At 42.8% G+C, this 72,089-nt stretch overlaps 1 protein-coding gene across 2 annotated transcripts; it reads left to right on the top strand.

The window, feature by feature from the left end:
• Positions 1 to 21,472: 21,472 nt before the first annotated feature.
• On the top strand, positions 21,473 to 49,098 carry EGLN3 (egl-9 family hypoxia inducible factor 3; the record flags this gene model as incomplete). 2 transcript variants are annotated; one of them, XM_079700129.1, is made up of 5 exons in its annotated part: positions 21,473 to 21,547; positions 44,268 to 44,387; positions 45,984 to 46,120; positions 47,898 to 47,971; positions 49,067 to 49,098. In XM_079700129.1, the coding sequence occupies 5 exons, from the start codon at positions 21,473 to 21,475 to the stop codon at positions 49,096 to 49,098; spliced, it is 438 nt and encodes a 145-aa protein (XP_079556255.1). The 2 variants fall into 2 exon arrangements, with proteins under 2 accessions (XP_079556255.1, XP_079556254.1); XM_079700128.1 differs by having other exon boundaries at positions 21,473 to 21,829.
• Between the last annotated feature and the right edge of the window lie 22,991 nt (positions 49,099 to 72,089).

The following is a 72,089-nucleotide window of genomic DNA, read 5'->3' as shown; positions in this document are numbered from 1 at the left end:
TTTAAAAATTCAAATAAAGGCTTTTTTGCATATAGTCCAATATATTATGCCATGTTAAAAATATTCCCTGTAATTATTATTGGTAAGCCTCATAAGGGTAATTTTTATCAGTTTGCAGCTCATTTTGCCACTCTAGGAAATGTTGGAATAAGCTCAGTCTCCTATAGGGAAATCCAATTTACACAAAGTTATGTGTCCATAAAAAAACAGCTGGAGGGGCTTCCCTGGTGGTGCAGTGGTTAAGAATCCACCTGCCAATGCAGGGGACATGGGTTCGAGCCCTGGTCCAGGAAGAGCCCGCATGCAGCGGAGCAACTAAGCCTGTGTGCCACAACTACTGAGCCTGCACTCTAGAGCCTGCGAGCCACAACTACTGAAGCCCGCATGCCTAGAGCCCGTGCTCTGTAGCAAGAGAAGCGCGCACCGCAATGAAGAGTAGCCCCTGCTCACTGCAACTAGAGAAAGCTGTGCGCAGCAACGAAGACCCAACACAGCCAAAAAAAAAACCAAAAAAAAAACCCAGCTGGACTGTGATCCAAATGACTGTAATGAAGCCAATATGATATTTAACAATAAAGTTTTCTCTAATCAAATTGAAGTGAGCTCCAAAAATTCTACCTAGAAAAAAATTCTCAAATGTCCTCAAATGAGTTCTAATAGCAGGATTTCCTCTGTTTGGAAAAGAGAATTCTCTTTGTTAATGCATTTGGGTTGATTAATCTGAGTTTGTGGTATGACCCAGAGGCTATATATAACAGTAAGAAGTAGCTTTCTGGGGAATTACCTGGTGGTCCAGTGGTTAGGAGTCGGCACTTTCACTGCCAAGGGCGCAGGTTCGATCCCTGGTCGGGGAACTAAGATCCCACAAGCTGTGCAGTGTGGCCAAAAAAAAAAAAAGCAAAAAAGAAATAGCTTTCTGGTTACGAGTATCAGAAATCAGTTCACACTCTGAAGCTAAAATGGGAAATTTGTTATGGGAATACAGAGGTGTCTTGTCAATGGGGTCTCGGGGAGGTTCTGACACAAAGACCTGGAAAGCTGGGTGACCACTCGCACGGGGTATGCTCTCTGCTTCTCCTTAAACATCAGCTCATTCTCTCTTTCCCTGCACGCTGGTCTTTCCTGATTCTGCTGTGGGAGAGGATTGCCCCAAAGCTCAACCACACCCTTTACAATCCAGCTTTCTAAAGAAGGAAAGTCAGTGGCTCTTTTGCCATCTCTCCCCCAATTCCAAATTGATAGAAAAGGAGATGCTGACTGGCCCAGGCTGGCTCAGAAGACTGCCCTGACCCAGTGGACTGTGGCCAGGAGGCAGGAACACAGGGCACAAAATTGCAGCTCGAGGGGCCACTGTGAGCTGGGAACATTCTCAGAAGAGTTCCCTGTGAGTATGAAGCTTAGGAGAGGAGAGTCCTAGAGAGTCGACAGCCATTAGATTCTAGGTGTTGATCAGAAACACGGGAATAGACGGGACCGGGCAATGAAGATTTAGCTGGGTGGCTGTAAGGAGGGAAGGAATTCTGAAGAACATGACATGAGGGCTGAGCCAAGGAAGAGGAGCCACTTCTCCCAAACCGACCCTGACTTGTTAGGGAGGAGAACTCCAGGGATGTGTCAAGAACTGCCAAAGGCACTTTCTTTTATTTATTTATTATTATTATTATTATTATTTGCTGTACACGGGCCTCTCACTGTTGTGGCCTCTCCCGTTGCGGAGCACAGGCTCTGGGCCTGCAGGCTCAGCGGCCATGGCTCACGGGCCTAGCCTCTCCGCGGCATGTGGGATCCTCCCGGACCGGGGCACGAACCCGTGTCCCCTGCATTGGCAGGCGGACTCTCAACCACTGCGCCACCAGGGAAGCCCCAAAGGCACTTTCTGCTTGCTGTTCCTTTCTGGAATTTATGAGGTTTGCTGCTTGTTTCTCTCAAGGGATTTTCCAGATCCTCTGTCTGCTCCCCTTCCCAGCTGTGGGCTCTGAATTTTTCACCTTGACTAATGATGACTCAGTTATCTAGTCCGGGGCTCCTCCACACAGGGACAGATCCAGGTTTGGATGGGATCTTGAAGTCCACACGATAGTGGGGAACATATTTACAAAATTATAAATTTTGTATAACACATGAAATTATAAATACAAAATAAGTTACAAGGTAAATATTTATTTGGAATGAGACAAGAAATAACAGTAATTACACATTTTTGAAAGTTAAGTACCACAAAAATCACAAAATCTAGAAAGTCACATAATTTAAAAAATTAATTCCTTTAAATACGTCTAGAACACTTTCCCCTCATTTTTTGACTTCATAGATTTTAATCACCCCTTCATACGACAATGATTTTGTAGTAATCATTTTCCATAGAATACATAGAAAGGTAATTCAATCTTTCCTTTAGTATAGTTGTTTAAACTTTCAAAAATTGATAGTTCAGAAAGGTTTTTTTCCAGCATCACAGAAATTATTGATGATGCCATGTAAGTGTTTAAGATTGTTGTCAGATCTAGGAAAACCATCAGGTTTCTTTCCTGTATGAGCTGTAAAATTCAGCCAGCCCAGCTTCTGGCTCCAAACAATTCAATCCTGCTTCTCCTCCACTAAACACAGGCATCCAGTGCTGGGCTCTGTAGCATGCCTTTATCCTGCAGGACAGCCACTGGCTCAGCTTTTTGGTGTCGGAACCTCTCACACAGGAGATGGCTGGGGAAGGGAGCTGGTCTTGAACAGGCTAGTCACTGGGGTGGGAGAGAGCCAGGTGAAGATGTGTCTTAAGGTAGGTAAATCTGAAGAGGAAATGACAGGCAGTTGAGGTAGTTCCTGCTGATGACTTCAGATTTTACTGTGAGACAAAGTTGGCTATGAGAGCAAGAGAGGTCAGGGGTAGGGTCGTCAGATTTAGTAAATAAAAATAGAGGACATGTTAAATGTTGCATGGGACATACTCACCCTAAATTTTATTCATTGTTTATCTAAAATTCCAATTTAACTGGGCATTCTGTATTTTGTCTCACAGTCCTAGGTGGGGCCTTAAGAGAAAAGTGAAGCTCTGGAATCGTCATTGAGAGGATGAGCAAGCTGACCAAAGATTAGTACAAGGAGGGCTTAATTGAGATTAGAAATCAGAAACCTCCTGACGGTGGTTGAGGTGTTTCTCTAATGGAGCTCCGATGCTCGGGTACATTGGTATTCATACAGCCTATGATTACAAAAACGAGGTATAAAGTATATGATAAAAGATGGGATTCAGCTAGCTTTCTCTTCTTTTTATGCCCACTATTTGTGCTTTCAGTAAAACCAAGGCAGCAGAAATTTTAAAAAGAAAGATGTGCTGATTATAGATTGGCATCCAAATCACAGAATATATTAACATAAGAATATTTTATTCTATGCTTCCCAAACATGCCATAATATATTCACCCAAAGAAATAAATCCCAAGCTGCACAAGCAAATTATAAACAAATGATAGAAGATGAAGCTTCCTCTCAAAAGAGGCTAAAGAACAGATAATTTAGAAAGAACAGATTTTATTGGAACGTCAATAGTTTTCATGACACAGATACTTAAACTACTCGTTTTCAACATACCCATATAAAGAAAATTATAAAAGGATTTTTTTTAAAGAAAGGATAATTTGACAGATGGAGTCTTTTTATGGGATCAGTAGAAGTGATAAAATTGAATAAATTACCAAGATTTTATCTCCATTTCTGTAATTCTCCCTAAAGATTTAGAGATGGCAGATTGAATCAACTGGGAAATAAATTTGCATGTTTATAACATGTCTAAAACAGGAATTAAAGACAAGAACTTCTATCTTGTTTTCAAGAGTGGTTTGTCTTGAGGAAACCTGCTTGTATGAGATCACACATTTCCTAACCAAGTATCAAGGCTCATAGAAAGGACCTGCACCGCCAAGGTTACACAAACCTGGGTTCAGTGAACAATTTACCATCTATTATTATAATCAGTGTCAAAGGACAAATAATAATAATGGAGAACTAAAAAATATTGGGGCAACTCAAAACATGAACTAAATTCTAGGTAATTTTATATGTGAGATGATTGTCTTATGACCAGGCTAGACTAGATTTTATAATGTAAACTGAGCAAATCATTAAAAATTTAGGATGCTTTATGCTTGCGTATCTAATTGTTCTGCAATGTGTTTAAAGCAGGACAACCCCCATCTCCAGCTAAATCCATGGTGGGTAAAGAAAAAAGGATTTTAGGGTTTATTTTCCTATTGGGTGTTTTTCCTCTGTGTAGGACCCCAATTCCAAATTTGCCTGGTTGCTCTGTGTGGATGAGAGACGTGTTGAGAGAATGTGTCCCCGGGGAAATAAGAAATTGGAAAGAAATCGGTGCCTCTAAACTAAGCACATTGATGTCTTCCTTTGAGGAAACATTAAGATGTCATTTGGATAAAACATGGCTCTAGAACAAACATGTTGTTGACCTGGCTATAGAGAGAAGCTGAGAACACGGTAGTAGGTGCGTTTTTCTTTTCCTTCTGCCAAGAGCAGAGCATATCTGCCAGCCCGGTTCACCTGGCTGAGGGCACATCCTACCCTCACCTGGAGACCTCCTGGTCTCTTCTTGGGCTGCCCAGCCAATGTCTTGCAGTAGCAGGGGACACTCCTTTATTGATGGAAGGAGTGAGGCCTTGGAATCAGACTGGGTATAAATCCCTTCGCCCTCACTCACCAACCATGGGACTTTGGGGAAGTCACTTTTCTGAGCCTCAGTTTCCACAGCTGTAAAACAAGGATGATAATTTGTAATTTGCAGAGCTGCCATGAAATTAAATGAAGCAAAATATGTACAGGCCTTAGACGTTTCTGGCCTTCCTAGGGAAGGCACTGGCTCAGTATAAACGCCTCTAATCCCTCTTCCCCCCAAGTCCCCCACTGGGTTGCTTCAGTTCTGGTGCCAGGTTCTGAGAACAGCCTAATTCACCCTCCTTTTCTTTTTTCTCCTTCTCATCTCAGTGTCACCTCCTACCCTGGCCCCTCTCCAAATCCGGTGTCACGTGACATTGTCTGCCTCAAGCTTTGGAGATGTTCCTAGGCTAGAAATCTCAGGGGTGTCTTCTCTCTTTCCTTGTCCCTCTACAGCTACTCCTCGACATTCTGACTTGGTGATCCCATCCATATTTGTGGCTTTACCTCATCTATAGGGAAGGCTCTCAAATCCATTTCATGCCCTGACTCCTCAGGCCAGGCTCTGCCCTCCCTGTTCCTAGATCTCAAGCATAGCACAGGGAGATCAGCTCAGTGCTTTGTGACCACCTAGAGGGGTGGGATGGGGAGGGTGGGAGGGAGGGAAACGCCAGAGGGAAGAGATATGGGGATATATGTATATGTATAGCTGATTCACTTTGTTATAAAGCAGAAACTAACACACCATTGTACAGCAATTATACTCCAATAAAGATGTTAAAAAAAAAAAAGGAAACTCTACCATCTGCAGTTAGTCATTTTGCAGATGCAGCCTGTGAAGGCATATTAACATCACCTGTTTATTGAGCACCTAGTGGGTCCACAACACAGGAGGGAAAAGATGTGGTTCTTGTCCTCAGAGACTCCTGGGTCAAAGAGGGTTCCAGTGCCACGTACGTGCACAGCATAGCTATAAACAGGTACCACTGGAAATAGAAAGTTATTTCCATGTAAACACTATGTCACTGTGGCCTTTAATGCTATCAGTGGAGCCAAGAATAAACCATTGGCAGTACTATCACATGGGAGAAGATAATGGAAAGAAAGAAAGGAGGAAGGAAGGAAAAGAAGAAAGAGAAAGAAAAGAAAAGAAGGAAAGAAGGAAAGGAGAAAGAAAGAAAGGAAGGAGGGGAGGGAGGGAGGGAAAGAAAAGGAAAGGAAAGGAAGGATTTAAGAACAGAAAAGGAGAGAAGCCGTGAGAAGAGTGAAAAGCAGGGGTCTGTGCAATGAATGTCTTCTAGTCGAACTCCCATATAATGCTGAGTTTCCTCTACAGTGTTTGCACCCAGGTGTATTACACTTCTGCCTGAAAAATTCCAGGGACAGGAAACTCACCCATAGATACTCTTGGAGCCCATTCCACGGTGGACAGTGATAATTATTAGAAGGTTCATCTAATAATGTAGAACCTAACATTGCCTTCCTATCACCTTTTTCATTGGTTTTGGTTCCCCTCTTGCTCCTAAAGCCAAGCCACACTTCCTTCCCTGGGCTTCACAGCCTTCACCATCTGGGCCCCGTCTAGTTCTCCCACTTTATTCTGTGCCGTTTCCTTCTTCGGCGCTATGTTTGCTGGGGCTCCTTTCATTTCTAACACACCAAGCGCGTTCCTGCCTGAGAGCCTTCTGACCAGAGCTCTGTCTCCTGCTCTCTGCATGAAATTTAGGCTTCAGCTCAAGTGCCACCTCTCTAGAGGAGCCTTCCCTACCAGCATAGCTAAAATAGCCCCCTCTGGGAGGCTAAATTTGATGACATTAAAAAAAGAACCCCCAAACCCTGATGACAAAGCACCTATAAGCTAAGTCAAAAGCCAATAAAAAAATCTGGGAAAATATTTGCATATTACATATTACATGGCTTATTTGTTATTACATGGCCTTTAAAACAGAAAGGCTTTCTACAGTTCAGTAAGATAAACACCAATTGGGCTATTGGTCTAATGTGAAAAAAATGGGCAAAGGATATGAACAGTTCACGAAACAAACAACCAACATATGCTCCTCAAACATGTATAAAAGTACTCAAACTCACCTATGGTAAAAAAAAAAAAAAGAAAAGAGAGAGAGATACTTTTTTATCTATCAGATTGGCAAAGATAATAATGATATTGTATCAGCAAGGTTATGGCAACACTAACCCTCATATCCTGCTGGTAAGAGTGTAAACTGGAACAATTTTTATAGAGAGTGATTTGATAATATTTGTCTAAGTTACAAATGCACAAACCCTTTCACCCAGTGATTTTTACTCCTAGAAATTTGTCCTACACATATGCTCCCGAGTGTGGAAATTGATATGGGTACAAAGGTACTCATGGCAGTGTTGCATGTAATAGCAAGAGGCTGGAAACAATACGTGGATCAATCAACTGGGGAATGGATAAGTAAATTACAGTGCATTCATACAGTAAAATAGTATGCAGTTATTAACAAGAATAAGGCAGATGGGTGGCACTGGGGTGCATTGAGTGTATTTTGTATTGGCTTGCAGGCATTTTTTATTTGCTATTTTGTTTTGTTTTTTTTAAAGAGAGCCCCTAAAATTGTATCAGTTTCAGGCCCAACAAAACCGGGATATTCCCCAGCAACGCAGTGGGGAGACAGACACATTCCTGTCAATGACAGAGGTTTGCTCCACAGTGATGGGAGGGGGAGGAGGATATGGAGAGATGTAGGGGTGGGTGGAGATGGATCAGAGTGTGAAAAAGTTCCACAGGTGTCTACTATATATAAAATAGATAAACAACAAGGATCTACTGGATAGCACAGGGAACAATATTCAATATCTTATAATAACATATAATGCAAAGAATCTGAAAAAGAATATATATATATATAATATATATATATATATCTGAATCACTTTGCCGTACACCTAAAACTAACACAACGTTGTAAATCAACTATACTTCAATGAACAAAAAGTTCCCCAGGTGATTCTGATATGCTCCACCCCTTTGAGATTCACTACTACTCTGTGTTCATCCTCAAGTCCCCAGTGTTGTACAGCCCTTCCCATGCCCTAACTTCTCCTTTTAATTTTTTAAAATTAAAAAAAATATATTTATTTTGTGGCTGAGCCATGCGGCATGCAGGATCTTAGTTCCCTGACCAGGGATCGAACCCGTGCCCCCTGCATTGGAAGCACAGAATCTTTTTTTTTTTTTAATAAATTTATTTTATTTATTTATGGCTGCATTGGGTCATCACTGCTTGCGGGCTTTCTCTAGTTGCGGCAAGCGGGGGCTACTCTTTGTTGCAGTGCGCAGGCTTCTCATTGCAGTGACTTCTCTTGTTGCGGAGCACGGGCTCTAGGCGCATGGGCTTCAGTAGTTGTGGCATGCAGGCTCAGTAGTTGTGGCTCACGGGCTCTAGAGCACAGGCTCAGTAGTTGTGGTACACAGGCTTAGTTGCTCTGCGGCATGTGGGATCTTCCTGGACCAGGGCTCGAACCTGTGTCCCCTGCATTGGCAGGTGGATTCTTAACCACTGTGCCACCAGAGAAGCCCAGAAGCGCGGAATCTTAACCACTGGACCGCCAGGGAAGTCCCCCTAACTTCTCCTTAAGGCTTCAGAGCCACTCGCACTGTCAGATGAAGACTGACCTATGCAGCTAACGTTCAGGTGGCCTCCATCCATCTCATCGACCTTCCTGCCTGCGTCAGCCTAGTTCCCTCAGGCCTGGAGGTGACCCTAGGATGCTGGGACCAGCCATCCTAACTCCAGAGTGGCTTCCTTTCCCAGGCTCTTCTGATCTCTGATTTGGAACACAGCTACTATTCACCTTGTGTTTAACGATAAGATGGCAATATATCACCCGAAATTCGCAGATCATCCTTGAAGTCTGTCAGTTCTAGAGGCAAGACGCCTCTAAACACTTCTTATCTTCTAAAAATCACATGGCTATCCACTTTCTGTTTGTCTCCTTTTTGCCAGTTGTCAGAGAAACACGTGCTGCTGCTCGGGAAGTTTGGAGAAATCTTGAGGAAGGAAGAAAGTAAACCAGGCTGGCAGGAAAGATTCCAATTACATAAATCAAGCAGTGAAGTATATACATATATATGTGTAGTTGTATATACATTTATATGTGTGGTTATATATAGATAACTATAGTTGTTTTTAAAGTGAAGGAAGCAGAGAACTCTGAAAAGTAGAGGGCAGACTCAGAAATAGCTCCACTCTGTTTAGTAGGACGTGATTCCTTTCACCTTCCTAAATGTCCTCCTCCCCTCCCCTCCCCCCCTCCTTGCATCCATCCTTCTAATGACTAAAAACAGCTAAAAACATTCTGTAAAGCTTTTTCATTATTAATATGATTATGAGGTGTATCTCAGCCTCTGTCTTCACCTGATTTGCCTTCAGCCTTATAAAATGAAGGCACTCTGGGCAGTCCCCACACGGAAGATTCTAATTCAAATCTACAATGATTTGAGGAAAGCAATTTATTTTTTTAAAAATTGAATTGAACCTTGAATACAGTTGTATTGAGAGTGAACAAAAGAGATATGGAAGAAGCCATCCACCCTCCATTAATCAAGGAAGTTTTGTCAGAAACTCCACCCTCCGTCACCCTCCACAGCCCACTCCACTTCCCTTCCTGGTAGGAGCCAACACCCAGAAGAAAGCAGATGTAGATCTGCGGCTGACTCAGAACTCTCAGGTTAGAGAAGAGAAGAGGGGCCCTGCTGCGTGGATCACACGGGAGAGACGCAGGTCTGCTTTGGGTAAAGCCTCGGCTCTTGAGCAAGGAAGCCAGGTAGGTGTATCAGCAAAGCCCCCGAAGATTCTGGGCCTGTGATGAGGACCACAGAGGGGACCCGGCACCAGAACTCTGCCTTTAGCCTCGTAGGGAGCTCACCAGCTTGTCACCTGGAGAAACTGGCAAAAGACAGCAGCCTCCACAGTGCATTCCTTATGGCCCGGACAGCTGGCAGAGGCCCTGGGGCACTTTCCTGATGTCTGGGAACAAAATGGGACACCAGTGTTCCAGAGGTTCCTGCGAAGACCTGCAACTGGGCAGAAGTACATCAAAGGCCTCTCAAGACGATCGATTGGACAGGAAGTCTCAAAAGGCATCTTTTTCTACTGAAAAGTGGTGGACACTCTGCTGAAGGATGAGAGTCCTTTCAAGAGAAAAATAGGCTCATGTTGTATTTGCTGAAGGGGTGGCCCTTTAGGAGACGTGATGCTTATCACTCCCTCTCAAGTCCGAGTCCCAGTGTCTCCCCACAACGATCTCCAAAGCCTCTACCTGGGGCTTCCCTGGTGGCGCAGTGGTTGAGAGTCCGCCTGCCGATGCAGGGGACACGGGTTCGTGCCCCGGTCCGGGAAGATCCCACATGCTGCGGAGCAGCTGGGCCCGTGAGCCATGGCCACTGAGCCTGCGCGTCCGGAGCCTGTGCTCCGCAATGGGAGAGGCCACAACAGTGAGAGGCCTGCGTACCGCAAAAAACAAAAAAACAAACAAACAAACAAAAAACAAAGCCTCTACCTGCTCTCTCCTGTGCCCACCCTCCCCTCACGTTCTCCACGCAGCTGCCAAAGCCATCTTTTTATTTTGGCTATACTGCGAGGCTTGTGGGATCTCAGTTCCCCTACCAGGTATTGAACCCTGGCCACAGCAGTGAAAGCCCAGAATCCTCAAATGAAAAGGAAAATGAAACCATGCTCCCTCCACAGCTGAAAATTCTCTAACAGCGCTTGATATAATTTTATGAACATAAATGAATAAACAAAGCCCAGGGATCAGCAAAGATGTTCTGGAATGGACCACAAAGTAAGCATTTCAGGCTTTGTCCAGTATGGTGTCTGCTGTGCTGTTGTCCCCCAAAAGATGGGCTGCGCTAGAGTGAAGCAAGCCAGTTATCCAATGAAACAAAGGAGATGGTCACTCTCAAGGCTGTGAAAGCAGCCACAGAAACACATAAAGAAATGGCATGGCCATGTTCCATGAAAACCATATTTGGCCCCTAGGCTGCATGCACCAAGTTCTCAGGTCAGAGTCTGCGTTTGCTCATCCTCTTCCTGGAATCTTCTTTCTCAGATTTTTGCATAGATGGCTCCAAGTGCTAGCTGACTCAGTAAACAGATTAAATGTTTATTTGGAAAATCAGCGAAGAAAGAGCTCTAAAAATGAGAAAATATTTTGGAATGAATTTGATTTTAGATATTTCCCCCAAAGTGTTCAAGTAGTTCTTATAGGGGTGAGGGAAGCAGAACTTCATTGACATTCTTTGCACTTACTTTAAGCCTTGATTGGCTTTTTATATTTTTAGTTGCCTGGGGGAGGCAGGGGCTGGGAAGGAGGAAGGCCACCCTAATCTTGTCATGTTTAAAGCCTCTAAAGTCTCAGTGTGCCCCTGCTGCCTCCTTTTGGTCACTGTGGCCTCAGGTCAAGTGTTGCCTTCTCAGGGAAGGGTTCTCCAACCAGTGACTTGCTGGTGCCCGTTCACCACCTATTACGTCCTGCTGTTGTGTTTTCTCACAGCACGTAATCACTCTCTGCAATTATTGTGCTTTTTTTCCCTTTAACTTATTTATTTTATTTTATTTATTTATTGTTTTTGCCTGCGTTGGGTCTTTGCTGCTGCGCACAGGCTTTTCTCTGATTGTGGCGAGCGGGGGCTACTCCTTGCTGCGGTGCGCGGGCTTCTCACTATGATGGCTTCTCTTCTTGTGGAGCACGGGCTCAGTAGTTGTGGCTTGTGGGCTCTAGAGCGCAGGCTCAGTAGTTGTGGCACATGGGCTTAGGTGCTCCGCGGCATGTGGGATCCTCCTGGACTAGGGCTTGAACCCGTGTCCCCTGCATCGGCAGGCGGATTCCCAACCACTGCGCCACCAGGGAAGCCCCTATTGTGCTATTTTACGTGCTTCCTTGTTGATTGTCTGTTTGCCTTTCACATGTGGGCCTCAGAAGCCCAGGAATCCTGTCTGCCTTGTTTACTCTGCATCCTGAACCTAGTACAGTGTCTGGCACGTGGAAGGCATGCAAGAAAATATTTGTTGACTGACTCAGTGACTGAATGAAAGTGCTCAAAGCGTTTTACGTACGAGGTCTGATCCTAGTTGAAATTCTCTGCTTGTCCATCACAGAACCTTAAAAGTGACTTGGAACCCAGCTTGGATAACCAAATCAGCTTTAGCTAATGGACTTAAATCAATTTAGGCAAAAGCCAATTTGTCAACAGAAGAATTTGGACCAAATGAGATTTGGTAGAACATTTTGCTACTATATCATGGGAAGATTTTTCAGTTCTTTATCTTTTATCCATTTGGTCTGTTTTTCCAAAATGTTTGCTTTTTACTTTCTACTTCTTAGATTTTAATGAACTTTCGGCTTATTCTCTAGGGAAACATAATTTAAACATCCAACCATAAAAATTTTATTGAGAAAATCAGATTTCCTTGAGTTCTGTGCATGAATATAGAAACAGTTAAATAGGCAGTGCATATATAACAGTTAAATATTGAGTGTATGGTGAACATCTGACGTGTGTCAGGCATTGTTTTGGGCACTGGGATTGCTGTGGTGAACCCATTCTGCCTTCAGACTCCTGGGAGGAATAGATGTAAAGCAGATTCAAACCAAAAAAAAGTCAAGTTTTGATAGGCACTGAAAAGGAAATAAACCGGGAGCTGAGATGGGCGATGCCTCCTCTTGTTCGGGTGATAAGGAAGGCCTTATGGAAGAAGTAACGTGGAGGAAATGATGAGAAGCTGCCTTTATGGAGGGTAGGGAAAAGTGTATTGCAAGGTGAATATACCACCTATGCAGCATTACTAAGGTAGGAAAGAGAGCTTGGCTTATTTCAAGAACAACAAAAAACAGGGGTGTGACTGGATCACGGTGGGTAAAGAAGATGAGGCACAAGGAACTCGTCACTGGGGCTTCCCAGGCCACGGTAATGAGTTTGGATTTTAAGTGCAGAGGTTTCACAAAGCAGAGTGATGCCAGCTTCTTTAAGTCAAAGGAAGATTGCTCTGGCTTCCATGTAGAGAACAGATTGATGTGATGTGGGACAAGTGTAAAAGTGGGGGGCCCCAAGAGAAGGCTGTTGCAGTAATCCTCTCGGGAGATGATGGCAGTCTGGAATGGTTGTGGCAGTGAGACTGGGAAGGAGGAGAAGTTGGAGGTACAACTTGGCAGTCGAATTGAGGGGCGTTGTTGGTGAGTCCAACGTAGGAACTGAGAGTAGGCATATCAGTCAGTGTCAAGCTGGCAGAACAGAAATCATTCCAGGTATTTCAAGTGGAGGGAATTTAACCTAAGGAATCAGTTACAAAAGTGTGGGAAAGGTTGGAGGAACCAAAAGGGGAGGATGCAGTGACCTAGAGATAAGTATCTTCAAGAAGTCTTGGACCACTCCTAAGGCTGGAGATAAAATAGAGAAGTGCTGATGTTTTCAGAGCCCAGGAGTACCTGGCATCTGACACCACGGGAAGCTGCCAGTGCTGTTGGCACTGCCCACTGCCCCAACCATGGATGCTGTTGCTGGAGCTGCTGAAGGCCACTGCCACAGCCACTGTCAGAAGCTTGTTTTTAAAGGGGGGTGTCTCTCCCTCCCTCATTTTATCCAGTTTCCCACCAGTGCTTCCCACTGGCAGCATTTAACTCGGCCGGCTGGCAAGGGAGTCTGGGAGATGCAGTTCACAGGATCCCAGCCACCTCCAACAGAGCAGCACACAGAATGGCAGGGCCTGTACTTAGCACAAGCAAGCCAACGGCCAGCACATGGAAGAACTAAAGGTTTGTTTTAAGTAGGAAAAACAATCTATATTTTATAAAAAATATATATTATATTCTTTTTTTTTTAACAAAAGCGATATGTGCCCATTAGAAAATACAGGAGGGACTTCTCTGGTGGCACAGTGGTTAAGAATCCACCTGCCACTGCAGGGGACATGGGTTCGAGCCCTGGTCCGGGAAGATCCCACATGCCGCGGAGAAACTAAGCCCATGCGCCACAACTACTGAGCCTGCACTGTAGAGCCCGTGAGCCACAACTACTGAGGCCACGTGCCACAACTACTGAAGCCCACGTGCCTAGGGCCCATGCTCCACAACAAGAGAAGCCACTGCAATGAGAAGCCCACACACCGCAATGAAGAGTAACCCCTGCTCTCCGCAACTAAAGACCGCATACAGCAACGAAGACCCAGTGCAGCCATTAAATAAATAAATAAATAAATAAATAAATAAATAAGGAAAACAATAGAACGTAAAAACTTCCATATTCCCACCTACCCAAAAACAATCATTAATAACACCTTGATCTCAATCTCTCTCAAAAAGGGACTCTAACTCTACATTCAGTTTTGTAAACCACTGCACTAAATTTTTGCAATCAAACATTTGCTGGACATTTACTTCATTACAACTAGCTCCTAGGGTTGAATATTTATGTTCTATAAACATTTTCCGATTATAAATGTAAAAAAGGAATTATTGCCTGAAGACAAATTTGCAGTTTAAGAAAACAGTTCATGAGGAATACAGTCGTAAACTCTAATTTGACTATTAGGAGATTATTTGCTTAGGTAGAAAGAGAAAACTAATTCTTTTAAATATAAGGTAGAATGTCAGGTCTTTCTTTATCCTGTTCATTTCCTTTTTTGGGAAGAAGAAAACAGTAGAATTTCAGAGCTGGAAATGGAGAGGAGCTTTAGCTACAGAATACACTAGAACTCTCCTGCTGTGCATATGCCTGGTCTCCATAGAGTCAGACTTCTTGAGGAAGCTGGTCCTCTGAAGTGTGCAGAAGGGGTGACACGGAGACAAGGTGGCTTTAAGAGTGGGTGCTAATTATTATGGCTACAGGGTGACCATTTCTCTGGTGTTATCTGTTAGAATCCTTTTGACAGCTAGTAGCAGAAAACCGTGACTTAAATTGGCTTTAAAAATGAGGAAATGCATTATCTCACATAACTGGAAGTCCAGAGGTAGGACAGGCTACTGGAATAGTAAGATGAGCCACTCAGTGATGTCACCAAGGCCCCAAGTTCTTGCCACCCTCTGTTCTGCCTTCCTCCTGAGACTGGCTGCCTTCATGGTGACTAGATGGCTGCCAGAGGCCACAGAGCTGCCTGCCCTTCTCCATGTTCAGCAAGAAAATTAGATCCTTCCCTTCAATACAAATTCTTCTCAAGCAGACCAGTGGCTCCCAGGACTGCTGCACATTAAAATCACCAGGAGTGCTGTATCATTTATTTATTTATTGTGATTATTTCATTTGTACTTTATTATTTCATTTGTACTTTATTATTTATTAATTGATGATGATGATATATTATTTATTTGCTATTTTATTTTTTTAACTGCAGTACCTAGGCCTTTTCTCTAGAAATCTTAGTCTGGGGTAGGGCCCAGCTGGGGGTCATTTTTAGAAGCTCCCAGCTGATTCTCATGTACAGCCAGGGCAGAGAACCACTGGTTTAGGGTGGTTTAGGTCACCTGCCCACCTCTAGACTAACAGTCACCAGGGTAATGCCATGAACTGATTGGCTTAGAAAAATGGACCTCCAAGTGTGACCCCCCCACCCCCGACCCCGGCCCCGGTCTTGACCAGCAGAAACAGCTCCCAGGACCCTGTCAGAGATGCAGATTCTTGGGCCTCACCCAGGACTATGGACTCAGAAACTCCAGGGGTGGGACCCAGAAGTTTGTGTTTTAACAAGCTTGCCATGTGATTCTGATGGATACTAATGTTTGAGACCCACGGCCTGAGATCAATCAGGCTTCTCTCTGGAGCTTGGGAGGAGATAAATACAGAACAAAATCGAGGTCTGTTAGAACGGTGAACCCCAGGACCCCGAGTCTTTTAACGTTCCCTCCTCCCACCGACAGGCCAGAGCAGGGCGGGGGATCTGCCACCTGAACCCCCAGATGCCTAGCTGTACAGAGAGGCCTCCCAACGGTGCCACCAGGCCTCAGCCACAGCAACGGGCTTAGCAGTGGGCCAAGCTAAGACGGGAAGAAAGCACGTGCTGTAGGTATCCATTCCTTCCTACCCTGGGGAACCTGGAAGTTTCTGTAGGTGCTAAAGGGCTGAAAAGACAGGCCTGGTATATACTTTCCTGAAAACCCTTTGAACTAATTTCAACTACTGTACAATTTCAACAGGATCCTGGGGGGGAAAAAGGCCATTCAGTAAAAACAAAAGAAATCTGAACACGATAAGGACTTTAGTTAACAATAATGTCACAATATTGGTTCATAAATTGTGACAAATGTAACCATACTAATATCTGATGTCAATAGGGGAAACTGGGTATGCGGCATGTGGGGACTATGTATAAATCTTCACAACTTTCCTGTAAATCTACAACTATTCTAAAATAAGGTTATTTTAAATACAGCATATTAAGATGTGAAATTCTAATGAATGAAAACACCTTTGGAAAAAGCTTTATAAATTAAGCAAAAAAAGTTCCTTAAAATATTCCATATTAATGTAAATTTGACACTGCTGTATTTTTATGATTGGTGCCATGTTTTTAGCCAGAGAGAATGCTTTTTAGACGTTTTCAGCTTAAACAAAAGTTGAATTGGAAAATACTAATGAATATTCCTGATATATCAGACTTCCTAGAACCTGCACACAGCAGAATTTTATCAAAGAGCAATTGAGAGAGGCTTAAACTTGTTCATATGCTTAGAAATAATTAAGAACCAATCAAGTCACATCTTTGCCATCCCCTTAGACTTGGAAAGGAGTAGGATGGCTGGACTCCACAGGGAATGGGACATCATCCGATGCATCTCTCTCTCAACCCAATTCATAGCAGTGAGCTCAAGCATAAGTTCCCTTCAGGCACTCTCCTCTTGTTTCACCAGCTCCATTTAAATGAAATGGACATCTTGTGTCCTGAGGGGTGAGTCTCACAATCCAATCCGGTGGACTGAGGTGTGGCTCATTACTGACGACTACTCTCAACAGACTGTACATCGCTGAATTTATGTGGGATTCCTGGAAACACTGCGCCATAATTGGAACGGAGCAAGGAGCAAATCCTAATTTGTAGCTTGGAAGGTTACTCCCAATGTAGTCAACTAAATAATTCGTGGTAAATTTTGCTTATTGTCCTTCTACACTAAGTATCAGTAAGGAAACCAAGAGTTAAAATTGTCATTGCAGGTGAACGTGCTATAATTAAGGTTTATAATAAAATAGAGTACTTACGGGCAAAAACGTTGCTATGCCAAGCAAGTGGCTCAAAATGATCCCCACCCCACCCCCAATCTTATCTCATTTGGAATCTCTTAGGTTTTGCCCAGCATTGTTCTGCTCTCTCACTTGGACAAGTTCCTTAGCCTCTCTACTCCTCATTTTTGTCATCTTCACAATAATGAAAATAATAATTCCTTGGTGGTGTTAGAAGAATTCATAGAAGTAGTGTTTGTAATACTTTTAGCACAGTGCCTGGAATATATGGTGTTAAAAAAAGTGTTTTTGATAAATCAAAAAATAAGATCATCCTTGCCCACATTAAAGCCATTCAATGTAATGCTAAACCTCTTGATAATATGGCATGGCAAAAACACAGAAAAGAATATTCAGATGCCAGCTTGGAGGGAGGGAAACTCTGGCACAGAAAGATGTTGAAGGGGTGAAAGAAATGTAGATGGTTTTCATCAGAAATAAAAAAGGATGTGATGGAACTCTCCCAAATTACCAGTAAAAATGTAAAATGGTGCAGCTGTTGTGTAAAACAGTGTGGCAGTTCCTCAAAAAATTAAATGTAAAATTTCTATATGACCCAGCAATTCCACTCCTAGGTATATACCCAAGAGAACTGAAAGCAGGCACTCAGGTACTTACACATACATGCTCATAACAGCATTACTCACAATAACCAAAAGGTGGAAACAACCCAAATGTCCATTGGCTTATGATGGATAGATAAATGTCATACATCCATGCAATGGAATATTAGCCATAAAAAGGAACGATACATGGTACAACATGAATGGACCTGGAAAACATTATACTAAGTGAAATACGCCAGACATACAAGGTTACATATCCTATGACTCCACTTATAGGGAATATCCCGAAAAGGTGAATCCATAGATACTAAAAGCAGATTGGTGGTTGCCAGGGGCTGGGGAAGTGGGGAGTAACTGCTTACTGGATACAGGGTTTTCTTTTGGAATGGTGAAAATGTTTTGGAACTGGAGAGAGGTGGTGGTTGCACAATACTGTGAATGTACTAAATGCCACTGAATTGCACACTATTTTTGGTGAATTTTACCTCATCCAAAACAAAAACAAAAACAAAAAAACCCACATACGTACATAAACAGGACAAGAGTTGTTGAGTGCTCTCTTGTTGTGGTTGAGAACACAAGAGCATTCCAGGCTTCCTCTTCCACTGACCAGAGAGATTCCTTTCTTAGGGAAGTTACCTAATGTCCAGCCCCTCTGGGCCCTGGTTTCCTCATCAGTAGGAAAATGAAGTTGGACCACCAGGATCCCTTCCGATTCAAATTCCAAGGCAAGGAAATTCAGCTTCCTTCTTTTACCCTCTCTCATCCACATGCCTGAAAAATGACTGCGTCTGTACTGCAGATATACATTGGAAGACAATTTATTGAAATTAAATTACAGGGAAATTAATTTTAGTTATTAACAGGAAAAGTATTTTAATATTTATTGTGATAATGATGCAAATTAATGGGCAAATAACTAGAACAAATGCACTTGAACCATTATCTTGGTGTTTGCCACTCTGATGTTCAGACTCCTCTGAGCCTGTGCATGGCTCCAGCCTGTCTGCACCCCTCGGTGTAATCACACACCGTGCTTTTTGCCAGTCACTGTATCTAAGGCTGCTCTGCCAAATGCAGTGTTGGCAGCCCCGAGTTGATTAGGAGGCCCTTGATTGATTAATAGGTGCCCTTGCCAAGTAGGCAAGAACCAGTCCCTGGTTCTTACGTAGAATACCTTTCTAAGCTGCCCATGCTTTGCAACCAAAGTAATCTAGAACAATTTAAAGATTACAGTCACTAAAACTTGCTCATAGACTATTGCTCTGGTTACACCTAAACTAGTTGTAACTTTATTCTAAAATTATGGAAATATTATTTGAATAGTGAGCCAAATTTACCAGTCCTGGGATTTAAAGTCCTGGGTCCACATGTTCATTCTGGGAGGTGGGGATGTAATTTTGTGTATGTTATTGACCACTACCTCCTCCACCTTCTACTGCGGATTTCTGGTCCTCTGTAAATCCCCTAATTATTCCTAGGAGTGTCAGGTGTATTTCCAAAGAACCTTCAGAAAATTCAGCCAGCTACCAAGTCTGTCATTTCCCCCCTTTTAAATTCAAGGATATCTACTTCTGAGGTCTACAACAAACCCCGAAGCTGCAAAAAACACAAGCCACTGCCTACCAGGGCCCACATTCAGGCGGCCTCAGACGGCTCTTCTCCTGGTTACTTGTTATCCATGATGCCCCTGAAGGAGATCACTGGATGGGCCAAGGTATTGTGGCTATGCAGGGTTCCAGCACAAGTCGGGGAAGGACCTTCCTCTCTTTTGGTATTGCAGCTCCATTTTACTCCTTGCAGTAAATGAACAGTCCCCAGGTTTCGAACCCAGTCCCCAGTCCCTGAACATCCACCATGGCTGGATAGGGAGGCAAAGCCAGGAGACAAATGTTCTACAGAATGCCTGACTGCCCCCTTCACTGGCCCCTGAGGTTTTGCTCTGAGCCAGGATGCTCTGCCTGACACTCTCCCAGTGACTTCTCTCTGGGGAAGCTCCCCCCGCCCCGTCCCTTCATGCAAATAGACCCTTGGGCAGGCTTTGTACAAGCCCAGACATGCCACAATCCCATGTGGAGGTTGCCATGGCTCAGGGTCAGACACCAGGTTCCCGGTACCTATTTATTAGGCACTTACTATGTGCTACGTGCTGGGGGTCCAAGAATGATGGGCTCCTGTCATCCAGGAGCTGCTGTGGGAATTTAGACGGCAGCTCCTCGATGCTGACCAATCAAGCCGTTACCCCAGTTGGTGCATCTCCTGCCGAAAGGTCGTACCAAGGGTGCCCACTGTCGCCATCTCGGCAGAGGTCCTCTTCCCTGTATAACTAGGAGCTTCACCAAGTTTCTCATGGACCACTTCTTCAGGTTCTTACTTGATGACCATGCGCCTCTGTCTGCTTCTTTCCATCAGTAGCAGCAGCATGCCTTTCCTGTTCTGCTCTTTGTTCTTGACCCAGACTTCACTCCATTTCTCCTTTCATATTTCTCCTCTCAGATGAAGAAAAGAGAGGGCTATGGGCAGGAGAATAAAAATGTAAACGCTGTGGGGGATTGTGTACAAAATGATACCTGAAAAACCCGTACATTCTCCTTCTTCTTCTTCACAAATGTTAATTGTACTTTTATCTTTTACTCAGTTTATTTAAACTGAAACACAGAAACAGCTTACCCATTTTTTTGTTGTTCAACTTTATATAAGACCTAATGCACTGTAACTTACAACTTAATGTGAGAACTGTACATTCTTTTGTTCAACCTACATGAAGAACCCAAGTGCAAACTTACGTAAAATTAAAAATGTAGAAATGGCTTTGCACGCAATTTATGAATCTTTTTCTCCGGAGTCTGTTCTCTGGTGTTCGGTAGGAAAGGGAATAAAAAAAAAAATTCATTAAGCAATCAGCTTACCTTTGGATAAGTAAAAAGTCTTGTGGGACATACCTGTGTTAGCTGTTACATGAGCATGTGGTGAATTTTGAAGGCAGACCTTCAGAACATCATATTTTAGTAAGAAGCTTGAAAAATAAGTGGATGAAAACATTCAGCAAAGAAAAATACAGTATTTTTAGGATTCAGTGAGATATGACCCAGTATTTCTTCATTGTTCACACCCCCCTTCATTGAGCTCATGGGGCCTTGAACATGGTAGGGGTCAGGGAGATGCTTGTTAATTTTATTTAAAATTGGATTCCTCCCAGTCTCTCAGTGTCTTTGCACCTCCCGACCTGGGTCAAACAGCAGAGGAAAGGGGAATAAGGTACCAGGTAAAGCTAAAACGAGATCATTGCTAAAATATTTGTTTGTTCCTGGGTTTATTATTTTATTCAAAAGCCTGGGAGGTGACCAGCCTAGAATGTGGCAGTAAACTGTGCTGTTAAGCCATTTGCATTTTCAGAGTTGGGATCCAGGTTTTCAAGTTTATTATGGGATTTTATGCAAAACAATATGCAAATCGATAGCATTCTAAAAATGCCGTCTGTTCTCCAGCCCCTCTCCTGGTCACAAACAAGGGAGGCTGGCGCCGGGCTCGCCGAGCTCCTTGGGCAAGGGGTAAACCCTGCGGGGTGACGGGCCGGGGGGAAGGGCTGTCCCGGAGGCGGTCCTGGGGCGGAGCCTGGGCGGGGCCCGTGACGCGCGGAGTCGGCCTGCTCAGGGGCTGGACCTCAGCCTCTCCCCGCCTGGGGCCGCCGCCGCGCCAGTGGTGGCTCCGCGATTCCAAAAGGGGCCCTCCGACTCCTCGCTGGGCCAGTCCGGCGCTGAGTCGTGGAGCCCCGCACAACTCCCGCTGGTCCCTGAACGGGATCCCTCCTCTCCAGAGTTGCGAGCAACTTTCCCCTCTCCCTGGCGCCGCTGTGTCTCGGGGACCGTGGCCGCCGCAGGTAGCTGAACTCCGGGCCACTCTCCCTGCGCCTCGGCTGAGCGCGCTCGCAGGTCGCTCTCTCTCCGGGTGCACGCTGGGGGTCCCCGAGCTCGGCTCTGCGGGCGAGATGCCCCTAGGACATATCATGAGGCTGGATCTGGAGAAGATCGCCCTGGAGTATATCGTGCCCTGTCTGCACGAGGTCGGCTTCTGCTACCTGGACAACTTCCTGGGCGAGGTGGTGGGCGACTGTGTCCTGGAGCGAGTCAAGCAGCTGCACTGCAACGGGGCCCTGCGGGACGGCCAGCTGGCCGGGCCCCGCGCCGGCGTCTCCAAGCGGCACCTGCGGGGCGACCAGATCACATGGATCGGGGGCAACGAGGAAGGCTGCGAGGCCATCAGCTTCCTCTTGTCCCTCATCGACAGGCTGGTCCTGTATTGCGGGAGCCGGCTGGGCAAATACTACGTCAAGGAAAGGTCCAAGGTAGGACGCGCGCGGGTGCCCGGCCGCTGCTGCAGCCCGCGGGGACTGGGGACGTTCGGAGTCCGTTGTCTGTCGCCTTCGCAGGGCTGCAAGCGAACTTTAGTTTTTAACCAAGAAGCAAGAAGTCCTCCTGGTTGCCCCTACACCTCCCACTCCCCCGCCCCACGTTGGGACAGATTATTAGAAACATTATGTATGGTCCGAGACACGCGAACTCATGATCTTAAATGTCCACTTTCAAGTCACCTAATATTGCCCGTCAGTCCTTCACTGTGTTCAGAGGGGATTCCAGAGTGTGATTTCACAGTGTGGCATTTGCTTTGTGGAGTTTGGCAGGTGTGGGAAGAGTTTGACCTGTGAAGGAGTAAGGCTCGTCATCATCACTTTCTAGTGCTGCCCTTGGCTTTCTGCGCCCAGGACATTATTTGATCATCCACTTGAGTTGAAAATTCTCTCCTGGTGCTGAGCCCCAGCCCCCTTTCCTAACTATCAATTGCTGGGGAAATCCACTGAGAACAACCAGTTAAGTGATCAGAAGAGGGTAGTCAAGTACCTCTGGAAAGAAACCATGTTTTTGTTCAAATGGCCAGCAGTCACTCCCCGGGTGGTAATTTTTCTTGGAAACATTTACAGGTAGATTGGCAGAAAGACGGGAACACGGAGTACCATGATGTTGGTGCGTGTACGTTACGTTGGGACAGTCGAGTTACTCAGTCTTTTCTACAAATGATAATCCAGCCAGTTTTTCAGGGCAGTTCTGAGAGTGATTTTGTACCTCTTTTATTGTGGACTGGTCAAGGGGCACTCGGAACTGTAGACAAGTTTTACTTTAACACAGTGAGGCAAAACATAACTAGCGTGAGAAGGAAGGTGAACATTCACCTATGCACTACTCTGTCACACTGTATGTAGTATTCCTCAATTTAAGATTGATCCTGTGATAAAACATACCATTGTTGTCTCATTTGTCCCATAAACTAAGAGGAATACTTTTAATAAAGGGCAAGTGGTAAAGACTGGGAGTGTATAGAAATGAAGGGGTTGGATTGGGCGAGTGGAATAGAGAAGAGATTGCTGTATACCTTTCAAGCCAGGAGGACATGGTTAGAATATCTGAAAGCACTGTTTTTAATAGAATGCAAATAAAGTAAATCTTAGAAGAAAATGCTGCTTCCTAAATTTTACTTTGATTAGGGGAAAATTCAGTTAGCCGGACTCTGGAGAAGATTGATGGTAAAGTGTTTCTTTACTCTTGTTGCATCGTTTTGGTGATGGAGTAGAAAACCATTTGTCTTGATTAGTTTTGGTTTTGCACTTGTTTTGTAAATGACCGCGCCTTTGGGATGGGGTCAGGAGGGGACCAGCTATCCTCAGTGTTGAAGAGGTGTACATAGCTTCAACCTAGAACAGCAGGTGGCTTCTTATCAGTTTTTTAGAGTTTCTTTTAAATTTTGGTGTTAGGAAATTCACCCCTAGCACTCTAGGAACAGAATTTGCTCTGCGGGAGGGAGATCAGAATTTGTTGATAGAAAGAGGTCACTTACATTTGAAAGTTAAGTTTTTATTGGTTTTTGTTCTTATTTTAGCTTTGACTTAATGGACAATGGTAGGGTTTTAGGCTAGAATTTAACTCCACAAATTGAATGAAAAACACTGTGTACGTCTGGGTAAGGAAAAATAAAAGATCTCTAGATATGATGTTTCAATTATGGATTATCATCTGGGTAGAACAAATAACTTTTCAGTTAACCCTTTCAGAAGGTGACTGTGAATTGAAAAGAGAAAATTCATCTTTTGTCCACTGAAGAGGCATCTGCCCGTACCTTGATTTCCAGCTTTCCTTTAGCGGTTTGGCAGAAAGTTCTTTATTTCTGCCCTTTAGAAAAATCACCTCCAAATTGGGATATTCCTTGGCCAGCTGAAACCAAATGTAAACCAGGCTTGAGCAAACAATTATTATGTGTACTCAAAAAAAAAAAAAAAAGTTTGGTTTGTTTGTATAAAGAAGTCTCCTTAGTGATGTCTTTTAGCCCTGGGTCTCTTACTTGAAGTTCATTATTAAAGCATTGTAGAAACACATTCTATTTCTATATGATTTATATTAGTTCCACCTTAATTTAACCTTATTTACTTCTCTTCCCTCAACTGAGTGCCTTACTCTGTGCTGTTTCCCAGAGTAGTGATATAGACCCAGTTTCCTGCTCCATCCTCGAAGCAGGTATTCAGTAAAAACTAAATTATTAAAAGGTAGAATTTGTACATTTATTTTAAACATTTATTTGTAACTTTTTATTATGGAAAATTCCAAACATATATAAATGTAGTAGAGGCTAGTATAATGAGCTCCTACCACCCATTTTCAACAATTGCCAATATATACATTTACATATTTTAGACCAGTTTTTTTTTTTAGGTACTTTACATTTCTTGGTGTTATGCTTGTTAATCCTAATGAAATACTTTTTTCCCTGAACTTTTAAAGGTCATTGAAGAAGGTAATAATTCTCTTTATCTCAATGAAACAATTGCAGAGGCATTGGAAATAGAATAGGAATATAGTGGACCTAAAATTGAAATTGTGGAAGGGTATGGAAAGAAATATTAAAGTGTTCCCCTCCCTGCCACAAAAGGTGTTAACTGATCAGAATTTATCTACCTCCGCTTTGTTGGAGAAAAATCCAAGGATGCTGAAGACTCTGGGGCAGATGTTTCTATGATATACAGCAGTATGGTGCCCCCTAACTTCAAGCACAATCATTGCTTTCAGGCTATGAAAAGATTTCTTATCTGTTACTCCCTATTGGAGAACTTAGATCATATCCAAGATAAATATTGGTCCTCATTTGCTCCTTTTGCTTTGGCTGCCTAGATCTTGGACATGGCTGTTTTCCAGAGAATGTGTAATTTATAGAACCCAGAGTGCTTCTGCTTGCAGCAGAAGTTAGTAACTCTAATAATAATAACTACCTTTTAATGAGCCGTTGGCTCCGTCTGGTACCGTGCTAAGCACTTTTCAGACACCGTCTGACAGTCTTCAGAACCATAATCTTTGGCAAACTGAGTAATTAAATCATTTGTCCAAGGACACGAAGTCAGCAGTAAATGCAGTTTGTCATAGGGGCTAGGGTCTTGGACTTGGGGTGACTAACCTTGTGGCCACAGGTAAGTTGCACAGTTTTCACCAAATGTGAAATGAGAGAGAATACCTTAAAGCTTTGGCGGGGGAAGGAGCATGAAATAAGACAGTGTACGTAAAATTCTTAGCAGAATTCTGAGCCTTCATAAATGTTCTAAGGGGAGATTTGGGAGTCTAACCCAGGTCTGTCTGAGCCCAGAGTTTGTGTTTTTGACTCTTAGGTTCCTACTTACCCTCCTTTCCTTCCCTCAGCAAATGTTCACTCAGCATGGGGTACAGTGCAGGGGTGGGGACACAAAGGTGGACAGGCATCATCCCTGCCCCCTAGAGCTTACATTCACGTGTACTTTTGAACTGTAGGATCCTCTAGCCCACACTTGATTATTCTCAAGCTTAAAAAAGAAAAAAGACAAAACCCAAATATTGAAGTGGGTCAGTTAAGTACATTTGAAGAAGAGAATGGAATGCTGTGCTAATGTTTTCCTACTGTTATTTGCAGGAAAAGCATTTGTTAACCAGCTTGGTTGTTAGGATCCCCAACTGGAGTAGCTGTGGATGATAGGGTTATGGGGGTTGTGTTATGAATCAGCAGGTCAGTCCTCCCCTGGAAACTGTACAGAGAAATGATGAAACAGCAGTAAGTTGTAGATAACACAAAATATGTTACAAATGGTGGATTTGTTCCTTTGCTGCTAGAGCAAGAAGTTTTGGCCCTTCCTTCTCCTGTGATATCAGGAATATTCATGACTCGATGGAGCTTAGCATGGTTGTAAACTACTTTAGACAAACCTGGGGTAATGAATTTCAAAGATCAGGATCTCTCTCGGGACCCAAGTGCAGGAAATGCAACGGGTTCACAGAAGCCTGAAGCCATGAACTAGGAACTAGAAAGTCCTTAACTTCCAGGGGAGCTGGTGTGTTAGTTCTTTTCTCTGGTGCTCTGTGGCCTCCATCTTTGCTTCTCTGCTTGTACTCTTTATTTCTAGCCCTCTCTACCTTCTATCCAGCTTTTGCTGCTTTTCCATGCGCACGGCTCAAGATGGCTATCCCACAGTGGCCATCTCAGCCTCAGTTTGAGTTCAACAGAGACTTGACTAACATTCTAGAATCCCTGTTTTCATCCCCTGAGAGAGGACCTGTCAACCTTGGGTGGGGATGGTTTGGGAGGGCATGTGGAATCATACATCACAAATACAGTTGCCAGGGCCCATGAGAGGTGCAGTTCTTAGAGCATGGGGTTTGGGGACTAGGCATCATACATGGTGTCTCTGCAATTAAAATCTTAAAAATTTATCTGTGAATAAGGTATTTTAGAGCTTCCCTGGTGGCGCAGTGGTTAAGAATCCTCCTGCCAATGCAGGCGACACGGGTTCGAGCCCTGGTCCGGGAAGATCCCACATGCCGCGTAGCGACTAAGCCCATGCGCCGCATCTACTGAAGCCCACGCACCGCATCTACTGAAGCCCACGCGCCGCATCTACTGAAGCCCGCGCGCTCTAGAGCCCGTGCTCTGCAACAAGAGAAGCCACCGTAATGAGAAGCCTGTGCACCACAACAAAGAGTAGACCCCGCTCGCTGCAACTAGAGAAAGCCCACGCACAGCAATGAAGACCCAACGCAGCCAAAAATTAATTAATTAATTTAAAAAAATAAGGTATTTTAGGGGGAGGAGGCACTGAGTTTGAAGCACTGGAACATCTTTCTATAAGGATGTGAGGATTCTTAATAAAAGGTTTTGTACAGCCTCAGTGACAGTGAAGCAAGTTTCTCCATAGGGTGAGTTTTCATAGTGTTCTTTGTCTATTTTGTTGAATGACACTTGGGAACAAAGAAAAGAAGGTGCATATGTGTGTTTCCTTTATAATTTCTTTTGTTCAATTTTGGGCCACTGGCCACTCCACCACGACCTTGTCTGCTTGCAGTGAAGCGGGAAATCAGGGGGTATCAATTTAATTTATTCTTTCACAAATCATTAAATGCCTTGAACTGCGGTAGATCTGTACATGGATGGGAGAAAGGAGGTGGAAAGGGATGATAAAAGCACCTAAAGAAGTAAGCTGAAAGTTGAGTGGCGTGAAATGGTTGTCACCAACTTTGTTTTCTCTTTTTCTGGTTAAACAGACCAGTTTTACACTGATAAGTCATTTTTGTTTCTCTTCTTTGGGCTTTGTCCAATTTCTCTCTTTACTTAACATGAAGTGACTAAAATAAGTGACCAAAACTATTAGGACTTCAATAATAAAGGTTTTTGGAGCTAGGGAGGTATCAGAAATTACATTTGTCCAACTCCTCAATCATTCAGCAATTAGGTGGTTTTTGTATTTGGAGAGATGAGGTCTTGCATAGGCCCTTGAGAAGAGATTGGAGTAGGTCTTGGGCTTGAGCAAAGTGCTTTAATAGAGAAGGGGCTACCTTGGTTGGGGTTGCTTCATAAGTCAGGTGGACTGGGAGACACGGTCGGTAGGTTAAGTCAGCTGCATTAGTGTCTTATTTGGGAATTTTTTTTTTTTTTAAGGAAAAGAAAAAAGTTGCTCTACTTTATTAACTATTTTAAGCTCAAGAAAACCAGGGCTAGGATGTAGCCTCTTAAAATCAATCATGGTCTTTAATTTACCAGGAATATCTTAAAACAGTTGCTTATCTCATTTGTCCATCTGGCTCTTTTTTTGAAGAAATTAGAATATGTTCACCATTTTCAGAATTATTTATGTGGAAAATAGGTTTTAAAATTCATGTGGCCAGTGGTTTATAATTTTTAAGTATAATTCTGACTAAATTGATTAGCACCCATCCTTAGGTGGGAATTAAATAGCCAATCTGTGCATTCGACTTGTGGGTGTCATGAATTATTTCCCTTTCTGACCTTACTCAGCTCAAGCAAAATTTGTAAATTCTTCCCTGATTCCCAACTCTGGCTAGAAAAATTTCAGATTTTATAAATAACAAGCAGTCTTGGAGTTGCGTGTTACAACTCTATACTGAAAATGCACCGTGTCTGGGAGACTTCTCTGATGAGCTTAAAACTGGGGGTGGAGTTTAACCCATGATAAGCAGGGCGCATCTGAGAAGCATCCTAGCACTTGAGGATAAAGTTCAGAGGGCATCTCGCCTTTGGACCATGTTTGCTCAGTTTGGCAAGACCTCTGGTTTTGACTCACCTTTGTGGCCTCCAGTAAATTAAATGACAGTTTGACCCATGTCTACTGAACACCAAGGAGCAGCTTGCAGGTTAGCACTACGGAGAAGGTTATTAACTCTTCGTTAATTATTATAGCTACAGACTTGATAATTCCTTTGCAGCAGCACTTTGTAGCTGTTAAATAATATTGCTCTAAGAAATGAGTGTCATTTTTCTCCAATGTTTGTGAAATGCACATGTTCTGACAGTAATGATAGTTCCGATGTATTCTGCTAGGCAACTGCCAGGGGTGCCCAGTGGGTAGCTGAATCCAGAGACACTGGAATTGTAAATTCGACCGACAAATCATTTTATGATGCCAGACTAAGGAATTTTGCTTTGGCAGATTGCCAGGAGCCGTTGATTTGGCTCAGATTCAGAACTATGTGTCTGTTTGCCAAGCAAGATTAGTTAGCTTGGTTCTTTATACATAGAAATTTGTACCCTGTTTCCCTCGATTATTTCAATCTTAAACCAATATGGCTCTTACCTTAATTTTGTATCTTCTTTTCATATTGATTTGTAGGTGAGTCCCTATTCTTGTTTTTGGTGAGCTGGTAGTGACTGAGTGTCATATTTTTTACCCCCTACCTCTGCCCAGTCCCAGCCTTACAGACCCATGGGTTTGCTGCTGTGTAATGCAGGCTTTCACATCTTGTGTTGGTTTCATTTGGTTCCTGCTTACTGAGTGTCCTCCATGTTCAGTACAATGTTAATACCTCCTTAAGTCAAACCAATTTTATTTTAATTTTTTATTTTTATACAATTTTTTTTTTTTTTTTTTTGCGGTACGCGGGCCTCTCACTGCTGTGGCCTCTCCCGTTGCGGAGCACAGGCTCTGGACGTGCAGGCTCAGCGGCCATGGCTCACGGGCCCAGCCGCTCCGCGGCATGTGGGATCTTCCCGGACCGGGGCACGAACCCGTGTCCCCTGCATCGGCAGGCGAACTCTCAACCACTGTGCCACCAGGGAAGCCCTTTATTTTTATACAATTTTTAAAGGTTACTTTCCATTTACAGTTACTATGAAGTATTGGCTGTATTCCCCGTGTTGTACAATATGTCCTTGAACCTGTCTTACACCCCATAGTTTGTACCTCCTACTCCCCCACTACCATTTTGGCCCTGCCCCCCTCCCCGCTGGTGACCACTAGTTTGTTCTCTGTATCTGTGAGTCTGCTTCTGTTTTGTTATATTTGTCCATTTGTTGTATTTTTTAGATTTCACATACAAGTGATTCATACGGTATTTGTCTTTTTCCATCTGACTTATCTCACTTAGCATAATCCCCTCCCCAAGTCCATCCATGTCGCTGCAAATGGCAAAATTTCGTTCATTGTTATGGCCGAGTAGTATTCCGTTGTATATATACCACATCTTCTTTATCCATTCATCTGTGGATGGACAGTTGGGTTGCTTCCATATATTGGCTGTTGTAAAGAATGCTGCTATGAACATTGAGGTTCATGTATCTTTTCAAAGTAGTGTTTTCATTTTCTTTGGACATATACCCAGGAGTAGAATTGCTGGGTCATATGGTAGTTCTATTTTTAGTCAAACCAATTTTTCATTCTTTAGGAGATACAATGATCACCGTTTCTCAAGTTCTGGAGTAAATGTACCTATCTCATATTAACTCTTATTTTTGTTTCCAAAATGAAGCCAAAATAATATCACCATATAAAAATAATTCCAAAATACAGAGATTCAAAGAATATGATAGTAGTCTTGATTATTTGCCAGTGGGAAGAAGACAAATGGAAAAACACAATTCCAGGTGTCAGTGACATCTAGTTTTGGTTCTCTTAGGGCAACTTGAAGTTGTTTTGAAGTATTCAGGATAATACTCTTCTTTCTGAGCATTGCTTGGAAGTAAAGAGACACTGTTTTAAACAGTCTGAACATCTGGGGGGAGCTTGCTATGTGTTCTCCAGACAAATAGATCACAGATCCTGCCTGTGCCCCTCCCTCCACATCCCCTCCCAGTTCTACTTATCTGTCTAGTCAAACCTGAGGGACTATTACTTAGAAATCTCAATACCCCACACAAAGTTGGCAGTGAGTCTTTTTTTTTTTTTTTTTTTTTTTTTTGTGGTACGCGGGCCTCTCACTGCTGTGGCCTCTCCCGTTGCGGAGCACAGGCTCCGGACGCGCAGGCTCAGCGGCCATGGCTCACGGGCCCAGCCGCTCCGCGGCATGTGGGATCCTCCCAGACCGGGGCACGAACCCGTGTCCCCTGCATCGGCAGGCGGACTCTCAACCACTGCGCCACCAGGGAAGCCCGGCAGTGAGTCTTTTTTTTTTTTTTTTTTTGGATGGCTTCTTTCCTATTTATATTGTTTTGCAGTTTAATTTGATTGTTTGGAGTAGGTAAACAAAACTGTTTTAAACGTTGAAGGTTCATTCAGGAATGTGCAATATTATTGGTCAAAATTTGGCTATTTTGTGCTGTTTTGGCTTTTTGAGGGTTTTTTTTAGGCTCCCTGTGGAACCTTAAGTTTTGTCTTTTTTTTAAAAAACTAACTTTTGTTTCTCTTTCACAGTAGAAATCCTTGAGGAGGGAAGTATTTTAAAGATACCTACTTTAATCAGAAATCACCTACCTTGGGCTTCCCTGGTGGCGCAGTGGTTGAGAGTCCGCCTGCCGATGCAGGGGACATGGGTTCGTGTCCCGGTCCGGGAGGATCCCACATGCCGCGGAGCGGCTGGGACCGTGAGCCATGGCCGCTGAGCCTGCGCGTCCGGAGCCTGTGCTCCGCAACGGGAGAGGCCACAACAGTGAGAGGCCCGCGTACTGCAAAAAAAAAAAAAAAGAGAGAGAAAGAAAGAAATCACCTGCCCTTGGTTCTTGTTCTCCTTGTGATCCTTTTTTTTTTTTGGTACACGGGCCTCTCACTGCTGTGGCCTCTACTGTTGCGGAGCACAGGCTCCGGACGCGCAGGCTCGGCGGCCGTGGCCCACGGGCCCAGCCGCTCTGCGGCATGTGGGATCTTCCCGGACCAGGGCACGAACCCGTGTCCCCTGCCTCGGCAGGCGGACTCTCAACCACTGCGCCACCAGGGAAGCCCTTGTGATCCATTTTAATGAGCTTTGCCAGTGTTAAGCAGTGTAAAACCCAACGCTAATCAAGCCGTCTCCATGCTTAAAAAAACAAAAACAAAAACACACCCAACCGTGCTCTCTCCCCATTGTCCACTGTATATGCTGTGAATTTAGCGTGCCATTTAAGGCCCTCCACGTCTGACCCCATCTGACCTTTCTACATTTAATCTCCCGCTGACAGCCTTCCTTCCCTCCGGATCCCTGAAGTGCTAGAAACGGATTTGCCGGGCAAACCGAGCTTCCCCATTGTCTTCTCCTCAAAAATCCATCCTCCTGCCTTCTCCGTGAAGTTCCCTTCTGCTTCCTAGAACTCTGTGGGTGGCTCAACCCGGGCCACCCCAGTACATTTATTTCTTTGCTGCTTACCCTGCCTGCCCCTCATTTACCTATAAATTCTTTGAAGGCAGAGACTATTAAGCTTGATATATATTTTTAGTGCCTCCAATAGTCCTTTACTGTTGACTTAATTTCATCTTTAAAAGGAACTTCGATTTTAAGGATGTCAGGGTGTCAAAAAAAAAAGCTATAAATATATATATATATATTTTTTAGAAATTTCATGTAATGTCTGAAACATTTATATTAACATATTTCCATACAAATAACCCAAAGAAAGTTTAGTATTGTTTGTTTATTTGTTTGTTTGGTTTTTTATACTGCAGGTTCTTATTAGTCATCAGTTTTATACACATCAGTGTACACATGTCAATCCCAGTCTCCCAGTTCAGCACACCACCATCCCCACCCCACCGCGGTTTTCCCCCCTTGGTGTCCGTACATTTGTTCTCTACATCTGTGTCTCAGCTTCTACCCTGCAAACCGGTTTATCTGTACCATTTTTCTAGGTTCCACATACATGCATTAATATACGATATTTGTTTTTCTCTTTCTGACTTACTTCACTCTGTATGACAGTGTCTAGATCCATCCACGTCTCAACAAATGACTCAATTTCGTTCCTTTTAATGGCTGAGTATATATGTACCACATTCCATTGTATATATGTACCACAACTTCTTTATCCATTCGTGCTATAAATATTTTGTTATGCCAAAAAAGAAAAAAGAGAAAGAAAGGTTTTACAACTTCTTCCCTAATTTGATGCTAAAGGGTTTAACTATTTTATTACATTAACAGGCTGTGAGGGACCATCTCAAAGGAGGGACTTTGGCTTTGTAAGGTTTTTTTTTTTCTTAGTTCTGATACTCTATGCTTGGCCCTAGAAAGTTCCAAGTCACATCAGATCCTGGCAGCTCATACTTAGAGGTCTGCCTCAGAGGAGCCCGGGACCACGAGGCTAGGAGCCTGGCTTCTGCTCCTTGCTCAGACCCTGGCAGGCAGCATCTCAGGACCTTAATCTCCACTTCTTTAGGAACAAGGTCGATTTTTATTTTTATATTTGAACTTAATTTGGTCAGTACCTTATTAGGCACTGGGGTGGACATTTTACATTTTATTTTGTCTCACTGTGACCTTTGGCAAGTCAGTTCTCTGAGCCTCACTCTCATCTATAACATGGATACAATAATATAAATCTACCTCCATATGATAAGGAATTCAATGAAAATTGAGACTATAATTTTATTTGAGAGGGCAATTAGGTGCTTTCCGTGCCTCTGATGGGATTCCTGAAGAAGAGATCTGACTCCATCCACAGTCACACCCCAGCGCTGACAGGACAGTAATCCTCAGCAATGCTACAGAGTTGTAATTGGAATGTTTCCTGCCAGTTTCAGGAATCACGATGCAAAGGCTGTGCCAGAAACTGCCCTATAGGAATTCTTCTCACTTCCTGCTCTACCCACCACCTCCTGTTCTCCAAGTTAACTAGTGCAGGTGACTAATTCTAATCCCCCTTGACCTTTTATTATTTAGGGTGAGGCATTGCACAAAAACTCTTGCTTTGCCACAGCAGCAGCAGCATCCCCTGGGAACGTGCTGCAAATGCATGTTCTTGAGCTTCTCCCCAAACCTAGTGAATCAGAAGCTCACAAGTCCTCCAGGCAATTCTCATACAGGCTGAAGTTTGAGAACCACTGAATAAAATGAATATGAGGAGGCTAGATGGGGATGGTGCTCTATCTTCCTAGAGTTTCTCTATCAGTGAGAAAATCGGCGTTCAATCAGTTGATCGGATCTGAGCTTATTCATCACTAAAACTAAAAAATGCAAGTGTTTTTGTTTCATTTGGGAAATTTTTGAGAAAAACACATTAACACGTTAAGTACACACACACACACACCGCACACAATTTTTCTATTATTTTTTCCAATAAAAGTTAATTTTCCAGAACCAGAATTGGAGTATAATTTGGAACTGATTCTCTCCTGTTGCGTTGAATGGAGGGGAACAATCTTTGTTAATATCTGTGCAGTATTGCTCCCCTGTATCCTACAGCCTGGCAAGGAGTGCAAGCTCAAGGCACCAGGGAGAACAAGAAAGCATCGTAGTGATTTGGGGTGAGAACCAACTGGAAAAGAGCAGATGATTGTGTCAGTGTTGAGCATCTATTATGTGCTAACTGAACACCACACAGAAGCCTAGCATTGTTTCTGACCCTCTAGGGTAAGATGGCTGAGGTGTGGGACTCTTTGGGGAAGCAAAGCCGAAAAACGAATCCAGCTTGACTGTAATCAGAGGTTTTACTAGGTAGAGATTGGAGAGTAGCTGGCACTTGCCTTTTCCTACTTCTGCATGGAGGGCTTTGATTTCCCAGTTAATATAGTTTGAGCCTCTATTTGTTAAGCCATGATAATCATCTGAGAATCCTTTGTTGTGTTATCTTGAAGGAAGACAATTTCATTCATGGTCACTCTGGAAATAATTGCACCTGTTTTCAGTGAACAACTTTTTCCTGATATTTTAGAAGCAGTGTTTAGCAGTGGGAAGACCATGCTTAGTTCTATAATGTCCCGTAAGTCACTTTTTGTCTCTCTCAGTTTCCACGTTTGTAAAATGGGGCTTCTCTTGGAGCCCCATCTTGAAGGGACATAGGTACAATTATATTCACCATCGCTGCCCCCTAGACTCAGAGCCAGGCAACTCCTTTATTTCTAGTCCCCTTGCTGCTCCCCAAAGTAGTTTGTTTTTTTGTTTGTTTTTGCGGTAAGCGGGCCTCTCACTGTTGTGGCCTCTCCCGTTGCGGAGCACAGGCTCCGGACGCGCAGGCTCAGCGGCCATGGCTCACGGACCCAGCCGCTTAGCGCCATGTGGGATCTTCCCGGACCGGGGCACAAACCCGTGTCCCCTGCATCGGCAGGCGGACTCTCAACCACTGCACTACCAGGGAAGTCCCCCAAAGTAGTTTATACATTTCTCTCAGAAGAGCCTTTTACTTTTCACATGTCTGAGTGGTCCTCTAGATCTCACCCCTCCTGTAAGCCATAGTGGGTCTGTATCCAGCGTATTCTAATTCACTTGATATTAGAAAGTTCTGTACTCAGTGAATTCTAATTAATGTGGTAGTAGTGGAGTTAAGAGTCTCCTGAATAAGCTTTGCACCTGAGTAAGGAAAATTTGTCTCATCCCTGGGATTCCTTTGGAGTTTACCAGGTGCCTTCCCAAGGGAAATATACTTTGTATTTCCTTTAAAGTTTTTTCTTAATTGGTCATTTGCTTTCTGACTTTGAAAAAGTCTGAAAACCTTGGCTGGTGTTCACCTGAGCTAAAAGGAAAGGTCCTGGAGAGGCTGACTTCCTTCCACAGACCCCGAGGTAAGGGGAAGAGCAGCCTGGGGAGAAGACTGATTGCTGACCAACTGCATCCCAGTCAGATATGGGGCTACAGAGCTTAGAGTTGGCTTGAGTTTGTCCTGCAGTGAGAATAACCAATCAAAGGCAACTTGGACACCTAGTGTTTTGCTGCAGGACTGAATCAGTTTCCTTTGCTCTCGGCTTTTGTTGAAATACAACCCCACCTGCACCCTACCCCCTACCCCCTTCACTGCCCTGGAGCTTTTAGTTCACAGACTCAATACCAAGGACACTCTTTTTTTCTTTCTTTCTTTTTGCATTTTGTGATTTTCTATCATTATGGCAAGGGTGATAGGCGAGGGTGAGAAGAAGTCAAATACTTCAAGAACCACCGAAGATCTTAGTTCTCTCAAAAAAAGAGGTGAACCGGTTAATGTTAGGCAAAGGATAAGCTGCGCCGGTAAAGCGTGAGCTCACTCTCTGAGGCCAGACTAACTGGCTTCCAAAAGGCCGGGTACCTAAACTCCTCGTGCCTCGGTTTCCTCATTTGTTAAATGGAGATAATAATGGTTCCTGCCTCATGGAGCTGTTATGAATATTGAATGAGGTAATATTTGGGAGGCACATAGAACAGTGTCAGGCACGTACACATGTTTGTTCAGTAAATAAATGTGCCTCCCGAGTTTCATGAGTTCTAGTTCTGACTTGCTGTGTGTCATTCCTTTCATTCAGCAGATATATTTTTCCAAGTGCTGAAATCCAAATGTGAGTATAAGATCTGGTTTCCTAGAAAGTTCTTTAACTTTTTCTTTTTCCAACATAGTTACCTTGTCCCACGTTAAGACTCCTCAGAGCGACTGGGAATTGCAAGTAAAGTGTTTCCTGGTTTCTCTTAAGAACATTGCTTCGAGGCATTTTTCTTGACATGTTTTGATTGGTAACTATATATTTTTGTATATTACTCAATAAAATCTTGTCTTACCAACTGTATTTAAGTTATCATGGCTTCCCTCAAGTATTTTAGGATTCATTCCAGATGAGAATTTAAAGCCGACCGTATTTAATTCTCTGACAATCCTGTGGTCACAGACATTCTTTTTTTTCTATTCGGCTCAAGCCTTTAGAGAGCTACATGTAAAGTTTTATTTACTGATAAGTCTGTTTCTCACATCAAAGGAAGTTAAACGTCCCTACCCCCATATTGCCTTAAGGATTACTCATGAATTTGTTTTTCTATAAGAATAAGGTAACTTCTAGGTCAATATGATAGCTTCCAGGGTTAATGACTTCTACCAAAGACTTGTGGGCAGGGTGACTCAGGGCAGGTGACCGCTGCTCACCTTCCCCTTAACCTGGAAATTAAATGAGAGAATATGTGTATATTGCCACCCTAAAGTGCTCCCTGGCTTCATGGGTCTTCAGGAAATGGCAGTTGTTAACGATTTGAGGAAAGGTAGCGGAATGCATATGGTTAAATGCCTGTGTTAATGTCCTCAACCCAGGGCCTGGCTGACTTTTGCGGATTTCATAATTGCAAGGAAGCCCTTACTGAGTACATTTCTCTGGTGACTGGGGTAGTGATGGGGGAGGGCTTTCCCGTGCCGGTTCCCTCCGCGGGCTGCCGGGCTGTGTGCTCGGGTGTGGGCTGGCTGCCACCCTCACGCAGCGCACGTAGCCCTGTCACTCAGCCGTCACCCCGCTGGCCGGGAGCCAGGCCTCTGCGGGAAGGGCCGCCTTCCCAAACCCAAACAGCCTGTATTGCTGTGTCGATGTTCCGGGGCCTGTTTACTGTGCTTAATTGCAGGACTCTGCTTGAATCCCCTCCAAGGAGAGGAATTAAGCAGAATTCGAAAAGGAGTGACAATAGTCTCTTAAATTCCTGGCCCCTGAGAATTTCAGTGGCTTCTGGGGAAGGGTGATTCATTCAAGTTCAGGGTGATTTACTCAGGTTCATGCACGAAGTACAGGATCCCCTGAAATAGAATCTTGATCTAGTTCAGTTAGACCTTACAAGCCTGTGAATCCTTTGTGACCTTATGCATGCTTGTGTGTGTGTGTGTGTGTGTGTGTGTGTGTGTGCGCATCTATGCATATTTCTGAGGGTGGGTGTGGGAGCCCAGCGCTTTAATGTAAGAATCTCAAGAAGCTAAGAGAACTGAGTAGAAGGTTTCAGAGTCTTGATAGTTGTTGATAGTTGGTAGAATGATCCCAAAGTTAGGACCAAGTTCATAGTAAAGAGGGGCATTGATGAAAAAGGTCTCCCCGAGGACAGGTTTTCAAGTGAATATGGTAAATTCCCTGCCCTTCTAGGCAGGATGCTCTTGCCTGATCAGGAGGAACCAGCAGGCCTACTTCACCAGAGCAACTGAGAGTTGCTTATATCAATAACTTCTGATTTTTCATTTTCAGAATTACTGAAGCTCCTGCATTTCAGCAAAGTTCAGGTATGGGAGCATAATGATTATTGTTCTAAATTGGAGGTGAGGTTATATGTAGCAGAGTTCTGGGTACGTGGGTTCAGGGAGAGGAATTTTTCGTGTGGATTTAGGGCGCATGAGGAAGGCAGACGTTCCCAGGATAGAAATAGAATAGTAGAAGATATTTTAGTGAATAACTTGGGGTTCGTTTTCAAGATTATTTCCCTGATGGACATTGACTGTCTGATGTGCTGAATCTTCTGAATTGTATGGTCAGATGCTGAAACTTTGGGAAGGGGAACGTGGTAGCTGGACACAGCTCTTGCTATTGCCCACCAAAAACATATTTCCCATTTCTCCCTCATTTCGTTACATCAGTCTTTAACTAGGGCACTAGGAGGAAGAAACTAGCTAGGCTTGCTCTTAACTAACAAGACAGGTCACAAGCAAGATGCCAAGATAACTAGTGACAGTTTGCATACTTGTTTCCTTAAAGTGCCTACATTATCTCCAGCTAATTTCTTTATGCCAATCTAGATGCGTGAGAATGAATATAAAGACTCTAAAGCACTTTTTCTGCTTATGAGCTGTTCATCGTCACACTGAGAGCTTGCTTTTTTGTAAGAGACTGGCCGCAAGGTGAACTCTTGTTTAGTGACATTTTCTTGAAACTGTTGAAGAAAGCTTTGCGTAGTTGCAACTATGTTGTAAAGATGCGTTGTAAATATTGTATTGTAGGAATTTAAGTGACTTAGGAAATATATATATTTTTTTAATTTTTATTGAAATATAGTTGATTTACAATATTATGTTAGTTTCAGGTGTACAGCAAAATGATTCCCTTATATACACACACACACGCACACACACACACACTCACACACGTATTCTTTTTTAGATTCTTTTCCATTATAGGTCCTTACAAGATATTGAGTATAGTTCCCTGTGCTATGCAGTGCATCCTTGATGGTTATCTATTTTATATATAGTCGTGTGTATATTTTAATCCTAAACTCCTAATTTATCCCCCACCCCTTCCCCTTTGGTAACCATAAGTTTGTTTTCTATGTCTATGAGTCTATCTCTGTTGGGTAAATAAGTTCATTTGTATCATTTTTTAAGATTCCACATGTAAGTGATATCATATGATTTTTGTCCGATTTAGGTAATATAAATTGGACCCACTTCTGGCCAGAAAACTTCAGCTATTACATTTGCTTAGCTGTTTTTCCAAGCTAAACAAGGTGCATGGCCTTGTGTATTTCTTTTCAAGTCTTTACACATCTAATACTCTATGTGGTTAGTGTTTTATGGTAAAGAGAGGAGGGATCCTGGGCCCCCATTGCTATATCCAGAGCGGACATGGGGGAAGGACTTAAGGGGAGAGAGGTTTGGCAGAGGCCTGTGCAATGTGGATGGCACTGAAGGATGAAGGATACATCTGAGCCTGGTAAAGAGAAATGGGGAAGGTGACTCCTTGTAGCTCAGGAAGTAACACAGAGTAGCTTGATCTCTTAGGAGAGCCTCAGACAGTGATCTCAAAATCCAGTCTGATATGTGTTTTTGTGGCCCTGATTTAACAATCAGGATAAAAAATGTACAGGAGAGTTTACATACAAATCCGGTTCAGTTCCCTGCTACTGTCCTAAAATCTGAAGATTTTGTAACACCGGCCCCTCATTGCCAAGGTTAGAAAATTCCCTAGTTATAGGTAGCATAGTACACACTCTAGAGTTTTGACACATCTATACCTGGTTGGCTTCAATTTTTTATGTTACTTGCAAGTGCCACAGGCTATATGACTTTGCCAGCCCCGGGTTCGAAGCTACAAAGCACTTAGGTAGGATCGGATCCCTGAAGGGGAGACATTCTGAAGCCCCAGTGGAGGGGAAGACAAAAACATGCACATCATCAGTTTTAAAAATAGTTGACATTAAGCAGCATTTAGTGTGTGCCAAGCCTTGCACTGTTTTACATGGATTATCACCTTCAATCCTCATAAGCCCATTTTTCAGATGAGAAAACTGAGGTATGAAGAGGATAAGTACAGGTTATTCTGCGCTTAGGTTACATTTTATTAAAATATGCTCTGCTAGGGACCGTTCGTAATTCAAAACAAATCCTTACCAAGATTGTCTGGTATTTCTGCTTCACAGTTAGAGGGGCCTAGCATTTGGCCGTGGACCAAAATACCAGTTTAAAGGTCACTCAGCTTGGCAGCTTTGAAGTTATGCTATTCTTGACAAATTTTTAAAAATGGATTCATATTTATTGCAAATTTGGTAAATAAAATAAGACTTGATTACTATTTTAATTTGCTGAGTTAAACTTTATGTAAAACGTCACTCTCTTTTTTTTTTTTTTTTTTTTTTGCGGTACGCGGGCCTCTCACTGTTGTGGCCTCTCCCGTTGCGGAGCACAGGCTCAGCAGCCATGGCTCACGGGCCCAGCCGCTCCGCGGCATGTGGGATCTTCCCGGACCGGGGCACGAATCCGTGTCCCCTGCTTTGGCAGGCGGACTCTCAACCACTGTGCCACCAGGGAAGCCCCTGTCACTCTCTTTTTAAGATCAAGTCATACTAGTGACTGACGCTGAAGTCATGAGTGATGTAAAATATGTTTCTATAAAACATCTATGTTGTTGATTGTTTTTAGAGAAGTGGTGAATCTGAGTGGAGGCTGGGATGGGACAGATGTATCCCCTTCCCACCCATGAATGGACAGTGGAGGTCAGTGATGCCAGTTTTTTGAAATGGTGTATATATGCGATCAAACTGGTTTCAATTAAGAACATTCTGTTTAGGCACTGGGATGGAAATCCTGGACTTTGCTTTTTCAGCTTTACCTTTGGGATTGATGAGATATGGCTTTTTATGAAGCCAACTCAGTAATACCCCTTAACAGAAACTGTTTTCTTTTCCACCTGTGGCATTTGGGGAGCAGATTTTATTACTTGGATTTGGCTGTCAAAGTTCTATATGTCTGGGGCTTCCCTGGTGGCGCAGTGGTTGAGAGTCCGCCTGCCGATGCAGGGGACACGGGTTTGTGCTCCGGTCCAGGAAGATCCCACATGCCGCGGAGCGGCTGGGCCCGTGAGACGTGGCCGTTGAGCCTGCGCGTCTGGAGCCTGTGCTCCGCAATGGGAGAGGCCACAACAGTGAGAGGCCCGCGTACCGCAAAAAAAAAAAAAAAAAGTTCTATATGTCTGCGTACATTTTCAAAGAATCCTTACACATTTACTGCCTGAACGTGGCCGCCTAGGTATCCAGAGCACATATCTCTGGTCTAGAGCCAGTTTGGGAGCCTGGGAGGGGTTCACCCCTCTCCACTCATTTCCTTTTGCTACAGAGCTATGGAGAAGCCTCTGGGGATGGTGCAGCGGGTGGGGGGTGTCCACGATGGGGCCATAGGAAGGGATGGTGAATACATAAGGGGACATGTGGATTTATCTGCCCATCCAAGAATAGAAGTATAGGACTAAATTTTATGTACTATTGCAGGTCACACTAACATGTTATTAAACTTGTATAAATTTCAAATATTAATCTAGTCTGCAAGTTCTGGCAGATAAAAAGTCGGCGATAAGTGAGACTTCCTCCTGATGGGTGTCAGTGTCATTGCGCAGCGTGTTTGTCACGTGATCATTGAAGTACTCTGGTGATGTTCTCATTGTCCTGGCGCGTTCTCCTCCTCTGTACACTCTAAATCCCTTCCTGGCTTGATGAGGTTTGGATAGCAGCTCTGTAGACCTAACTGATCAGTTTCCGGGGTTTGTTTCTGCCCCGTGCATGATTTGGCACAGAAACGCATGATGTTATTGAAGTGAGCCTTGCTTCTCAGCGCATCCTTAGCCTCCTGGTTTTAGACTGTGTCAAAACCCAACAGATACTGGGAATGTGCCCAAGCCAAGACCCATCTCCTGTGGCTCTTGTCCAGAAAACACTGATAAAATTGGCCTGTGTAGTTTCAACAGGCCCACTGAGGCTCACAGTGATTTGCTTGCATTGTTTTGAACTTGATGCTATGGTTTCAGGAACCAGGAGAGAAGGTGAAGATTCACTCTGGCCAGAAAAATTCTCTATACTTCTCTCCCTTAAGCAATCAGATACTTTGCTGACACTTAGGAGTTTTGTCCTATTGATGAGTCCCCTGGAATGTGCTAGCTCCTTCTCTATGCATGGGTTTTATAGATGCAGCAGTACATACAAAAGGATGTACTTTTGTGAGTTGTATCTCTTTTTATCAGTATTTGATCTAAGCTGAGTCCTGAGGCAGTTAAGCACTTCCTAATGCCGTGAAGAACTCTGTTGCTGCTTCTGGGGTTGATGCTTCGATAGAGTCTGAGATCTTCTTGGACCATCAGAGGCTGGGTAACCCAAGCCATTTTTTACAGGAAAGAAACCAAGCCTGGGATCACATGATTAGTCACAGAGTAAATTAGATGGCAGACATCCAAACCACTGACCTTTTCCTTCGAGTAGAGCTGTTTAAGAATATAAGATTATGTAGCATTTTTTTGAATTGTATTTTATTTATTTTCTATACAGCAGGTTCTTATTAGTTATCTGTCTTATGCATTTTAGTGTACACATGTCAATCCCAATCTCCCAATTCATCCCACCACCACCACCTCCCCCGCCCCACTTTCCCCCCTTGGTGCCCATACGTTTGTTCTCTACATCTGTGTCTCTGTTTCTGCCTGATTATGTAGCATTGATGGAGTACTTTTTCTTCTTTTCAGAGCTTCGCAGTGGGGAGAGGCTGAGTTGGTAGGGAATTCAGCCTATAATTGTTTGTGGCTTAAGTGACTTTCATTATTGGCTCAGTGGTGGCTCTTATAATCCTAATAGCTGCTTCCAGGGATGGGTAATTCCCTAGTCATTATAGGCGACTTCATTTATCTCTTCTTCCCCAGCTAGACTCATCATTTCTGTCTGCTACCAATCACCTTTCCCCAAGCCGTCCTTTGCTTGGTGGTACCAACATTTGTTAAATCTCGATTGCAGTAGCCTCAGAATTCCACCTCTGAAAGATGTTCAAGCTAACAGCCTAACTTCAGCTCTAAGATGACACTGCATTGACATTTTAGACATTCAAAGGCAGGATATGGGGATTGCTAGCCGCATAGGGATATAACGTTTGAGAGATATGGTGATTTAAGCCTTAAGATCAGTGTAAAGCCAAGTTACTATTCAGCCTTTTTTTTTTTTTTTTTTGCGTTACGCGGGCCTCTCACTGTTGTGGCCTCCCCCGCTGCGGAGCACAGGCTCCAGACGCGCCGGCTCAGCGGCCATGGCTCACGGGCCTAGCCGCTCCGCGGCATGTGGGATCTTCCAAGACCGGGGCACGAACCCGTGTCCCCTGCATCAGCAGGCGGGCTCTCAACCACTGCGCCACCAGGGAAGCCCTCAGCCTTATTTTTGTTTTAGTATGCAAGAAGCCTTTCAAGTACATGCCTAGTTCATGTCTTCGTGTTACCACTGGGAGTGACTTGACACCCATGGTTTTGAAGCTGATTCATTGAGCCACTAGTGTTATTAGTTTGGGCTCTACCTGACTGGTTATTTTACCAATGAAACAGTCTTGCCATTTATGAAGGAAAATGTGAACTGGATTGCTACATATATGTTTGAGGATATGCTTTAAAATGACAAAAATCTCTATTGATCTAGGCAGAAAGTAAACTTACTGTTTAGAGGAAAGAGCTGTTTGCTATTCATTCATTTATTTATCAAATTTTAAAACAAAACAAAACACAAAAAAGGAATTCCCTGGCGGTCCAGTGGTTAGGACTCCGTGCTGTCGCTGCTGATTCCCCTGGTTGGGGAATTAAGATCCACAAGCCCCGCGGTACCCCCCTCCCCTCCAAGAAAAAAATCAAATTTAATCAGATACCTTCTGTGCATCAGGAACTGTTCTAGACACTAAGAATACGTCAGCAAACAAAACAGAAAAAATATCCTTTTTCTCATCTTATGTTACCAATATCTTCCCTGCATGTATCTCATCCCTACAAAGATATTTTAGAAATAAGGCAGTGTCCTGTGAAAAGAACTGGCTTTTTACACTTTGTCTAATTTTTTCTACTCTATGCTATAAATTTTCCAGGGAACAATTAGAGATTTGTTACTCTCTTCGTAGTAATTCCCTAATAGTAATCTTTAGTAGGATTTTTAGTTTGGCTTCCTGCTTTATTTCTCCACCTGACTGATACAGGTAGCACTTGGGCAAAAGGAAGAGAATTTCAGGTTATCATTTAATTTGATAATTGTCAGTAGGAAGAAGACAAGCATTGAAAAATGCATTAAGATGTGTCTGTGGCTTTTTCTGTGAACTGGATCTGACTGTCATCTGTGCTGACAAGTCGGGACACAGCTTCCATTGACCCTCCCCCCTTCTTTCTGTCCTAAGCATTTTATTGAGCAAGCCTAACCTTTTTCTCCTTCGTCATTGGTTCCTGTCTCTTTGTAAATGCAGGTATCTTTAGCCATTGATTAAGACAGTGGGCGATTCAGTGATTCAGGGGCACTTGTCAATAATGCATAATCCCTAAACTCCAAACCTAGTGATTATGATTTTGTGGCTCTAGGGTGAGAACCCAGAACCTGCTTTTTCAAAAAGAAAGATTGAAGAAAGGCGGGGCATCCTAACGACAACCATAGATACTGTCCAAAATGTTCTAGAGTTGTGGGAATATTGTTGAACTACTTTCCACTGGGCTGAGCCATAAGGTATAACTTGGCCGTTAATCATACATGCTGAAGAGTCCAAATTCATGTACTGTACGTGAGGTTAAGAAGCCAACAGTCACCTATGTCATGTGGCACCCAAGGAGACTGTGTTACTCACCTGTTCACTGGTGGCAGAAGATTGGTTCAGCTTTGTTAACCAGCTTCCTTGGGATTTCTCCATAGGCGATGGTGGCTTGCTACCCAGGAAATGGAACAGGTTATGTTCGACATGTGGACAACCCCAGCGGTGACGGCCGCTGCATCACCTGCATCTACTATCTGAACAAGAACTGGGATGCCAAGGTACTTGGATTCATGGGAGTAGAGTGAGGGGTTAGGAACTATAGGAAAAGAATTCAGATGACTTAGAGGAAAGTTTGCAGTTCATAATCCCCACTGATGAATCCTTTCTATTTCATATTTTTTCTTTTTTCCTCTTATGGTGTTACTACTAAAGTTGATGAGATGAAAATAATAGATATGAAGTTAATTTGATGGGGGTGGGTGGGTAGGGCCATTATTAGGTTATAGGTTATAATTTGATGGTTGATGAAGAGAAAATAATTTATAATTTTAGGAATGGGGATCAATTTCTTTAGTCTAATCCAGAGCTGATAGGATTCTCGATTCTCAATGTGGAATAAGATATATACTTTTCCCTGCCAGGAGCAACACTGAGAGAATTTCACAAAAATAAAACTGTAGGATATTAAACTATCCCCAAGTGAGGTTTCCCACACAGTCCTCCCTCTTGGAGTAAAATGTCTCCCTGGTGGCCTCTTGCCATGGTTTACTATGGTTTGTGAATGCCAAAGGTTTTATGGCTTATTTTTATATTTTTGAACATATATATAGATAGAGATATGAAGTCTGGTTCCACACTGACAAACATTTGTCTGGAATTTGTGTGCTTTCTGAAAGCTAGGGATGATTTAGGAGTCTGAGAAGTTGGAGAACTTTTCAGGCTTATTTGGCTTTTGAACCTTCTGTATCTCCTTTCGCTATTCATTAGGCCAGATACTTGCTGTCATAAAGCAAGGATATTTTATCTGGGGTCAGAAAAACTAAACCTGGGAAACCAGTGAATTAGTGACAAGGTTTTTGTCATCTCCCTATTGGTAATGTGACTGAAATATATCCCTTAGTTGTCCTTTAAAATCTTGAAAGGTAGTGTTATCGGCAAGAGGGTAAAGTTGTCAGATCAGTGATGATAAATCACAAAGTATGAAATCATTCAAAACATATTTGAGTGCCTGCTAGTGCCGGGCATTGTGCTGTGAGGAAACGTCGACGTGTGAGGTCTGAATTCTACCTTGACATGGTTATTCTAGTAGGACAGCTTGGGTGTACATGTAAAAAAAAGTAATTCAAGGAAGAGAGTGATATATGTCATGAAAGATAAGGTTGTCTGAGAGTTCAGAGAAAAGAGCATGTAACTTCCAACTGATGAAATCAGATAGGAGATAGGGGAGCTCAAAAGAAAGCTGTAAATTCTAATTGAAGGGGAGGTTATGTGTGGTCCCTATCCTAGGGAGCTGTTAATATTAGACTGAACTATATGAAATTGCTGGGGGGAGGGGCGGGAGGGGGTTATAGGTCAGAAACAGTCGAATATTGGCAATTCTGTATGATTTGATCTAGTAGTACTCCATTTTGTATCCATGGACTCCGTGATTGTGAGGGTGGGAAGGCTTCATTTGGTGGGAGGTGAATAAGGAGATATGTCTAGCCAAATTTGAAATAACATTTAATACAAAGGAGGAGGCTGAAGTAAAACTTTGGGAGTAATATACGCTTGGAGTGGTGGTTGGAAGATGGCTTTGTTTCTAGATGAGGCTGAAATATCATTGATAATGAACTATGTGTGAGGAAATAATCTACCTTCTTTGTGGCCCTCAGCTACATGGTGGGGTCCTGCGGATATTTCCAGAAGGGAAGTCGTTCATAGCGGATGTGGAGCCCATTTTTGACAGACTCTTGTTCTTCTGGTCAGACCGCAGGAACCCACATGAAGTCCAGCCTTCCTATGCAACCAGGTAACAGCCAGGGCCACGATTCCTCTTGAGAAGCTTCGTGTACAAACCCTCAGAGAATTCTCTAAACTTGTGTTCTATGCAGATGAGGGACCAACCACCCCCCAAAGCTGATAGCAAACCTGTTTGAAGTCAATAAAAATTAAAGGAGAAATTTGGGGTTCTTTAGTACACAAACCTAACATCAGTTTGAACTATTAACAAATTGTTTTCCATTAGGTGAGCATCTTGGATTCCAAATTTCCCAGAGCATTTTTCTCTGCTCTCCTTTCTTCCCCCTACCCCCCTTTAAAAAAAACCTAATGTTGAACCACCCCTAGAGAATGTTGGCTGCCACATAACAGGAATTCTGTCTGGTTAGCTCTGGATGAGTTTACAAGTTGCCAGTTGCAAGCAGAGAAAGAACCTCGAGAAAAGAAAGAGGAATTTGTAACACAACGTTGTAAATCAACTATACTCCAATACAAATTTAAAAGAAAAAAAAAAAAAGAAAGAGGAATTTGTTTTGGTTTCTTTTCCTTTTTACCCTTTCCTGAGCTTAAAATTAGATTGGGCTTACTGCACCCATCATGTCCCAACAATTGGATTTTTCAGACTTCTTTCTTTAGATCATGCATGGGGAGATTTTCAGAGTAACTGAACAATTTAGTATTGTTTAGTATTAATCTGGAAACTCTTGATATAATCTTAATTTCAGATTCTGCCTCTCATTTGCCTTTGTTTTATGGCCAAAGCTGTAAACCAGGTGGTATTGGAGCTCTGTGGGGTGCAGCCTGAATTGGGAATAGCAGTTGGGCGCAGGGAGGAGAGAGGTTGGGTAGAAAGATAATGACTAAACCTTAACAAGACTGATTAAATCAAAATCACAGGTGTTAAGAGCTTAAGGTTTATGTGGCCCCTTCCAGAAATCACAGATCTGAGCCCCACATAGAGTTGCATATGAAATATCAAATTGGGATGTGCCCTGGGTGAGCAGGTAACTGATTCTACCACCAAAGCCTGCTCGTGGCTTGTTTAATGTTGTACAATAATTGGACCCTGTCATTTGTGCAGAATTCCCTCGTTCTTCCCCAGCTCCTTTATGACCAGGGTCACAGGGGAAACATTAGCACATGTTGATGGGAAGCCTTTGGAAAAAATCAAGTGCTATAGAAATTCCATTAACTAATAATAATAATAAAATGAAACTTTTTGAAAACTCATGCATGAAATTACTCCTATTATAGTCTGTCCCATAGATGGGATGCAGTAGAAAGCTTGAGGCCATTAGTATTCCATTGCATCTTTGCCCCAATGTCCAAAACTAAAGAAAAAAGCCAGGAGTTTTGTGTCCTGTCATTTGATAAGTTATTCTTCAAAGCTTCACTCCTTTGTGCTCTCCCCATCAACTTAGGTCTCTCAGTCTTTAGCAGAATGACTCCCTTCTAGCCCTTTCTGTGTAGATCATCTTGACCTGTTACATTATTTGTCAAATTGCCTTTCCTGCCTGCTAGAGCCTGAACTCCCTGAGAAAGAGGCTGATGTATTCACATGACCATTTGAATTCCCATCGTCCAGGATAATGCCTGGAGCATACATGGAATTCCTTAAATGTTTTATTACCTTTAAATAGACTTGAAACCAGAGAAGTTTATTTTAAATTAAAATTGGGATGGACCTCTGATAATAGGAAAAATTTCAAATGTTGGCTTTACAAATGACTATTATGTGAAATTTATAGTATTTTTTTTTTTGGTAGTATTTTTAAACCTCTTCTCTAATATCTACTTATCTTTCACAGATATGCCATGACTGTTTGGTACTTTGATGCTGAAGAAAGGGCAGAAGCCAAAAAGAAATTCAGGAATTTAACTAGTATGTGTTTGATAATTTTCTGTGACTTTTGATCAAGTCAATCCTTGACTTTTATTTGAGATTTTTATGTATATTCTAATATACTCTGTTCAGTTTCAGCCATATATATATGCAAGACTGCATATATATATGATGACAGCCTGGTGGGCTTAATTCTGAAAATTTGGCCTTAGCTCTGCTGGAAAAATCAGAAAAAATGCAAAGGACATCCCCTGTGACTGTCCACTGATTGTGTGACAGTTTATAATAGATGGGAAATAGTTAACTTTTTTTTTTTTTTTTTTTGTGGTACGCGGGCCTCTCACTGTTGTGGCCTCTCCCGTTGCGGAGCACAGGCTCCGGATGCGCAGGCTCAGCAGCCATGGCTCACGGGCCCAGCCGCTCCGCGGCATATGGGATCCTCCCAGACCGGGGCACGAACCCGTATCCCCTGCATCGGCAGGCGGACTCTCAACCACTGCGCCACCAGGGAGGCCCGGGAAATAGTTAACTTTTGATCATTAATGTTTGTCCGTCAAACATAACGTTAAATTTTGCCCATGATTTTGGCACATTGCAAAGGAAAGACAGTGGATCCCAACAACGATCGTTAATTTGTTATATTGGTACGGGACTATGACTCTCATTAAAAAAACTGGGCTCATGTAATATAAACTGAATATGACGTAAGGTCATTCCTGTCCCCTCCAACCAGTATTGTAAGGCAGCGTTTCCCAAAATACATTGTATTGAAAGCCAAGTTAGTTTGCAGGAAGGTAAAATTCCTGGTCCCCAAATGTGGGAAATGTTACATACTGTATCTCTTTCTTGAAGAGTCACAGTGCTTATGGGCATATTAATCAAGAAAAATTAATCTAAGAAATCTTAAAGATGTATGTAACATTGCCTAACCCATGATCCATTTGGACTGTCTACCTAGCAAATCCCAAAGAAAACACATTTTGCTAAGCCCTGTCAGGAGGCACTCTGCTCAACTTTGTTCTGTAAGATGGGGAGTGTTTGCTGGAGGCTTTTGGGGTGATGTTTGTGACATGAAAGTCATCAGATCTGTCTGGTTCCTTACCCTCTTCATTTTCTTTTCTCTTCCCAACCCAGGGAAAACTGAACCTGCCCTCACTGAGGACTGACCCTGATCTGAAATCCGCTGGCCTCATTCATTTTAGTAACAGTTCCTGAATTCACTTTTAAGAGTTGAGATCCAAAGAAGGCCACTTCTTTAGTGACTCGGTGATGAGAACCCCCCTATTGCTTGCATCATTCACATCCCTGTCTTGCGTACGGTACTTTGTGTTTTCTTGCCAAGACTCCATCTACCTTCAGACACTCTCTTTGCCAGATGAACTCATTTGCTAACTCCAGAAATACCTGCAGACGACCTAGCTGGCCAGCGGTTTAATTGTCAGATTTGGTAATCCTGGGTATCAAAGCAAGAACCTGGAAGCACAGGCGAGGGACTGAATCTTACTTGCACTTTATGTACACTTCCTGATTTGAAAGGAGGAGGTTTGCAAAGAAGTTAGACGGTGACAGATGCCACAGAGAGGCATCACTGAAGCCCTAACAGCAGGAAACAGAAATTTGTGTCATCTGAACAATTTCCAGATGTTCTTAATCCAGGGCTGTTGGGGTTTCTGGAGGATTATCACAACCTAATGACGTTATTACCTCTAGAAAGGGCTGCTGTCATAGTCATCAATTTCTAAGTATCCTGTGGGTGGACACTCCTTTTTCCTGGTCCTGCAAACTGGACTTGCTGCCTCTGCCCCATTTTGCTGAAAATATGACTTTCTGATCAAAGATGACAACACCATTTATTTTCTATTTTCACTTCTGACTTAGAGAACCTAATTCATTAATTGTTCTGGTTGCTTTGTTGAAGTGAAATTTGAATTTAAATCAAAGGGGAAAAACATCTTCCTGGTAGTTTAGAGCCAACAACCTCTGATAATGGCATCAAAAGACCTGGGTCTACTCATATACATTAAACGTGTGCATCTTGAACGATTTGAGATTGGAGATGGAGTTGGAAATGTGGGCATTCCTGTTTTTCAGTTTTCCTTTCTAATGAGCTCACCCTTCTTCTTTAACAAAATAAGAAAATCACAAAAACTAGGGCACTGTATTTTAAAAAGGAAATGGAAATAAAACAAAAAATCCTGAAAAGCTCCTTGAGTTCTTCCACATTTTCTGACCCTAGTAGCCTCTTTTCAACAGATTTGACTCTTCAGATCCACTGTGGTTGGCAGTGTGGCCAGAATCATGGAATTTGCTAGAACTGTGGGAAGCTCTGCTCCTACAGTAAGCACAGATTCCGCTGCCTCAAGAACTCTCCATTGAGCTCCTGTTTTATGCAAGTTACTTTTCTTAGTTTTCAACTCCATTTTCATATTTTTTAAATCTCTGTAATTTCTTGCTTGAAAATCCCATGAACATTAAGGGGCCAGAAATATTTTCTTTGGTCACTGACAGATATATAGACTTTCCAAGAAAGAAGCATATTTTTGTGTGTGTGTGTCTGGTTTGGAAAATTTCCAGATAAGACTTGTCTTCATTCTCACGACTGCTCTGTTTTTTTTCTGTAGTACTCATCACCTCCTAACTTACTATGTAATTTACTTATTTATTATGTTCATTGTCTGGTATCCTTCCTCTAGGGTGTAAGCACAATGAAGACAGGGATTTTTTTATGTTTTTAATCAATGGAATGTATTCCCAGCACCTAAAATAGTGCCTGGCACATAGTAAGGGCTCAGTAAATACTTGTTGAATAAACTCACTCTCCTGCTGTAGCATTTTTTTGTTTTTTAATTATTTTATTTATTTTGTTTTGGCTGCGTTAGGTCTCTGATGCTGCGCACGGGCTTTTCTCTAGTGGCGGCAAGCGGGGGCTGCTCTTTGTTGCAGTGCGAGGGCTTCTCACTGCAGTGGCTTCTTCTGTTGCGGAGCACGGGCTCTAGGCGCCTGGGCTTCAGTAGTTGTGGCACACGGGCTCGGTAGTTGTGGCTCACGGGCTTAGTTGCTTTGCGGCATATGGGATCTTCCCAGACCAGGGCTCGAACCCGTGTCCCCTGCATTGGCAGGCAGACTCCCAACCACTGCACCACCAGGGAAGCCCCTGTCGTCGCGTTTTAATGGTTTGATTCATTTCCTCCATCTTGGGCAGGAAGGGCTCGCTAGAATTTTTGCACATACGTCTTTCTCTTATTGTCGACTTGTAAATTTAGGCTAAGAAAGCTAGAAAGCTTTGGTCACAGTGTCCTCTCCTATCTGTTTGCCTGTTTGAAGAGGTCATTGACCACAATGAATCTGAAGATTGAACCAAGGGGATTCTGCCCTCTGTGTCCAGGGACCGTGGGAGTAACATAAGAGTAGCTTCAGATAGGACGGACTACATTCCTCCTTCAGAACAATTTCAAAAAACTTCAGCAAGAGAGAATGAAAGAAGGTTATTTATTAGGGATTTTATATTCCCTAAAATGGTAGCTAAGTTTGTTTTCACAGGCTCCGGACGCGCAGGCTCAGCGGCCATGGCTCACGGGCCCAGCTGCTCCGCGGCATGTGGGATCCTCCCGGACCGGGACATGAACCCGCGTCCCCTGCATCGGCAGGCGGACTTTCAACCATTGCGCCACCAGGGAAGCCCAGTAGCTAAGTTTTTTTCATGATTACTAATGTCATGTAGAATGATAATGATGATATTCTGAAGGAATATCATGTCGTTCCAATAGTATGTCTTGTATCTTTCATTTTAATCAATATTTTGACTTGCCAGAAGATCAGACCTCGTAGGCTTTGCTTATTCCTTCCAGATGAAGTTCCTATGACCTAATAAACTATATGTCAAATCAATTTTTAATGCACTGATGTTTTTCATGGCTGAATTTGAGTCCTGAAAAATACAACTAATAGTGACTGCTTTTTGCTCCTCTCTGTGACAGCACACTTAGGGGACGATTTAGCCCTGATGAAGAAACATTTTTTAGCAAATAATTGGATCAATTTCTTTTATATTCCTGGCAATGACATGTTAAGAGCCTACCTCAGTGTTACGTCACCTACATAGTGCAGAGTCCTTGGCAGAAGATTAAATTTTGAACCAAAGATCCAATTTCATGGCAATAAAAAGTGTTACCTAAGTGCATTAAACAGGCCTTTCGTAGAGTAGTTAATACCAATTAAATGCTGGGCTGTCTGGATCATGAATTATCCATTCAGATATGATTTTGGTTTTCTTCTTTAAATAATTCAGGTTTTTTAGAGACTGGGTCATCCTAATTTCTTTTGGCCCTACAGTCTTGAAATTTCCTGTGATTTAGGAAGCAGTGATGGGAAATGCTATGCTGGGTCAGCAGTTTATATAAAATAGGGGTTTGGACATGTCAGGTACTTTTATATTTGATCAACTATGAGGACAAGCCCAAGGAATGTACTTGGTAAAGTTATTTTAAATAAAAGTAATACAAAATTGACTTAGCTTCAGTCTTGACTCTTGAATGGCCTGAAAAGAGTACTGGTTAGCCAGGTGGTTAGAGACTATTGTCAAAACAGAATGGAAATAAATAGTTCTTTTCAAGGTGAAGCTGGTTATAGTTGAACTCTTGGCTAATATATGCTGGTTTATGTTTAAGACCCAGTCTGGCTTCAGATCGACTCTACGCCCATCCAAAAGTGATTTTTTAATATGTTGCTGTCTTTCCTTGTTGATAGGTTAGATCCTTTGAGATCCTGGACTTACTGTGGCTTATCTTCTTTACATTTGCAAGGCCAAGGTCAGAGGTTCGTGTCCTGATGTAGTGCAGTCGGTAAGATGACTCTGCATACTCAGAGAATAGCTCTATGCCAGGCTTGTGCTACGTGCCCTCACATGTTTATTCTTTGCAGCTTTGAGACAGCTCTTCCTCTTTTCAGATGAGGAAACGGACTCAGAGCAATTAGATGCCTTGTCAGACGTTACATGGGGAAGGAGTAGCACACTCAAGGCTTCCAGCTCCTCGGTATTTGCTGTCTTTGGTGTCTCCTTCCTGCAGAGGAGATGCCAGACAAAAGCAGGAATGAGTCGAGTTGGAAGAGGGGAATCTTTAAGTGCTTGCCGCCCGATATCTTTACGTGAGGTTTGGGTTATCAGCAAGGGTCTCATGCCCAGTATTCTAAAGGAATGTCAGTTATTCAGTAGAAACCACATGAGCAGAAAACATCAATGTCATAGTTGAATACTCCCTTGTCTTTGCAATGGGATCTTTGCTACATGCCTCTCAGGATCGTGGAGGAAGTATGGGCAACATTGGCCTCCCGGCTAACCATGGGCATGAGCTGTATGGAGCATGCCATTCCCCATAGAGCAGAGTTACGCATTGTGGGCCATCTGGAAGAAAAACAGATTGGGACTTCCTGGGTGCGGTTTGGAGGCCTCCCAGCAGGCCACAGTGCATGGGGACATTTGGACAGCGTCCAAGCTGCTGCCCTCATGTCCCTATGTTGATGCCCTCTGAGAGGAGGAAAGAAAACTGTTTTTTTTTTTAATACACCTAACTTTCCAGTTTGGGCTTAAGGCTGAGATGTCCGTGTGGTTCTATTACTGACAATTCTCCATCTGATACATGGAAACCAAGAGAGGAGGCTAGGCAAGGCTCTGTCATCTTAGGGAATTCTTGTCATCACCTCTAAGTGACATTGAGTGGAGATTTAGAAACATTTTTATTTCTCCAAAGCACTTGGACAGTCTCTTATCTAATCATTTTAAGGTGGCTTATAGAAGGATGTCATTTTAATTTCTTTAAACACACAGCTCTTTTGCTTATTTAAATACCCCGAAAGACTATGAGTGTTGAAAAAGCACCAGATTTCTTTCTTTTTTGTTTTTTGTTTGTTTGTTTGTTTTTGTGGTACGTGGGCCCGTCACTGTTGTGGCCTCTCCTGTTGTGGAGCACAGGCTCTGGACACGCAGGCTCAGCGGCCATGGCTCACGGGCCCAGCCGCTCCGCGGCATGTGGGATCTTCCCCGACCGGGGCACGAACCCGCGTCCCCTGCATCGGCAGGCGGACTCTCAACCACTGCGCCACCAGGGAAGCCCAGATTTCTTTCTTGAATTGTTTGTTTGACCTTTGATAAACTTAGTACTTAGAAAAGTCAGCTTTTTTGGAAGAAGTTGCTGCTCGTGCTCCGAAGTACTGAGATTTTTCAGAAATTTTATAAGACCGTTCTGCGATTCTTTTTTTAAGGTTAGAGAAACATCTCAGATAGGGAATGGCAGTTGTGTTTTATTGTCACAATTTTGCATACAGATTTAATATCAGTTGTGGAACAAAATTCATTATTTACATTGGGTCACTAAAAATTAATTCAATAGGTTGTCTTTGTTTTGTGCCTATTTCTTGAAGGAAAAACGGCATATCCCTTATGACGGATGCTGGCGGATCCGTCATAAGGTAGAAGATTTGGGACTTCATTTATCATTTGTAATAGCAGTTAAATGGGAATGGGGTCTGGGTGTGGTAGGCCTGTTTTGAAGAGAGCTTTGGGAGCAGCCCAAATTCATGGCAGATCTCAGGATCCGTCATAAGGTAGAAGATTTGGGACTTCATTTATCATTTGTAACGGCAGTAAATGGGAATGGGGTCTGGGTGTGGTAGGCCTGTTTTGAAGAGAGCTTTGAGAGCAGCCCAAATTAATGGCAGATCTCAAGATAAGCTATTGAGGGTGGGGTGGGGGTTTGGTTGGGGGTGGGTTCCTAGCAGCCAAGGGCTGGCTGCTTGCTGCCAGCTTCCTTCATCCTCAACCCAGTTTAAGCATTTGCTAACTCTCTGGATTTTGAAAAATTCACTGGGACAAGGTTACCTGCCATAAAAATGCTGAGAAGTAGGAATTCCCCTAGAGTGTTTTCCAAAGACCTATTATTTTTCTGAAAAGGTAACAAATGCACATGGGGGTGGGGACGGAAAGCAAACAGTTTGAAAAAGGTATAGAGGGAAACAAAATGTCTCTCTCCACCAGAATCAGCCCCTCGGCCAGTTTCTTCTGTATCCCTGGAGGGTGACGCCTGTCCTGGAAGGTCAGCACCTCCTGAAAAGCCCTCCTCCCGCAGGATTGGCACGTTTGCTTGGTCATTTCCTCCTATTTTTATGCTTATTCATCCTGTGGCCTATGTTCTCCTTGACATGCAGATTTTTTTTTTCCATCCTCCTGTGGGAAGAGATAACATTCTCAGGACTCAATTCTCATCTGATAAATTTTATTTTTAACCAACCTCTACATCCTTTCTTCTTTGCTTCTTATTTTCATGGGCCCCCTGCACTTCTTGGCCTTTTCTGGCTTTCTCAGAAGGTGGGAGCAAAATGTCTGGGTACAATGTATTGCACCAAAGTTTTTGGCTTAGCTACCAACGTCAGGGAAACTTTTCCTCGGCACAGGGTGCTGTTTTCAACTGGACAATCCACTTTTACCTCCTGCTTCCTCTCTGGGCTGTCTGTCTGTAGATTTCCTTTTGTCAGTAAATTAATATGATCTTGATGAAGGAAACATGCTTTAAAAAACAAGACAGGGCTTCCCTGGTGGCGCAGTGGTTAAGAATCTGCTTGCCAATGCAGGGGACACGGGTTCGAGCCCTGGTCTGGGAGGATCCCACATGCCGTGGAGCAACTAAGCCCGTGCACCACAACTACTGAGCCTGCGCTCTAGAGCCTGCGAGCCATAACTACTGAGCTCGCGTGTCACAACTACTGAAGCCCACGTGCCACAACTACTGAAGCCCGGGCGCCTAGAGCCCGCGTACCACAACTGCTGGGGCCTGTGAGCCTAGAGCCCGTGCTCCGCAACAGGAGAGACCACCGCAATGAGAAACCCGTGCACCACAACGAAGAGTAGCCCCCGCTCGCCGCAACTAGAGAAAGCCCACGCGCAGCAATGAAGACCCAGCGCAGCGAAAAATAAATAATAAAATAAATAAATTTATAAAAAAGAAAAAAAACAAGACAGCTGTGACTTGCAGTGATTAGCGTGGAGTCTCCCATCGGCAGTGGCCTTGCAGCCACCTAAGGCTTCCACAGTGTGATAAAGCCACGACTTGACAGAGTGATTCTTGGATTGAGATGAATGAAAGCGGCTAGTGTCCACCCAACTGAAGGGAAAGGTTTTATTTGGCTTGGTTTGTTTTTTCGTCCTGAGCCCTCTGACTGAGGCTTTCCCAGACAAGTGTGTTAGAAGTAACTGTGACCTTAGCTACGTAAGCATATATACATTCTTTTTCTTCTTTTTGACTTTTGACCCCCCTCCCCAGATATGACTAAATATGGTTATGGCTAAAACTTTTCCAGCTAACACTAGGGGGAAGTGGAAGTTTTGAACCTGGGGAGGGCAGTGGAGTTTGCGTTCCCCAGAGAGGATTGTGCATGGGAATGCTGTTCCAGACTTGAACTTCATGGCCTCCAACTGCATTTTGTTCTCCATGGAGCAGTTGTCTCTCAAGTATCTCTTGGCTCTGTTGTGCATTATGTATACGGTCACTATGCTTTTCCTATAACACTGTAATAGGCGCTTGGAAACAAAAGCTAAAAAAAACCCCCAAAAGTTCTGTGATGTAGCTTCACAGGATGGAAGACAATTATCAAAGGACTTAAGAATACTACTAATAAAATGGGACCACTTAATCATGGAATACAGCCAGGGTCCCAGCTGACACCTACAAATTAGGGTAATTGGAGGAGAGTTAAATAAAAGGACTTTTCACCAAGGTGCGGAGCAGGTAGGGAAACCATAAGAGACAGCACAGTACCCAACGTTCCAAAGCAGGTGGTACCACCCCAGGCACCAAGGCTTGCAGGAAGGAAAGGGAAGGAAACGGTAACCAGAAACAAAGAGGCTCCCTGACAGGAGCTGGGACCTTTGCTGAAGGAACCCAGCCTGCCCATGGGACCCTGCAAGAAGGGAGCTGGGGTAGTAAACATCCCACCCTCTTGCTTTTCCCTCGTCAGAACTGCTGGAGTGCACTCTTGTATAAGCACATCTAGAAGTCACCAGTCAACTGCTCACTGACAGAGACACAGGTCAGGTCAGGCTTTTGTGGCTCAGAACAGGGCCATAACAGTAGAGGATGTGGAGAGGCAAAATGAAGAGATCAACACAATAGTATCCGGAGTTCTACATGATCCAGCCCCACCTCCCCCTCACAGCCTATCTCTCACTACACTAGCATTTTTCTGTTTTTCAAACAAGTCAAGTTTGTCTCTGCCTCAGGGCCTTTGCACTTGTTCCTTCTGCCTAGAGTGGTCTGCTCCCACTGTTCTGTGTGGATGATGATGGGTCATGTAGATCCCGGTTCCCTAAAGAGGATCTCCACTCTTAGTGTTCCTCCACCTCACCTTCCAGTCATTCTATCTCATGGTCTAGTTTTATTTTTACATTTAAGAGAGTAACGGAAGAGTTTTATGTTAAAATGTCAATCTTTACTGGAAGTTGTATTCTTTGCAACTGTTTTAAGCTTAAGATGAAAACCAGATATCAGCTTTCAAATATGCAGGGGGTACTTATTTTTATGAATTTCGCTGGGGGTGTGTAAAAATGTTTGGACATCACTGAGAAAGCCTGAGTGCTCCCCAAGGGCCTGTTTGAAGGAGTGAGTTGCCCCCCTCCTCTACTGGAGGCTGTGTGCTTGTGCTTTTTACCATGGCCACCAGCACTGTATTTCTTTATTTACAGGGACCTACAAAATCTCCCCCAAGAGCTTCAGAGAGAGATTTTCTCACTTCTCTGATGCCCACATCCTTACTCATGCTAACTCATGTGCATACAGAGCAACCAAAATTTGAAGTGACTTTTTTAGCTCCACCTGTGGATTTGGTTTGCATGCCAGACCAGGGGCGACTCCCTTGTCTTTCCTAAGGGCCCCACTCCACTCCTCTCTGGCCCCATCAAACAGGGAGTGAGGCTTGCAGAGCCAAGCCTGGATGGGAGCAATTTGTAGACTGTGCCACCCTGATAATTTACAGTGAGCTTTTAAGACAGTATTTCATTTAGGGAAAGGCGTGAAGCCATTCTCGATGGCCTCCCTCCAACTCCCATGACTCACCTGACTTCGGCTGGCAACCAGCACACACCTACTGGCATCTGAAGGGCCAGACCTCCCTTCTGACGAGTGGGACCTCGGCCACACAACTGTCAAGAATTTTCAGGGCCACCCCTGCTTTTGAGGGCAGACCCATCTGTTTGGTCTGGAGGCCGGGATTTTGTTCCAAGGTCTGCTGCTAAATGAGGGCCCCCATGCTCATCCTCCAGGAAATGCTCTGGTGGGGTCTGGATTCCAGAGGAAATGTCGTGGGCGTCCAAGAACAGCCCACAAACAGGGCAAGGCTCACTGGACTAGCGCAGGAGCCATGAGAGCAGTCAGAAATGAGGAAACTCTCTCTCAGCTGAAGAGTTTCCTGACACCCTAGTTATACAACTTTCCTGCTATGTGACTTTCCACTTATGGAACATTCCAGCTGCTTTCAGTTTTCCAACTCCCAAGGAAAGAGTATGATTTGCAAAGCTCATCTTTTGGGGCCAGACCAGAAATCTGGACTGAGTGCCCTGGGGGCAGGTGTTCACGAGGGTTATGGATGGAGGGGGTGGGGTAGAATCCCTATAGGGCTGCTTAGGGCTGTTTCTCTCAGAAGGGCACTGGGCAGGGCAGGCCCCTCCAGATCACACAGAGCCAATGTGGGCTCCTTCGGGTTTTGTGATAAACAAGTGAAGTAATTCCAGCTGACACTTAAACAAAAGGTGAAAGCTGTTTTACTAAAATATACCAAAATGGTGGTAGGCTGTTGATTGGCCTCTTCACACGTGCACTCACTTGTGAAGCAGATTCGCCGTTTGCCATCCAGGATCTGAGAGCCAGGGCTGCAGGAACCAGGGTTCAGTCAGGCCACGGAGGAGAGGCCGGGCTCGGGGAGCGTGGAGGAGGGGTGCAGGTGTGGCGTCTGCTGGGTGGCAGCAGCTGGAGGCACTTCTCATTTTACAACGTCCCCCAAGGGGAGCTCTGCCTCCTGTTTCACGACTCATTGGTAAGAGGGAAGCGGTGGGTGAGTAGCGGCTGACCCTGCCTGAGCACTTAGAGCTGGACAAGTTAGCTCACATCTCTAAACCCACAAAGGAGCCTGGTCTTGGGGGTGACCTAGACAAATGAAAGTCACAATATTCTGAAGTTTCACCCTCACGGAGAATAACCACAGCACGGCCATTTCTTTCCCTATTAGATTACGTCTAGCTGCGTCTTAAAAAAAAAAAAAAAAAACAGACTCTGTTTACTGTGGGTCCCAGTACTATTTGCCCTGAACCTCAGCCACGTGTTTCTCCTTCCCTCATTAGTGTGCGTGCAGGTGAGGGAGCCATAAATAGGTATTTGGAGGCTGCGTTAGCCACGCCCCCATCTCTTGAAGGAGCCGCGTTCGTGACCTTTAACCACCCGTAAGGGCTTGAGTTCCTTCACAGCTGCTGTTCATTTTCTAAACAAACAGCCAAGCTCGGGCTTGGAGGCATTCTTAAAGATCAGCTCACCCTCCCTCAGAAGGTTGGATTTCTCCCCGCTCGTCACCAGTTCTGCCTTTCTTTCCTGCAAAACCAGTCACCACGCTTGAGCCAGACTCAGTGTCCACTGCCCACAGGGTAGGAAGTGTGGTTGTACACTCGCCCAAGGTCTGGACCCACGACTAGTTCTCGCTGTAGTGTTTCCAAGCTCGGAAAATGTACCGCTCTGAGATCAAGGAAGGAGACTCTAGCTACAAAGGTGAGCCACTCGGGTTTGACATTCTTGGGTCAATAGTGTTGCTTTTGGGGTGAAAAAAACACAAATGGGCAGGGAATGCTGTCAGCCCCTTTGGGAATGAGGGTTCAGGGCACTGTGCCAGGTAAAGAGCCCCCGCAGCTGTGGGACTGGTTGAAGGAAAAGGAGGTGCAATGGACAGCAAGTTAGTTAGATGGTTACCAATTTACTACCTCTCAGCTCCATCCCACCCTTCATTGCCTTGATAATGGAGCCAGACTCTCTGCCATCCGGAACAGTGCTAAATTTGTCAGTAGAGGGTGCTGGAGGGACATTGTAGGAGGAAAGGAGTGCCTTCCAGTTTTCAGTGTGCCTCATGGTTGCCAGCGTTAAGTGTAGAACACTGAGTGGTGTTCGCCCTCTACCGAGTTGTAATGCTTAGTCCCCAGCCCCTGGCTCTGCCTGTGACACCTGGCCGCCAGCCTCAGCTCACTCATTTTGGACCAGCTTTGGCCCCAGGCATCTAGAGCTTCTCCACCTTGTAGTGGGCTGCAGCCTTGTCTCTGGAAGGAGATCTGAATCTCAGCCTAGGAAAGTTGGTTCTTTCCTTGGCTGTTCTTCCTCAGTCCTAGGGTATTCTTTCTTTCTTTTTTTTTGGGGGGGGGGTGGTGGTACGCGGGCCTCTCACTGTTGTGGCCTCTTCCGTTGCGGAGCACAGGCTCCGGACGCGCAGGCTCAGCGGCCATGGCTCACGGGCCCAGCCGCTCCGCGGCATGTGGGATCTTCCCTGACCGGGGCACGAACCCGCGTCTGCTGCATCGGCAGGCGGACTCTCAACCACTGCGCCACCAGGGAAGCCTGGGTATTCTTTCTTTATTAGTGTGTACTCCCTGTAAATAGTTCTTTATATTAACCATCCCCATATGGTTGCCAATATTCAAATTCCTATGTAGTTTCTGTCTCTGTCTGGACCCTATCAAAGAGTTGATAGCGGAAGTGGTCCCAGTAGATAGATGTCCCCCTCCCCCCTCCAACCACACACATGAATAGTATTTGGGGATTTGTCTGGGCTTAAGTGCAGTGCTCAGCTCCTTGCCAGTGGGAAATGGGATGCTGGTAATGTAGCGGCACCACGGTTAATCAGGCTATCACCTGTGGTTCGTTATGGTGCAGTATCAGTGGAAGCAAATGCCTTGGAATCCCAAGCAACTGCTGGACTGACTGTTAATGGCAGTCATGATAACAACGAGGACTGCAATGTGGGGTGGATTGTGCTGAGGGTACTAGAGTATTTACGGAGAGAAAATGACAAGGTCAGGTCCTTTAACTCTCAGCTCAAGTCATGGTCTGACTATAGAATGTCACAGAGCTTCTCTTAAGCCCTTACAAGGATTATTTCTTATAGCCACAGGGCTGATAATCGCTGAAATGTTATACAAAATTTAATTGTGTGGGTTGTTGAATTATGATTGCTAAATTCACAGTGATGCCAAGTTTCTTATGTTAAAGTTTAGGGCATTGATTAGGAAAGAATGGGATTCTGAAACTTGGGAGAGAAACATCTTGTTAGACTCTGTTAAAACTAACAATCTTGAAACCCCAAGTCACCCCAGGATTCCCTTGCCAGTGAAACTATCTTGCCCTCTGGTATCTGAAGAGACTAGCTTTCCTTTGCTTGAAAACCCCATGCTAACCTCATCTGGGGCAGATGCTTTGAAAGGGGATGCTTGTTCTCCTCAAGACCCACCCAAACCAGCCCTTGTTACCATTAGCCCTGTAACTAGGGTCAATTCTCTGCATGCTCCAGGGATAGGGATATACTAACATCTGGGAAGAAACAACTTACACACTACACACACTGTAAAACTTTGCTAATCTATCAGGAGAAACCTGCAGAATATATAGGAGTGGATTTTAAGGGTGTTAGACCTACTGTGGTTATGGATTTTCCTCTTATATTTTTACAAGGCTTTTTGCTTTATGTACTTTGAAATTCTGGGGATAATGGACAGCTGTTTGTCACTCTTATGACTTCTGTGGATTGTAATTTTTTAAAAATAAAAACATCCCTCACTGTTGTCTCTTAGCAATTGTTTCCTTGTATGCTATTTTGTCAGATTAATATTATGTTACACATTTTCTTTTAGTTAGCATTTTCTGATATTTTTTTTCATCCCTTTATGTTCAATTTTTTGCTGTCATTTTATTTTAGGAGTATCTCTTGTAAATAGCTCATAGCCATAGCTTTGCTTTCCCTCATGCAAGGCATCTGTTACTGTCATGTGTTGGACTGACACGTTGTTTTACCATGCTTGTTTTTTGTTTGTTTTGTTCCTTTCCTGTTTTTGATCAATTTCTTGTATGCTTTTGTTTTTGTTTTTTACTCTGGTGGTTTCGAAACAATAAAGTGTTTTTCTACTAGCTAACCTTAAATTTTTGATGTGTATATAAATATTTTTCTGTGTTCTAGAGGTAACCAGAATCTATAGCTTCCTCTTGTACAAGATAATGTTTGCATGCTTTCACTTCCTCCTTCCTCTATTCCATCTAACTCTCATATTAAGATAATCTCATAATATTTCTAGGGTTATTATTTTTCCCTGTAATAAAGAGTTTCTGGAGAATTTCTTTTTCATTGTTTTTAATTGATTTTTTAAATTAAATTTAATTTTTTTATACAGCAGGTTCTTATTAGTTATCCATTTTATACATATTAGTGTATATATGTCAATCCCAGTCTCCCAATTCATCCCACCTCCACCCCACCGCCCCCTGCCGCTTTCCCCCGTTGGTGTCCATACATTAGTTCTCTACATCTGTGTCTCAATTTCTGCCCTGCAAACCAGTTCATCTGTACCATTTTTCTAGGTTCCACATATATGCGTTAATATACAATATTTGTTTTTCTCTTTTTGACTTATTTCAGTGACAGTCTCTAGCTCCATTCACGTCTCTATAAATGACCCAATTTCGTTCCTTTTTATGGCTGAGTAATATTCCATTGTATATATATACCACATCTTCTTTATCCATTCATCTGTTGATGGGTATTTAGGTTGCTTCCATGACCTGGCTATTGTAAATAGTGCTGCAATGAACATTGAGATGCATGTGTCCTTTTGAATTATGGTTTTCTCTGGGTATATGCCCAGTAGTGGGATTGCTGGGTCATATCGTAATTCTATTTTTAGTTTTTTAAGGAACCTCCATACTGTTCTCCATAGTGGCTGTATCAATTTACATTCCCACCAACAGTGCAAGAGGGTTCCCTTTTCTCCACACCCTCTCCAGCATTTATTGTTTGTAGATTTTCTGATGATGCCCATTCTAAATGGTGTGAGGTGATACCTCATTGTAGTTTTTTTTTTTTTTTTTTTTTTTGCGGTACGCGGACCTCTCACTGTTGTGGCCTCTTCCGTTGCGGAGCACAGGCTCCGGATGCGCAGGCTCAGTGGCCATTGCTCACGGGCCCAGCCACTCTGCGGCATGTGGGATCTTCCCGGACCGGGGCACGAACCCATGTCCCCTGCATTGGCAGGTGGACTCTCAACCACTGCGCCACCAGGGAAGCCCCCTCATTGTAGTTTTGATTTGCATTTCTCTAATAATTAGTGATGTTGAGCAGCTTTTCATGTGCTTCTTGGCCATCTGTATGTCTTCTTTGGAGAAATGGCTAAGGTCTTCTGCCCATTTTTAGATTGGGTTGTTTGTTTTTTTGATATTGAGCTGCATGAGCTGTTTATATATTTTGGAGATTAATCCTTTGTCCGTTGATTCATTAGCAAATATTTTCTCCCATTCTGAGGGTTGTCTTTTTGTCTTGTTTGTAGTTTCCTTTGCTTTGCAAAAGCTTTGAAGTTTCATTAGGGCCCATTTGTTTATATTTCCATTACTCTAGGAGGTGGATCAAAAAAGATCTTGCTGTGATTTATGTCAAAGAGTGTTCTTCCTATGTTTTCCTCGAGAGTTTTATTATAGTGTCCAGTCTTACATTTAGGTCTCTAATCCATTTTCAGTTTATTTTTGTGTATGGTGTTAGGGAGTGTTTTAATTTCATTATTTTTCATGTATCTGTCCAGTTTTCCCAGCACCACTTATTGAAGAGACTGTCTCTTCTCCATCGTATATTCTTGCCTGCTTTGTCATAGATTAGTTGACCATACGTGCGTGGGTTTATCTCTGGGCTTTCTATCCGGTTCTGTTGATCTACATCTCTGTTTTTGTGCCAGTACCATAATGTCTTGATTACTCTAGCTTTGTAGTATCATCTGAAGACAGGGAGTCTGATTCCTCCAGCTCCATTTTTTTCCCTCAAGACTGCTTTGGCTATTTGGGGTCTTTAGTGTCTCCATACAAATTTTAAGACTTTTTGTTCTAGTTCTATAAAAAAATGCCACTGGTAATTTGATAGGGATTTCATTGAATCTGTAGATTGCTTTGTGTAGTATAGTCATTTTCACAATGTTGGTTCTTCCAATCCAAGAACATGGTATATCTATCTGTTTGTATCATCTTTAATTTCTTTCATCAGTGTCTTACAGTTTTCTGCATACAGGTCTTTTGTCTCCCTAGGTAGGTTAACTCCTAGGTGTTTATTCGTTTTGTTGCAGTGGTAAATGGGAGTATTTCCTTAATTTCTCTTTCAGATTTTTCATCATTAGTGTATAGGAATGCAAGAGATTTCTGTGTATTAATTTTGTATCCTGCAACTTTACCAAATTCATTGATTAACTCTAGTAGTTTTCTGGTGGCATCTTTAGGATTCTCTATGTATAGTATCATGTCATCTGGAAACAGTGACAGTTTTGCTTCTTCTTTTCCAATTTGTATTCCTTTTATTTTTTTTCCTCTCTGATTGCCGTGGCTAGGACTTCCAAAACTATGTTGAATAATCGTGGTGAGAGTGGACATCCTTGTCTTGTTCCTGATCTTAGAGGAAATGCTTTCAGTTTTTCACAATTGAGAATGATATTTGCTATGGGTTTGTCATATATGATCTTTATTATGTTGAGGTACGTTCCCTCTTTGCCCACTTTCTGGAGAGTTTTTATCATAAATGGGTGTTGAATTTTTCCAAAAACTTTTTCTGCATCTATTGAGATGATCATGTTGTTTTTCTTCTTCAGTTTGTTAATATGGTGTATCACATTGATTGATTTGCATATATTGAAGAATCCTTGCATCCCTGGGATAAATCCCACTTGATCATGGTGTATGATCCTTTTAATGTGCTGTTGGATTCTGTTTGCTAGTATTTTGTTGAGGATTTTTGCATCTATATTCATCAGTGATATTGGCCCGTAATTTTCTTTTTTTGTAGTATCTTTGTCTGGTTTTGGTATTAGGGTGATGGTGGCCTCATAGAATGAGTTTGGGAGTGTTCCTTCCTCTGCAATTCTTGGAAGTGTTTGAGAAGGATGGGTGTTAGCTCTTCTCTACATGTTTCATAGAATTCCCCTGTGAAGCCATCTGGTCCTGGACTTTTATTTGTTGGAAGATTTTTAATCACAATTTCAATTTCATTACTTGTGATTGGTCTGTTCATATTTTCTATTTCTTCCTGGTTCAGTCTTGGAAGGTTATACCTTTCTAAGAATTTGTCCATTTCTTCCAGGTTGTCCATTTTATTGACATAGAGTTGCTTGTAGTAGTCTCTTAGGATGCTTTGTATTTCTGTGGTGTCTGTTGTAACTTCTCCTTTTTCATTTCTAATTTTATTGATTGAGTCCTCTCCCTGATTTTCTTGATGAGTCTGGGTAATGGTTTATCGATTTTGTTTATCTTCTCAAAGAACCAGCTTTTAGTTTTATTGATCTTTGATATTGTTTTCTTTGTTTCTATTTCATTTATTTCTGCTCTGATCTTTATGATTTCTTTCCTTCTAACTTTGGGTTTTGTTTGTTCTTCTTTCTCTAGTTCCTTTACATGTAAGGTTAGATTGTTTATTTGAGGATTTTCTTGTTTCTTGAGGTAGGCTTGTATTGTTATAAATTTCCCTCTTAGAACTGCTTTTGCTGCATCCCATAGGTTCTGGATCTTCGTGTTTTCATTGTCATTTGTCTCTAGGTATCTTTTGATTTCCTCTTTGATTTCTACAGTGATCTCTTGGTTATTTAGTAACATATTGTTTAGCATCCATGTGTTTGTGTTTTTTGCATTTTTTCCCTGTAATTGATTTCTAATCTCATAGCATTGTGATCAGAAAAGATGCTTGATATGGTTTCAATTTTCTTAAATTTACTGAGGCTTGATTTGTGACCCAGGATGTGATCTATCCTGGAGAATGTTCCATGCACACTTGAGAAGAAAGTGTAATCTGCTCTTTTTGGATGGAATGTCCTATAAATATCAATTAAATCTATCTGGTCTATTGTGTCATTTAAAGCTTGTGTTTCCTTAGTAATTTTCTGTTTGGATGATCTGTCCATTGGTGTAAGTGAGGTGTTAAAGTCCCCCACTATTATTGTGTTACTGTCGATTTCCTCTCTTATAGCTGTTAGCAGTTGCCTTATGTATTGTGGTGCTCCTATGTGGGGAGCATATATATTTATAATTCTTATATCTTCTTCTTGGATTGATCCCTTGATCATTATGTAGTGTCCTTCCTTGTCTCTTGTAACATTCTTTATTTTAAAGTCTATTTTATAAAAAAAATAAAGTCTATTTTATCTGATATGAGTATTGCTACTCCAGCTTTATTTTGATTTCCATTTGCATGGAATATCTTTTTCCATCCCCTCACTTTCAGTCTGTATGTGTCCCTAGGTTGAAGTGGGTCTCTTGTAGACAGCATATATATGGGTCTTGTTTTTGTATCCATTCCGCGACCCTGTGTCTTTTGGTTGGAGCATTTAATCCATTCACGTTTAAGGTAATTATCATAGGTATGTTCCTATTACGATTTTCTTAATTGTTTTGGGTTTTTTTTTTTTTTTTTTTTTAGGTCCTTTTCTTCTCTTGTGTTTCCCACTTAGAAAAGTTCCTTTAGCATTTGTTGTAAAGCCGGTTTGGTGGTGCTGAATTCTCTTAGCTTTTGCTTGTCTGTAAAGCTTTTGATTTCTCCATCGAATCTGAATGAGATCCTTGCTGGGTAGAGTAATCTTGGTTGTAGGTTCTTCCCTTTCAACACTTTAAGTATGTCATGCCACTCCCTTCTGGCTTGTAGAGTTTCTGCTGAGAAGTCAGCTGTTAACCTTATGGGAGTTCCCTTGTATGTTGTCTTTTTTCCCTTGCTGCGTTCAATAATTTTTCTTTGTCTTTAATTTTTGCCATTTTGATTACTATGTGTCTCGGCATGTTTCTCCTTGGGTTTATCCTGCCTGGGACTCTCTGTGCTTCCTGGACTTGGGTGGCTATTTCCTTTCCCATGTTAGGGAAGTTTTCGACTATGATCTCTTCAAATATCTTCTTGGGTCCTTTCTCTCTCTCTTCTCCTTCTGGGACCCCTATAATGCGAATGTTGTTGCATTTAATGTTGTCCCAGAGGTCTCTTTGGCTGTCTTCATTTCTTTTCATTCTTTGTTCTTTATTCTGTTCTGCAGCAGTGAATTCCACCATTCTGTCTTCCAGGTCACTTATCCATTCTTCTGCCTCAGTTATTCTGCTATTGATTCCTTCTAGTGTATTTTTCAGTTCAGTTATTGTATGGTTCATCTCTGTTTGTTTGTTCTTTAATTCTCCTAGGTCTTTGTTAAACATTTCTTGCATCTTCTCGATCTTTGCCTCCATTGTTTTTCCGAGGTCCTGGATCATCTTCACTATCATTATGCTGAATTCTTTTTCTGGAAGGTTGCATATCTCCACTTTGTTTGGTTGTTTTTCTGGGGTTTTTTCTTGTTCCTTCATCTGGTACATAGCCCTCTGCCTTTTCATCTTGTCTCTCTTTCTGTGAATGTGGTTTTTGTTCCACTGGCTGCAGGATTGTAGTTCTTCTTGCTTCTGCTGTCTGCCCTCTGGTGGATGAGGCTGTCTAAGAGGGTTGAGCAAGTTTCCTGATGTGAGGGACTGGTGGTGGGTAAAGCTGGCTGTTGCTCTGGTGGGCAGAGCTCAGTAAAACTTTAATCCACTTGTCTGCTGATTGATGGGGCTGGGTTCCCTCCCTGTTGGTTGTTTGGCCTGAGATGACCCAGCACTGGAGCCTACCTGGGCTCTTTGGTGGGGCTAATGGCCGACTCTGGGAGGGCTCACGCCAAGGAGTACTTCCCAGAACTTCTGCTTCCAGTGTCTTTGTCCTTACAGTGAGACACAGCCACCCCCCACCTCTGCAGGAGACCCCCCCCAACACTAACAGGTAGGTTTGGTTCAGTCTCCCCTGGGGTCAGTGCTCCTTCCCATGTCCCGATGCACACACTACTTGGTGTGCCCTCCAAGAGTGGAGTCTCTGTTTCCCCCAGTCCTGCTGAAGTCCTGCAATCAAATCCCACTAGCCTTCAAAGTCTGATTCTCTAGGAATTCCTCCTCCCGTTGCTGGACCCCCAGGTTGGGAAGCCTGATGTGGGGCTCAGGACCTTCACTCCAGTGGGTGGACTTCTGTGCTATAAGTGTTCTCCAGTTTGTGAGTCACCCATCCAGCAGTTACGGAATTTGATTTTATTGTGATTGCGCCCCTCCTACCGTCTCACTGAGGCTTCTCCTTTGTCTTTGGATATGGGGTATCCTTTCTGGTGAGTTCCAGTGTCTTCCTGTTAATGATTGTTCAGCAGTTAGTGGTGATTCTGGTGCTCCTGCAAGAGGTAGTGAGAGCACGTCCTTCTAGTCTGCCATCTTGAACCAATCTGTTTAATTGCTTTCTTGATTGCCATTGTTTTTTGTACTCCATGTCTTCCTTTTGGATTCTTTTTTTTTTTTCTTTAGCAAGAGATATCCTTTAGTATTTCAGAAGGTGTTTGTGGCTGCTAAACTTTGAGTCCTTGCATGTCTGGATTTTTTTCCTCTCTTGTTTGAATTCTACTGTGGCCACTTAGTCTATCAATTACAGAGATTTAGGTTAAAATCTTTCACTATGAATGTAGATTTTTCTATTTCTTCTTGTGGTTGTATCAGTTTTGGTTTATATGTTGAAGACCTCATTCGACGTAAATGTTTTAGGGATTTTTTAATCACTTCTTTGTGAATTGAACTTTTTGAAAAATCATTATGAGACAAGTCTTTTTTTTCTGGTAATGCTTTTTGTTTAAAATTGGTTTTGTCTGATATTTATAGAGCCACCTGAGCTTTCTTTTTTTAATCTTCTTTATTTTCAATCTTTTAGTATATTTAGGTTTAAATGTAGCTTTTACACTGCATATACTAGTTGGATTTTCTCCCTTTACCTAGTATAACAATATTTGTCTTTTAGATAAATAAATCTTAGTTAAATTTTCCCCAACCTTTATTTTTAAAAAGTTCAAGTCTACAGAAAACTCACAAGAATAATAAACATCAATTCGATTCACCAATTATTAACACTTTGTTACACTCTGTGAATATGTGTATATACAAATGCATATGTATATCATTCATTTTTACATGTATGTATTTATATATGTATACATACACACACACATACTTCTAACTGGATGAGAGTTGAGCCTTTATCTCTTAAGAACAGGGACAGTCTCCTACCACAGTATAATTATCCTCTCCAAAATTTAACATTAATGCAATATTATCATTTAATATACAATCCACATTCAGATATGCCCAGGTGTCCCAGTAAAGTATTTAACAATTTTTCTTCCACCCAGGACCCAGTTAAGGGTCATGAACCACACTTAGTTTTCTCTGTAGGTAGAACAAGTCCCCAGCCTTTTGGGTTTTTTTCTTTTTTTTCTCTCTTTCCTTTTTCCTTTTCTTCTCTCTTTTCTCCTTTTTAAAGGATCCACCTCAGTTATTTTGCAGGACATCCTTCTGCATATTTGCATCTGTCTGACTCTTCCCCTCTTCACAATCAGGCCCAGGTAAACATTTTTTTTGTCAGGGGTGCCCCATGCCGTGTTCCCCTCAGTGTGGTGTGTGAGGAGTCCATGACACAGTTCCATTATTACTGATACTAAGTTTGAACACTTGGTTAAGGTGGGTGTCTGTCAAATTTCTCCACATTCTGCTCCCTAACAATCTCTTACCCCATATTTTATCATCCACTGGTGATTTCTACTAATGTAACGTAATGATTTTCTATTTCTCTTATTCCTCCTACACCAGTTAGTTGGCACCTGCTCTAAGGAAAACTTTCCCTTTGCTCCTCTCACCCCATCCTTTTTAAAGGAAAGGGATTTTAGAACCAATGTGGATTTATGAATTATTTTTATTCAGCATTACAATCTATTCCTGTCACTATTTGTTTTGAAGTTTAAATTCTCCCATATTTGGCCATTGTGAGCTCCTTTAAGTTTCTGAGTCATGGGATCCTGTGTGTTTTTGATAGTTCCCATAAGTTTTGAGCACTTTTTAACTCTCTGCTACCAGATCTTCCAGGCTTCCTTTTTACTTTCCCTGTCTCCCTCCTGAAGTCAGGCATTTCTCCAAGATGTCCTGCTGTTCCTTTGTAGTGGGGAATAGTATTCAAAACTAAGATCTGGATGCTAGGTGTGCTCCTTGGTACAGAGATGTGATTGCTTCCAGGCCCTTTCCGTGGAAAGAGCTTAAGAAATCTCAAGTTCATACTGACGATGTCTCCATTTTCATCCTAACACCACAGGGTTTTTTCTGTCCTGCCCACACTGGCTATTTGTACTTCTCTCCTCCCACAATGAGAACCTGGGTTCCCAACAGTATATTTGCTCAGTCATGCAGTAATCTAAAAATGTTTCATAATTGATTCATCAACAACAAACTTAAGTTTAAGATTTCTTTTTGTTCTAAGACTGAACTATATTACATTGGGTGTGTATTGTCAGAGTACTGTGGTCAGAAATTTTTTCTTTTTCCTTCTGGGTAATTATGTATCAGTGTGATATGGTTTTGTTTCTATCTGCCTTCAATGTTAGAATTTTCCTCATTTCTTGTTTCAGTTTATTTTTTGAATATATAAAAGATTAACATGGTTCAAAAGTCAAAATTCTATAAAAAGTTCTGCTTAAAAGTCTCATTCCCTTCTCTATCCCTCCCACCCTGTGGATACCAACCTCCACACCCTTGTTGGCCACTGATTTTATTTCTCATTTGTCCTTTCTGTTTAATTTTGCAATAATAAGTGCGTGTATTCTTATTTTTTCTCACACAAAATGTGACATAATTTTTGCATCTTGCTTTTTCACTTAAGAATATATCCTGAAAATCACCCTATGTCAGCTCATAGGGATTTTCTTTATTCTTTTATTCTTACATTTCAAATCTATTAAAATATGAATTTAATTGGTTTATTTGGGCTTAAATCTGACATCTTATTTTGTGCTTTGTACTTACCCTATCTTGTTGCACGCTTTTCTTTCATACATCTCTTAAATTATTTTATAATTCCATTTTTCCTCTACGAGGTTAGACATTATACATTCTTTTTTAAATCCCTTTTAGATCTTATCCTAAAAATTACAACATGTATCAATGTTTAAAGTTAATTGGTAACTACCCTCCTTCTGGAAAATGCAATGACCTTTCTATATATAAAACCCGCATGACCTAGTTTATGCATTCAGTGTTTATTTAGATGAATTCACAAATCCTTCTCACATCTCTGATCTTCACTTTGGGTCATATGTGCTACCTAAAGATCATCTGTTAGATTTTCCTTTATTTGGGTGATAAATTCTGTTTTTGTTTTCTAAAAGTGTCTTTATTTCACCTTCTTTCTAGAAATATTTCAACTGGAAATGGAATTCTAGCTTAACAGCAATCTTCAACATACAAAAAGGAAAGATCATTCTACTGTTTTCTCTCTTGTTACTGTTAGTTCGACACTCCTTTTAAGAAAATCTGTTGCTTTTTCTTGGACTTCATTTAAGGGTTATCTTCCTTGTGTTTGCTTATCAGCAGTTTTCATATGATATGTGTAAGTGTGGACTTATTTTTATTTATTCCGATTGGAGTTCATTGAAATTCTTGAATCTGGATTGGTTTGGTAAATTCTCAGCCACCATCTCTTCAAATGTGTTTGATCCCAACTGAATACCCTTGATCTCACATCTGTACTTCCTATTTCCTACCAGCTTTTCTGCATTTTCTCTTTGTCTCTTCGGACTACATTCTGGATAACTCTTTTTGATTTTTATACCTATTCATGAACGTGCTTGATTTGCTATTAACTTATCCACTGAGTTAACTTTAGTTATCACATTTTTAAATTCTAGAAGTTCTATTTGGTTCTCTTTCTCACTTGCAAGATCACTTGGTAAAAGTCTCCTGTTCCCTGCAGATGGAGCATATCTTATATATTTCACTAAGCATAATAAACAGAATGCTTTTAT

The sequence above is a fragment of the Hyperoodon ampullatus genome (assembly GCF_949752795.1).
Source record: "Hyperoodon ampullatus genome assembly, chromosome: 3".
Lineage (NCBI taxonomy): Eukaryota > Metazoa > Chordata > Mammalia > Artiodactyla > Ziphiidae > Hyperoodon > Hyperoodon ampullatus.
The sequence above is the reverse complement of the archived record's forward strand: the minus strand, read 5'-3'. Positions and strand labels throughout refer to the sequence as shown.